The sequence below is a fragment of the Impatiens glandulifera genome, chromosome 1 (genome assembly GCF_907164915.1).
Source record: "Impatiens glandulifera chromosome 1, dImpGla2.1, whole genome shotgun sequence".
Taxonomy (NCBI): domain Eukaryota; kingdom Viridiplantae; phylum Streptophyta; class Magnoliopsida; order Ericales; family Balsaminaceae; genus Impatiens; species Impatiens glandulifera.
Window position 1 is genome coordinate 41911461 of NC_061862.1, and position 72089 is coordinate 41983549.

The 72089-nt window shown below is 34.3% G+C and overlaps 5 protein-coding genes across 5 annotated transcripts; 1 reads left to right on the plus strand and 4 right to left on the minus strand.

Moving 5' to 3' along the window:
* Positions 1 to 1148: 1148 nt before the first annotated feature.
* On the minus strand, positions 1149 to 4981 carry LOC124922521 (integrin-linked protein kinase 1-like). Its single transcript, XM_047463253.1, has 12 exons — positions 4379 to 4981; positions 3905 to 3979; positions 3721 to 3825; positions 3551 to 3636; positions 3052 to 3172; positions 2803 to 2882; positions 2648 to 2710; positions 2426 to 2547; positions 1969 to 2054; positions 1746 to 1870; positions 1461 to 1583; positions 1149 to 1355 (listed from the first exon to the last, which is right to left on the minus strand). The coding sequence occupies exons 1-12, from the start codon at positions 4793 to 4795 to the stop codon at positions 1349 to 1351; spliced, it is 1410 nt and encodes a 469-aa protein (XP_047319209.1). The 5' UTR covers positions 4796 to 4981; the 3' UTR covers positions 1149 to 1348.
* Positions 4982 to 39507: 34526 nt separating this feature from the next.
* Positions 39508 to 43305, plus strand: LOC124922525 (acetolactate synthase small subunit 1, chloroplastic-like). The gene is made up of 12 exons (XM_047463257.1): positions 39508 to 39824; positions 39936 to 40149; positions 40257 to 40340; positions 40579 to 40647; positions 40811 to 40894; positions 40996 to 41145; positions 41803 to 41889; positions 41968 to 42072; positions 42172 to 42294; positions 42357 to 42509; positions 42599 to 42664; positions 42751 to 43305. The coding sequence occupies exons 1-12, from the start codon at positions 39574 to 39576 to the stop codon at positions 42832 to 42834; spliced, it is 1470 nt and encodes a 489-aa protein (XP_047319213.1). The 5' UTR covers positions 39508 to 39573; the 3' UTR covers positions 42835 to 43305.
* On the minus strand, positions 43250 to 48066 carry LOC124922523 (type I inositol polyphosphate 5-phosphatase 12-like). Its single transcript, XM_047463255.1, has 11 exons — positions 47010 to 48066; positions 46671 to 46923; positions 45778 to 46582; positions 45545 to 45669; positions 45293 to 45377; positions 44886 to 45048; positions 44765 to 44805; positions 44420 to 44687; positions 44220 to 44343; positions 43788 to 44154; positions 43250 to 43717 (listed from the first exon to the last, which is right to left on the minus strand). Exons 1-11 carry the CDS (start codon positions 47800 to 47802, stop codon positions 43343 to 43345), a joined length of 3399 nt encoding a protein of 1132 aa, XP_047319211.1. The 5' UTR covers positions 47803 to 48066; the 3' UTR covers positions 43250 to 43342.
* A 251-nt stretch (positions 48067 to 48317) lies between these two features.
* On the minus strand, positions 48318 to 50150 carry LOC124922524 (outer envelope pore protein 37, chloroplastic-like). The gene is made up of 6 exons (XM_047463256.1): positions 49637 to 50150; positions 49391 to 49480; positions 49123 to 49302; positions 48940 to 49034; positions 48743 to 48863; positions 48318 to 48642 (listed from the first exon to the last, which is right to left on the minus strand). Exons 1-6 carry the CDS (start codon positions 50015 to 50017, stop codon positions 48511 to 48513), a joined length of 999 nt encoding a protein of 332 aa, XP_047319212.1. The 5' UTR covers positions 50018 to 50150; the 3' UTR covers positions 48318 to 48510.
* Positions 50151 to 51735: 1585 nt separating this feature from the next.
* LOC124922527 (la-related protein 6B-like) lies at positions 51736 to 59423 on the minus strand. The gene is made up of 10 exons (XM_047463259.1): positions 58680 to 59423; positions 55351 to 55432; positions 54258 to 54352; positions 54101 to 54172; positions 53790 to 53869; positions 53572 to 53668; positions 53348 to 53395; positions 53185 to 53253; positions 52535 to 52693; positions 51736 to 52423 (listed from the first exon to the last, which is right to left on the minus strand). The coding sequence occupies exons 1-10, from the start codon at positions 59244 to 59246 to the stop codon at positions 52157 to 52159; spliced, it is 1536 nt and encodes a 511-aa protein (XP_047319215.1). The 5' UTR covers positions 59247 to 59423; the 3' UTR covers positions 51736 to 52156.
* Between the last annotated feature and the right edge of the window lie 12666 nt (positions 59424 to 72089).

A 72089-nucleotide genomic window follows, 5' to 3' on the forward strand; every position in this document is an offset into this window, starting at 1 on the left:
ATGACCAGGAGCACGACTTTGGGGGAGTTATATGAAAGTGACATCGCTGTTGTATAAGTCACTTTCGTATAACAGCGAGGTCACTTTTCGCTGTACGAGTCGCTCCCAAAGTCGTGATCCCTATCATTCCTCTAAATATTTTAAAAGTTATATATTAAATAGTGTTATTTATTATTTCGGTTAGGGAAGGTCAATTACAGTCAGTTCCAGGTTGGCGGGTTTGAATAGTTAAGTTAACAGTTTGAACAATTATAACATAATATGAATCTGGCATATTTAGTAATTTAGGTCAAAATCTTTAACTTGAATATGACCTGTTTATTTGTGATTGACTCGAACCTAACCCGTTTGATCTGATTACCTAACTCAATTCGAACCAAACACAATGTAATTAATTCACGTCTCTCTGTTTTAAATTAAAATAATATCAATATAAAATTAAAATAAAGTTAAATCACAAATTCACTTATAAAAAATTTACAAAAGAAAATAAGTGAGTGATGAATAACACAAAACTCAACAAAAAAAACTTGTAAACGGATTATCGGGTTCATTTTGTGTCATGTTAGGTCGCCCCGATTTTGACAGTTTATTTATCAGGTTAAACAGGCTGACCCGATTTTGACCCAAACAAAAAATACATGAACATAACCTAATTTTTTCGTGTTCAGATCGTGTTTTCGTGTAGAGTCCAAAATTACCGGACCTATTTTTGGGCAGAATCTGAACAAGAGGTTAGGAATAAAAATATCAATCGCGAGTCAACGGACAAAAAAAACTAATCTCAAACAAGTCTATTTCAAAATGAAAAACACACAATGATTATAATGGCTGATCTTAACTAACCTTAACTTTGAACAATACAAAATTTATCTTTACTAATATTAAAAAAAGTCATAAGTTCATAATATAAAAAAAAATATTATTTATTCATAATATTGTGATAATTTCAAAATTTATCTTTACTAAAATTTAAAAAAAAAAACTCATAAATTTATAATATCAATTTTGTTTATTTAATATAATTTACTAAATTATTTATATTATAAAAATATATTTAAAATAATTTTAATATATAAATATTGACCTCTAGAATTTCCCAATACTAATTAAACGAAAATAATATTTAAAAAGTTTGAAAATAAAACTGTACGGAAATAATAACTCTGCATTTATTTATAAGTGCAAGATTTGCACCTCATCACACAAAAGGAACAATTACAATACAGTTACATACTTCCATTTGAATACAAATTTATTATTCTTTCTTTCAACTCCACTCATTATACTATTCATTATCATGAACAACATTAACAATCCAAGAATTCAGAAAGCCCCTCTTCTTCTCTTATATCCTGTGGAAAAAAATTCGGAAATTGAGTTTTTTTTCGTGATCATCTACGGGTCGCTACAAAGTTATCAGTAATTTGTAAACAGAAGAAAAAGCAGAAGCACAATACCATGAAAGCTTTTTCCACCATCCATTTTTAGAGCCACTGAGAACAATTCTGTCCAGCCTTGTGATAATCTCCAAAAATGTTGGTCTTATAACCGGATTGGGATCCCAACATTCCTCAATCAACCTATTCATGCAGGATAATTTATATATCAAAGTTGCATACACATATTTCATGCATTAGGAAACTATTAAATACAAAAAATGGGAACTCTAAATAGTGTGATATGTTCATAGACCGGGATTTATTCTCATAACAAAAAAAGCAACAGGCAGGACAATTACTTACAATTTTAAATCGTAAGGGGAAGTTTTAGATCTTATCTTCAACAATGGTCTATTTCCCTCTAAACACAGTGATTTTGCAGCATCTTCAGGTGTCTTGGGGTGTAATGGTTGAACTCCTTCCAGCATCTGAATTCAGTCGAAAATAATAATTAAGGTATGAGAAATGCAAGTTTACTACAGTTGGTATATCACTTATCCTTGGGGAAATAAAAATACAGTAATACCTCATACATAACAAGACCAAAAGAGTACACATCCACACTTCTGTCAAATATCTCATCCTTATAGATTTCGGGAGCCAGATATAAATCTACAATTATAAGTTCACAAACCTTTGTTAAAAGTAGAAAAACATTATCTCCAAAGCACATATCTGGTGAATTGTTTAGAATTCTTGTTTGTAGATCATATTGTTGCATTACTTGAAAATATAAATAAAAAGTGCTGCAGTGTTGTCATAATGACCCTAAAACATTTGAGTGGTTGAGAAATACAAATTCATGAAGTAATGAATTCAAAATCCTATTAGAAGAACATGTAAACTACTGAAGTGGAAAAGGAGGTCATAGAACAAACAGAAACCTATCCAAAAAATACTTAGCTTCACTTCCAAATCCATTCAAGAGGTTAACTATTTGAAGAAATATTGTACTCAAAAGTATAAAATGTCTACCAACTCACTTGAACGATCAATTTGAACCTCGGGCTGCAATATCTTTGCCCTGTCGTTTGATATTTTAGATAATCTTATTGACCCAAATCCTGCTACCTTTAATTGACCTCCAGAGTCCAGCAAAATATTTCTGACACCTTACATTTAAACAATTAAAAACATCCAAAAGTAACAGGAATACATCTCAGAAGTCATGAAACGAATGTCTAGCATTGAGTTAGTTGAATTACTTTGGCCTAATATCACAGTGGATTATTGGTTCTGGCTTGCATTGGTGCAGGCAATTCATCCCTCTGTTAGTAGAAAACAAAATAGATCGAAGGTATGGTGTCAGGTGAAGAATTGAACAACTGTAAAAGATTCATTTATGCAAGAATATACATGCCTGGCAATATCAAGAGCAAATCTTAAGGCCTTTGATGGAGATAAGCGCCCTTTCTTGTGAAGATAGCTTCTTAGGTCACCCTGAAAAGTAGCCATAGATTAAAAGTGAACTCCTTCTAGAATCCAATAAAGATAATGAAACTAAATAAATAAATAGAGGCAGAAAACAAGTCTGGAAATGGGAAGTGATGTTCAAAAACCAACTGTTTAAAGTTGAGGAAACATTGGAAACACAAAAAAAAAAACTTACTTTTGGGTGATATTCTGAAACGATCATCATTGGCATGTTTTGTGTGACGGCACCAACAAACTGAACTACATTAGGATGTCGAACCTTCTCAAATAACATCAATTCGTGTTTGAAAGCATTTCTGTGTGGTTAGGATCAAGTATTAGATATATAAATTTCACAAGAACATATCAAGTATTACATGTCTAGTTATCAATTACTGCATACTGATACATATTAAGAATGTTAGAAAGAAGCAAGCTATAAAGCATTAAGTTCATAATCCAATTATTCTCAAAATCACTTTAATCAAATAATGTCAATTTTGCCTTTAATATGGTATATCATAACTGTAATACTCTAGAAACAAGTATTATCTAAATATTTTGTAATCACTTAAGATTGTAATCCAAAACCAACTCTGGTTTAACCTTTAGCAGCATCTAAATCTATGACAGGATCAATCTTGATTCTAGTCGAATTCCATTTTAATTGAATGAAAGAAAATATGTGGCCTTACATGCTTTCGGGATCGGAATAACTGTCCTTATCAAATATCTTGACTGCAACTTTTGTGCCATTCCATTTAGCTACTTGATATGCACCCTGTTAAAAGATGGAAGAATAATATCATCGTATCCAGTTGTAGAAATGAATCTATCTAAGAAAAAGAAAAACAAGAAGAAATACCTTGGTGATCCCATCACTTTTTCGAACCTGAAGTTCAAGTGGATTGAGCTCATATTCTGGAACCTCTTTAGGATTTGCAACAGCCATGGGTGTCTTACTTATTTTCTGAAAAAATGGAGATTTTTTGTAAGTCCATAATCATAGAAGCCTCTCAACATAAAATAATGTGTACTAGATGAATTACTGGAGTTTTCGCTCCTCGGGCTTTCAGAACGCTGTAAACCTCCATGTTCCCATAGTGTTTAGCATCTGCAGCCGCCTATAAATCAAACAAAGTTACCACATCAGGTAAACAAATGCAAGTATAACTTAAAGGAAGCAGAATGAGAACATCAATGAAGAACATCTCTACCAAATGGCACCAAGAATTGTTAGAACAGCCGATTGTGTGACCAATGAGAACATCAATAAGGATATTCACAATTTCTTCATAGATGATAACCCAACTCTGGGGTATAATTAGCATACATAACAACATTACAATGAACTAAACATAAGACTTATGTATTGGTTCATTCGTGATGATTGCACTCGAAGTATTCATGGTTTTGATGATGAATTTCACGATACTTGAACCGATTCTTCTAACATTTTGAGGCCTATTCATTTAAAAGAATATACAATAAAATTAGCAACATACATATTAAGAAGTGCATACCGTACTTCCCCAGCGATCCCGAGCATCAATATTGGCTCTTCGGCTAAGCAGAAGCTTGGTAACCTCGACATGGCCTTCACAGGCAGCAATATGCAAAGCTGTTCGTCCATCCAAATCAATGCTATTAACATCAATACCATCGTCAAGCAAATCCTGAACCCCTCTCACATCCCCTCGACAGGCCATGAACAACAGTTGCATCGTTGAGTCGAGATTCTCCGGCACCGAGAGTTCATCATCGCCTAGATTCCTACGGATTGGATCGAGAGACGACTGCCTTCCAAAACTAAACCGCATGTTGTTTCGCCGTGGATCGAGAGAATTCTGCCTGTTGAAACTGAATTTTCGACTCAAACTCATCGAACCTGTGGAGAATTGCCGCGAGATTCCCCGCTTCAACTGCGCAGCTAACTCCATTATCGGTTTATTTCAATGTACTAACTCCTCTTCCTCACATTCAAATTCAAATTCAAATTGTTCATGAAGGAATTCACCGCGATTGAAATCATAAATTGGATTGTGAGCTCGTTGAAGATCTCATCATCGGATGATAATGAAGAGAAATTGATACGGAAACCAACAAAATGGAGATGAAAAACAGAGAGAAAAGTGATTGTGATGCAATCAATGGCTAATTATATATATTTGTATTTCAGAATTAAATAGGTGACTCTTTCATATCATTGACATGTGAACATGAATTAACAATGAAAAATATTCCTTTTAAAAACTTATTTATTTTAGATAATAATAAAATTATATCATTGATTTGAAAATTTTGTTAAGATAGTTGTAGTAGAAATTTAAAATATTTAATCTTTATAAGTTTTAAAATTAGAAAATAATTAGGGGTGTTTTAATTAGAAGATTAATTACCATTCCCAATTTGCATTATTTTTATTGGAATAAATAAATAATAAGAGAAAGATCTAGCTACATTCCAAATAATTAAATATAAACAATCTCCACCCACCCACTCCCAATTGAATTTTTTATTAAGTTGTTTAATATATAATATTTCATACTCAAAATTTGGTCTAATAATTTTTTATTTGAAGTTGTACTAACTAATTTATACTCACATGATATATTTACTATATTACATAAAAGAAATAACTTATTTTGAAACCATAACTCTTTTTTCTTACAATTTTGTTTTGAAACTATTTGTCTTAATTTTTCTCTTAAAAAAATATAAGAAAAAAGAGTTGAGGAGACTTATCTTCTTGAATTATTTGATAATTTTTCTTAGTATTGAGATTTGTCTATTTTATTTTTCAAACACTTAAATTTGAGTTTGTGTTTTTGTTAGGTGCGACATCATATTTAATCGGATTAGATTTCTTATCTTGTTGATCTTTTTTCTGGTTAGTATTCAACTTATATTTAGCAATAAAGGATGTAAAATTATGAAGTTTTTTTTTTTTTTAATATAGAGTTATCGAATTTATATTTTAGTTTGAGAATCTCTTATAAATATCATCTCATTATAGGTATAGGTATGACTTTATCATTTTTTTTCATATATTTAGATAGTGAATTATCAATTGACATACCATTTTTCGGTATTACTTACTAACGCTCGGGCAATGACAATATTTACTTTCATATAAAATATTTTTTAACACCATTTAATTTATTTGTTAGATTTTCTCTATTTTATCATTCATCATTATTAAATTCATCTTTGTAATCACCCTAAAAAAATTATACAATTACTAAATATTCTTTATTATAATTTCTTTTTTACAAAATTGTCAATATTTAAAATCTAAATTATCACATGTTTTGATTTTACAAGTTATTTTGTATTATTTTAAATTTAACAAAGAAGATTCACGTGCGATGCACACGGAATCGCACACGAATACAAATATAAATAAAATAAATTTAATAAAAAATATTAATGCTTAAAATTCTTAATAAATCATGAATAATATAATACAATAAAAAATAGAACGTTCTTATTTCACATTTTATTTACTGCAATAAAATTCTTAATAAATCATGAATAATACAATACAATAAAAAATAGAACGTTCTCATTTCACATTTTATTTACTGTTGTAAAACAACTTATTTTCTCACATATCTCATCACATATTTTTTTTCCGAATGAACCTCTAATCTTGTGACCTTACACTTTCACTTTGGTCAATCAAATATTTGATTCATATTTTTTAATATTTAACCTTGTGACTTCATATTTTGGTCAATCAAATATTTGATTCATATTTTTGTAACCACTTTCAATTGATATCGGTCTATTATTCCTCAGCAAACCACATCTCAATTACACTTTGTTAAAATGTTGTACTTGTTTTGTTAGGTTGCAAGTTCGAAACATACCTATAACATTTTTTTTAACCATTTTAAATTTATGGAAGGATCAACTCATAATCCGACTCAAGTATCCATTTACTCTCACATATATATTCAAATTAACCACAATTCTCGACCCGATAATCCAGACACTTTAAAAATTAAACATCATTAAATATATATATATATATTAGTTAGTTAAAAAGTTAAATTTATATTGTTAAAATGTCTCGCGTTCATTTAATTTGATGTTGAATTTAAAATATAAAGTGTTATTAGCCTAGTTAGTTAAAGAGTTGTACTTGTTTTGTTATTTGCAAGTTCAAAACATACATATAACATTTTTAATTTTATTTTTAACCGTTTTAAGTTTATGGGCGAGTCATTCCACAATCTGACCCAAGTATCCATTTACTCTCATATATATATATATATATATATATATATATATATATATATATATATATATATATATATATATATATATATATATATATATATATATATATATATATATATATATATATATATATATATATATATATATATATATATCCAAATTAATCACAACTTTCTATCCAGAAATCCGGACACTTTAAAAATTAAGCATAATTCTTTATATATATATAAATTAGTTAGTTAAAAAGTTGGAACTTATATTGTTAAAATGTCCTAATTTGGTGTTGAATTTAATATATAAAGTGTTATTAGCCTAGTTGGTTAAATGATTTTATTTGTTTTTGTTATTTTGCAAGTTCGAAACATATATATAACATTTTTTATTTTATTTTTAACCGTTTTAAGTTTATGGGCGGGTCAACACATAATCCGACCCAATTATTTATTTACTCTCACATATATATCCAAATTAACCACAACTCTCGACCTAACAATCCGGACAATTTAAAAATTAATTATCAAAATATATATATATATATATATATTCTTGTTTAATATGTAATTTTTATTTAAATTCAATAACTAATTTTTTTATAAATAGTTTTTTATTATAAATGTTTGTTATATTATAACATATTGTTTGAAAATCATAAAAACATAGTTAAAAATAACCAAAGAATTTTAAAAAAAATCCTAAAAACAACCAAAAACTCAATAAATAATAAAAAAAAAATTACTTAACAACTCTAAAATCATATTATAAAATATTAATAATATCAACTAGATTAACAGCCGACATCAAAATAAAATAAAAAAAGAGTAACACAAGTCCATCAACATCATGGAGATAAATAATAATCCATTTTCAAATAAATGATTAAGGAAACAAAGTACTCTTTAGTGCGGTGGTTGCTGCCACGGTTCAACAACCTACTACCTCAAGTACCAAAACACAGCAAGTTAGATTACAGTTTACATTACTTTCAGCTCATTAATACAAAACTATATATATATATATAATAATAATAATTAACAAGAACAGTTACAAGGATAGACAAATGAATATGTGAAAATAGAAATTCAATATATATTATAATTATAAATAATATGTAAGAGTTGACTGAGTCCGCTATATTAATATATATTATTTAGAATTATATATTAGATGGCCACATATGCGTTGACTGTCTCAATCAAGAGGTCTTTTTTTTTGTTTTTTTGGGCGGCAAAATTAAGTTCATGTGACTCGACAGTTGTACTACATAAATCCCGTCTGACGCGTGGGTCTATCTATATGTCTAACCGTTGAAACTTTCAAACCTATAAAGTGCTACGTCCCTTAAGACGCGTGGATCTATCTTTTTTTTTAATAATTTGAGTTATTTAAAAATGATTATTGCCGATGACTTTGAAGATCTTTAGTATTAATATATACAATGATAAAATAAAATAAATTTTATTTTAATATTTGATTAGTGAATTAAAATATGTGATAAATAAGAAAGAGTATAAAATATTGTTTGATTAGGTTGAGTTATTTAAATAATTTAACACTACTAATTTAATTAGCTTATTCTTAGTTTATATTGAGTTTAGTTTATTCAGAGGTACTATCTTTAGTAACATTCATCTTAGCTTATATTGAGTTTAGTTTATTCAGAGGTACTATCTTTAGTAACATTCATCTTATTTTATTTAATCGTTGTTAATGTGAGTAAGTTTTGATTCAGTATATATAAGTACACTCAACTTATTTTTTATATTTATAATTAATATTATATATGTAATATTATATATATAATAAAAATATATATTTATTAATTTAATTTTAAATATTAATAAATTATTTAAATTAAAAAATAATCAATTTTAAAATAAATTATATGAATATATTATTTATATAAATATATAATTATATATATATATTTAATATTAATATGATATTATAAAAAAGTTTTATTTTTAAAATAGTTTTTTATTGTAATTGTTATATATAACATAAAATTTAAATATATATATAATATTATAAATATAAAAATGAATGTAATTAAATGAGGAGTGATAGGGGAGGGGATTTGAGAGAGAGAATTGGGGAGGGAATGATGTGTCACTACATCACTAGTTGGAAAATGATAAAAGTTGAGGAAAAATAAGAGAAAGAAATTTTGTTATTTTTTTAGTTAATCAAATTGTGTCACATTATTCCCTTTTTCATTTCCTTCCACAAATTACTTTCTTCAATCATTTCTCGTAATTAAATATTAATAATAAAATCAAACTAACCGATGAAACAAGCTCCAACACTCAAAGGGTTTTATCAATGATTTAAAAATAATAATGATATTATAAAAAAATATATTATTTATATATATTATCAAATTACATCTAATTTAAATTTTTTAATTTTCACTTTAATTTAGATATATATAATAAATTTATCATTAACCTTATATTTGTAGTTAAAAAAATGAAGATGCAATTTAGATATATATAATAAATTTATTATTAACCTTATATTTGTAGGTAAAAAAACGAAGATGCAGAAATATATATTTAAATTTATGTTTTATTATTATTATAATAATTTTATATCAATATATAATAAATTTGAAAAAAAAATAAGAGAATAAATAAAATAATTAGAAATAATTTAAATACATAAAAAAAATAAAAAAAATTATTAAATAAAGAAATAAAATGAATAAAATAATTAAAAATATATGAAATAGATGAGAAATAATAATTAAAAAAATATTAAAAATGATGAGAGATAAAAAACGTTAAGATTATAAACTTAAAAGTTGAACAGATAGATAAAAAGAAAATTAAATTTAAATACAAAAATATATTCAGTTATAATTTTTTTGTGTTAGCTTATTAAAAAAAAATACTATAGAGGAGATTTTAGCGCAAACTCTACACAATCAAACACTCAATCAAAATGGCCTCAATTTAGCTCATTTCTATTTTAGTGATGATTGAATTATTTAAATAACTTAGAACAATGTTTTTTTTAATTTAATCATAATTAAATGAGAAATAATTAGGTGAGGGAATGACGTGGCATAATCTCGCTAAAAAATTAAATAATTTCTCTCTTTTTTCTCTTTCCTCTCACTTTTACATTTTCTAACCAAGATGATGCCACGTCATTCTCTCACCAAATTTCTTCACTAAATTCCCTCACTCTACCGCTCCTCTAATTAAATATCACTTTATACTCACTTTATTAATCAACTCACTTAATTTATTAATTAAAATATTTTTAAATATTTTAAAAATAATTATTATCATTTATTAATATCATTTAAATATTTTTACCAAAAAAACATTCAAATCCTCAAAATCAACATTTATCAATTTATCGAACAAGCTCAAATGTCTTCTTTGAGTTTTATTTTTTTGCATTCAAACATAACTTCATTCACTGTGTTATTAATTATATCATTTAATTTATTAATTAAAATATTAAAATATTTTTAAAAAATTATTATTATATATTAATACATTCAAAATTTTTTATAATTTTTTTGTTTTCTTAAAATCATTACTTTTCAATATTTTTTTAAATAAACTCAAGTTTATTTAAATAATTTTTACTGAACAAGTTCTAGTTGTGGTATTTAATATTATCAAAATATAAATTATTGTATCAAAATATTTAAAAGCATCAAATATGTAATAAATAATATATATATATATAAATATTTTAAATAAAAAATATTTTGGTGTCGATAAATTTATTAATAAATAAATACATTATAAGAATGATAAAGTTATTTAATACACTAATAAAAGAGAAATTTGATGAGATGACCCTACAAAGGGACTAAATGAGTTGATGACCAACGAATAATTTTAATTTTAAATGTGCTGGTATGACTACTTTATATTTTTTTTGACGAAATTGTCCCTGTCGCGAGAGCAACCGGATGCCCTGTGAAAAGTCCACAATCGCAAGACGCAACCGACATTCTCGAGAAGCAACTGACATTCGCGAGACACAACCGACATTCGCGAGACGCAACTCTTATTTTTTTTGAAATTTTTGTTTTCGGAAAAAAAATGAAAAAATGTGTGTCTCGCGATTGTCAGTTGCTTCTCGCGATTGCCGGTTGCTTCTTGCGAATGCCAGTTGCGTCTCGCGATTGTGAACTTTTCACAGGGCATCCGGTTGCATCTCGCAACCGATGATTGCGTCTCGCAACTGGGACAATTTCGTCAAAAAAATATAAAGTGGTCATCGCATTTAAAATTATACACTGATCACTAGCTCAATTACCCTATTATAAGTGTCATTTCGTCAAATTTCCCCTAATAAATTCTATTTAAAAGTTTGAATTTTTTTTTTCTTTGACTAAGAGCATCTCCAGCGCATGACCTGTGCCCGCATGGGACAGCGTGGAAAAGGGCATGTCATTGGTTTTTTTTCATTTTTTTGCATTGTAGATAAAAGCAAAAAGAGGGCAGTGCCCTCTATGCCGGTCATGCCCTCTTCTGACTTTTTCATCATTATATAATATAATATATTATATAATATAAGAATATTAGTTATATATTTAATTATAATATTTTTTCCTACTATTTTTAAGTAACATTATAATAACATTAAATAAATATATATTCTAAAGTTTTACTATAAGATATGAATATTAATTATATATTAAATTATAATAATATTAATTATATATTTAATTATAAAAATATTATAATATTTTATTATAATATAGAAATATTAATTATATATTCTCAAATTTTCTTATAATATAGGAATATATGTTCTCAAATTTATTCGTTTTTAATATTATAATATATTTTAAATTATAAAAATATTTTATATTTTCTATTAATAATATGTTTAAAGGGTGAAATTTTAAATTCTCCTATAATATATATAATACAGGAATATTACTTATATATTTAATTAATAAATATATTTTTTAAATAAATTAATATATTTTTTATTAATTATATTAACACGTGAGTTTAAAATCTCAAATTTTCCTATAATATAGGAATATTAGTTATAATATTCCTATATTATAAATTAGTTATTTATTTAAAATATTATAAATAAAATTTATTATTTATATAAGAGGGCGGGCGGAAGCATTGGAGTGTTTTGGTCAACTACAATGTGTGCCTGCTTTCTGCTTATGTGGAATATTGATTTCACAAAATAAGAGGGCAGAGGTCTTGTACGCTGCTGATGCTCTAATTACCTTTGTATAAAAGTACTTTTGTCTTTCCGCGTTGGGTTCGAGTTATTTAAATAATATAAATTGAAAAATATTATTTCACCTCCTCTTTTTATAATTATATAACTTAATTTATTAAATAAAATATTAAAATATTATATATTTTAAATTATTGTTTTTTATTTTATCTTTATATATTAATATATTTTAAGTTTTTTTATTAAAAATATTCTATAATTACTCAAAATCACCACTAATCATTATTTTCAAATAACTCATGTTATAATTTTAATCTAATTTCCAACGACTAAACAAAAAGCATGGTTCAGTTTTGAGTTATTTAAATAACCCACAAAAATCAAACATCATTTCACTTCTTTTCTCATTTATTAAATCATTATTAATTCATTAACTAAAATACTAAAATATTTTTTATTTAAAATTTTTATTTTTTAATTCTATTATCATTTTTCTCTCTCTACATTATTAAAATAATCCTGATAGAAAAGCTCTTAGATCTTTATTCATCTAAAATTTTATTCATCTAAAATTCAATGTTGGATGATTCTGTGCTTGATATTTGTTATTTGAGTTTTTTCTTTCTAGATTTTTGCCAAAATTGTTGTTTAGTTAAACAAATATGTTATTTGTATTTTTTATTTTCTATTTATTTATTTAAAATGTTAGGAAAATTCTCAAAGTTATTACCCAATTACAACTTGAGTAAGAGCATCTCCAACGAGCACATAAATCCCATTATGCGTGCTCTTTTTTCCTCCAACTGGACCATTAGTTAAACAAATATGTTATTTGTATTTTTTATTTATTTAAAATATTAGGAAAATTCTCAAAGTTATTACCCAATTACAACTTGAGTAAGAGCATCTCCAACGAGCACATAAATCCCATTATGCGTGCTCTTTTTTCCTCCAGCTGGACCATTCGCAAATGCATTATGCGTTTGGATGCCTCCCTCCTCCGACAAACACATATTTGCGTTGATACTATTCATTCCCCATTTTGGCCATTTTTTTCAAAATGGTCCTTAATCTTTTTTTTATATAACTTTAAACATATATAATGCAAATTGATTCTTTAATTTTTTTATTTTTAATTGTAAGATACAAATTTATAATATTTTGTAAAATGTATAATTAAATCATTAAATTATATAATATATTTTAAATTTTATCTAATTTATTTTATAATTTATTTATAATTTTACGTTACGAATAAACATAGAAATTTATTATTTTTTATTATTAATGTTTGTTTTAATATATTATGTTTGTTTATTTAAAGTATTATTGAATTATTTTGTTGTGGATGAATTATTGATATATAATTAATTTTATTTTAATTTTATTAAATGAATAAGAAAAGTTTGTGGTTAAATATGTAAAGTTGATAAGTATATAGATAATATTAATAAGGTTAAAAAGTTAATGTGAGAACGGAATATTTTAATAATACTCTTTTTAGTTTGAAAATGAGTTTTTGAGTTGGAGAAGAACTACTGTTTGATGTGATGTTTACTGCATTTTGATTTAAGAATGAGTTTGTGGGTTAGAGATGATCTAATGTGTTAAAAATAACCCGTGATTTTTGGTTTTTATTAATTTTGTCGCTTAAATTATCATATATATTATTTGAGTTTTTTATTGGTTGAATGACAATGATGTCTTTATGTATTAAAATTTCAAATTTATAAAAGGAAGTATATTTATTTTAATATTTTAGTTGATAAATGGAATGATTTGGTAAATAAAATGAAATTGATGAAATTGTTGAATTTTGTGTAAAAATCTCAAAACAACTCAAATGAAAAATAACTTCAAAAAGTTTGTTTGATTTTTGAATTTTTAGATTATTTTAAGAATTTTACTTAAAAATCAACAATTATCTCGTTTATCTAATTACTATTTTTTAATCCCAAAAGACAGAGAAAAAAATAATTAAAGTATTTTGATTTTTTTTTAAGAACGCTGAGTTCCGCTTCTTTTAGAGTGCGATTAATCTCCGCGGGTTAAACACATAGTCTGAAAACACACTTAACCAATTAATCAGACAAACAAAACTTGTCGTCCGACGGACTCAAACTCAAAACCTCAAGGAGACCGAAATATCCACCTCCCTGTGCTAGAAAAGTATTTTTTGATATTATAACCCCATAAAACTGATTTATTTTTAAAATATTTATCAAACTATGTTTTTTAAAAATAAAAATAAAAACACTTTCTAAGTGACAATAAAAATAGATAAAAGTTTGTAAGTTTTTTTTTTTTAAATAAAAAACAATAGATGGTGGTAAAGTTTTTAAGTATTAATATTATAATTTTAATATTTTGTCAATTAAAATAAATTGATAAACCCAAACAACTCATAACAGCTGTCAAATAAACCAAACATAACCTTAAGAGCGACATCATATTCACATCATCAAAATTAATGAGCTGTTGGATGCTTCTTTATTATCATCCATTAGAGATCTGGTTGGCTATATTCTATTTTATCTGTTTCCATGAATGATGTTTTGGAATTATTCTTTGTTTGTGATATGATGGTGGTCAATCAAATTCTTTTAGAAATTACTTTTTTATAGTTGAGTGCTTATTATAAATTTATATTTGAGATTATCATGCATCTTGATATCAATATCCATTCTCCATTTATTTTTCTCCTTTTTATTATTTTTTATTGTTTTAATGTCGTATTGCCATATGTTTCTGGGATAGGGAAGCATCTTGAATACCAACTGTAGAACCGAGGAAGACAAATTAGAGAGAATAAAAACTAATTTATGTAAAAAAAATGTTTTTTTTTTTTAAATAATGATTGATAATTTGATTTTGTAGGTAAAAATAATTTAAAGGGTATTAATATATAATGATAAAATAAAATTAATAATTTAAAAGAGATAATATTTTAATATTTTATGTAATGAATTAAAGTGATTGATAGAGTATGGAGAAGTGATATAATGTTTAAAATTATAATTATTTGAAAAACCGGAATAGAACAGGGCCTTAATGAGTTATAAAAAGTTGTATACCTCTTTTTCATTTAGGATATACTATAACTAAAATACACTCTTATAAAATATTAAGTCATCAAACTATTGCATAGTTCAAAATTAAAACATGCACTTCTATAAATGGTCTGTACTTCTAGGTCTCGGGTTAGATCATTTGTGTTTTATTGCATTTTAATTTTAATAAATAGAATGTAAACGAGTTTATTTGAAAGAAAATGTAATTTTGGGATTTTGAGAACTTTTGCATTTTATGCCATTTTTTTTAGATATATTATATGTAAAAATTGAATAATGAAGGATGGATTTGAGCCTAAAATCCCACAAAATATGAGAACTTGGGCCTTGGTGTTAAGGCCCACACATATATTCAAATGTTAGATAAATTTAGAGTTATTTATTTAAGTTTAGTTAGATTTGGAAAACAAAAATGGATATTCAAGCTTAGAGATCCACACCCATCTTCATAAAACATTTGCATAATTCAGTCAAAATCAATCCAAGCAATCAAGCACAATTTCACACAATTAGTACTCACTTCATTCAAACAATTACTCATATATCAATTTTGGATTCATAGTTCTCAAGCATTCAGAATTCTCATGTTCAAAATCCAAGTCACAATTGAACTTCAATTCTTATTATCATTTTATCACCTCAAATTCACATAATCAATTCATTGAGATTTGCATATCATGTCTTCAAAATTAATTAATTCAATAAACAGGGTGAGATTCTCAATTTCTCAAAAACATTTTATTTCATTCTCAAATTTTATCTTCAAAAGTTAAATTCAAAATCCTCACTAAATTCCAATTCAAATTTGCAGACCTTAATCCAACACAATTTTTTTTTTTAAAAACGACTTACGTCATTTCATTTAAAAAGCACAAAAGAAAAAAACTTACATGAGTTAAGTATTAAGGCAAAACAAACATTTGCCTTACAAAACAACATTAACAAAAATAGAAATCCCACACATAAAATAAATGAACATGAGTACAACAATAAAAAAAACCAAACAACTGAACTACCAAGCAACCATGATTTTCATCTCGCATTGAAATCGCAAAGATGAATGACTTCATTATAATATATTGTTAGGATCTAGATCGCCGCTGGTGGACCGGGGGTTGGACCGGTTAGCGGTTCTTACTCGTAGGGTGGTGGTTAATCCGGTTAGAGATTAACACCGGGGTTTCAATACTGCACAACCTGTCACAAACCCTTGAACTAGGTTCAAGCGCGGAAGAGGTTTGCTTTCAGGTTGAAGCGGCACGCTTGTATGATAGGCACGGTCGGTTTCGGATAATGGAGATTTGGAAATGGTGGGTCGGTTTCGGTAATCTGGATATTCGGTATGGTTAGTATAGAGTTGGTTTGGAGCGGTGTGGTTAAGTTAATCGGTTAGATAATGAGGCCGGCAGAAAGTAAATGACAAGACAGATTTTATGGATGTTCGGAGATAAAACTCCTACGTCACCCCTTCCTCTCGAAACCGCGAGAAGGATATTCACTAAGGAATACAAGTACAGGCCGATCGAGACTTATTTCCTGCTCGATAACACTCTTACAATTTACACCGAAATTGTAAAACACACTCTAACTTTCAACACTTAGGCTTTCTAGAACAGCACACTCTTATCACTTGTAGTAAATACTCTTAATATCACACTATTGTCTCTTAATGTCCCGCTTAAGTCACTGCATTTACTCTTCTTCAGCTACCCCTTTTATAGGTGAAATATGCCAACGGTCATATTTCACTGCCTTGAATCTGATTGGCTGATCAGAAGTGCAGTGATTCAGTGTTTCAGAGGTTCAGACCTGCGGTCGTTTCCTCAGACCTGATGGTCAATCTCAGACCTGGCGTTATGTCTCAGACCTGGCGGTCTGTTCTTCCGGTGTGTAAGACAAACCTGCCGGGTTTGTCTTTTACTTGATGTAGGCACTGTCTGTTGGACAGTTGTCTGTACTTGAAAGATTTCCTTTCTGGCTTATCCCGAAGAAGAAGAATCCGGTAGTACTGTTTTCTGCAGCCTACAGTCTTTCCTCAGACTTGCATGGATATGGAAGTATTCAGTCTGTTCCTTTGGTATCGTTCTCAACAGATACCCAAATTGTCTTCTTGTACTGGTCGGTCATTTGACTTGGCCGAATGTCTTTTGGTAGTGATGTAACCAGACTTCTTCCGGTTATTCTTGTCTTGTGGATGATCGGCTGTTTGATGATTCCGGTTTTGAGCTTTGACCGATCCTTTCTTTGTGCGGTCACGTTCCGAATACTCTTGATCGGTTTGGTAGTTTGACCGGTTAGGTTTCTTTAGTCGGTTCTCTTGTTCATCCGGTCCGGTTCCTTGTTCCTGCATGGAAAGTTTATTTAAGTTAGGTTTATTTGAACCGGTCTTATTTTATCTAACAATTTCTCCCTTTTTGATTATTTTATTTAAAATTATCAAAATCATGTAAGTTTGCAACCGTAGGCCGGTTGTTTTTGTTTGTCCGGTTTTTGAAAAAGACTTAGAGAATTTTTCGAAAAATTTTGAGAAAAGTTTTGGAAGAGTCTTTATCTTTTATCTAACAATTTCTCCCTTTTTGATTATTTTATTTAAAATTATCAAAACTAAGTAGAAATGCAAAGTAAGGCCGGATTCAAAAATAACTTTATATATTTATATATAGATGACCGGAAAAGACAAAATATGTAGAAATACTAAGGCCAATAAGAAAAGAAGGATAGTCCCTATTTAGAGTCCGTGAAATCATAGACGCTCTTCTTTTTCTTCTTCGGTTGCTGTTGCCCGGTCGGTTCGGAAGATCGTCGCCTTTTAGACCGGGACCGCAGTTGTTCTTCGACTTCGTCCTCGACTTGGTCGGCTTGCTGCGATGTACCCGTAATGACCGATTCAGAGACTTCTTTGAGCAGCTCGGCTATCTGAACTTTCTTAGGGGCCTCCCTCTGTCTCTTTTTCGGTGCTGAAACGGAGGCGGCCGCCTTCTTCTTCTTGTTTACTTCGGAGAATTCTTCCAGCTTCCGTTTTTGCCTTTCCAACCGTGCGGCATCTTCTGCAGCTTGATTGGCCACTTTCTCAGCAAACCCTGGGAATATGGCCCCAGCCTTTTTAATTCGTGCGGCTTCCACTTCCGCTTCGGTCAGCTGAGTTGGGCGCGGTGCCTCTTTATCTTTGTTAACTTCGGCGTCCAGCGCATCCTGGACCCTTTTGGCTACTTGAGCATCAGCCGCTATAGCCGCGGCGTCCGCGTCCACCTTGGCCCTTAGAATTTCGGCCATCTGTTCGGAAAGTGCCTTTACTTCGGCCACGAGACTCTCGTTTGTCTTCTCGAGTTCGGAGACCCAGTTAAGTGTCGTGTCGACCCGTTCGAAGTTTTTCTTTAAATCGGAGGTCACATCCTCCAGACTTGCGGTTCGCTGAGCCCATTTATCGCGCTCACCGGCCTCTTCCCACAGTCCGTTGCCGAGTTCTGAGAGTCGTTCTTGATGTTTTTCCAGAAGCAGCCTTGTCACGTCGGTGAACTTCAGGGCCGAATCAACTATTCTGTTGGATCTATCCTTAAATGGTTGAAGCTCGGACACGTTGTGTTCTTGTATGCGGTCATCGATCCGTTCCGATATGGATGCTTTAAGCTTTTGAAGACGGTCCTCAACCCATTCTTTAGCAGCCCATTCTTTAGGAAGGTCTGAAGCGGTGACTTCCGGTGGTGGGGGAGGTGATTGCTCGGTGGGATTTGGATCGGCTATGTCATTGGATTCTATCGGTTCCGCATTCTATTTTGGAAGTTCTAATGGTGCCGCAATATCCAAGATCTGTGCCGCATCCTCTAAGATCGGTGCCGCATCCTCTAAGATCGGTGCCGCATCCTCTAAGATCGGTGCCGCATCCTCTATTGGGGGTGTTGAACAGTTAACTGGAAACTTATCGATTACGGGAGTAGTATAGACCGGTACTTGCATTCGGCTGCATATCGTTTCCAGCCGCTCGATTTCTTGAATTATTTCCCTTTTGCCTTTTTCAAGCCTTGTTAACACCCGCGGCGCTACGGTGTCCACCGATCCCGTCTTGTCGAGCTCTTCCTTAATTCTCCGGATGCGCTTTCTTAGTTTCCGAAGTTGGATCCTCGGTAACAGGAGACAGGTTCGGCTTTGTACCTCTTGAATTGTGTTGGATTTTGTGAGGCTCATCATCAGGTCCTCTACTTCCTCCAATTTGTCGATGCATTGCTTTTCCGTGAGGCCCGGTAGGATATCTCTATATGGTGTACCGAACCGGTGCTCATGCCACTCCAAGTATAGCTCTTCAACGTCCTCTGCTCGCTTGTTGACGCCCTGAAGGATTTTCTGGGCTAATCTATCGGCCTCTGCTTCTTCGGCCTCCTCCCTCTCTGTGTTGTAGCCTTCATCATTGGCTTCTTTATCAACCCCTTCTTCACCCTCGGTGGTCTCAGGGTTGGTGTTTGGTTCGGCATCGTTTGGACTCCGAGCCGAATGATCGTCGTCATTGACCATTCTATCATCGGTCCTCTCCGTGTCGGTTTCCGCAGAGGCCCACTCCTCATCTTCTGTTTGTTGTGGTGGGTCTAAGAAGGTTATCTTTTCTTTGCCTTTTCCTCCGGTCTTTGCTTTGGCCGGGGCATCTTTCTTTGCGGCTTTCTTCTTTCGGCCACCTGTGGAGCTGGGGGCCGGCTGTGTCCTTTCAAGGAATTGCCTTGATCTGATGAGGCAGCGTTTGGCTACCGCAACGCCGGGACCGATGTTGAGATTTAAATGGAGGAAGATCTTACCGAGGGGCACGGCGTATCCCCACGACCGGGTTGAGTCCGGTTTCACCATATCCATGAGGTTGCTGAACACCGATCTTGCCCAGTTGACCTCTTTACCCTCCATCAGACCGATGAGCATCTTGATTTTGTCCCTTGTGAGGTTGTTGAGGTTTTCTCCCCTTGCCAGGATCGCCCTTGTGAAGATGTCACATATCGGGATATACTCCGGCCTTAGCATTTGTTTGCTCCCGGATGTTTTGATCGGCTCATTAGATGCCGATAGAATGTAGCAAGCCGATTCAAAAGTGTTCTGGTCTATTTCTGCCGTTGCATCCTGGCCGGAAGTTGGAAGACGTAGGCTTTCGGCCACCAATTCTTCTGTGAGCTCTATTCGGGAACCGCATACAGTCGCGGTGATTTTGTCGTAGGCGATAGTTGCGGTTTTGAAGAACTCTTCGACCGCATCTTTGTAAATGACGTGAGGACCGCCTAGGAAATATTCCAGACCGGTTTTGATTACCCGGTCAATAACTGCTTTCGCCTCGGTCGTACCATTCAGCCGGATTTCCTCGAAATCCACCTGAGAGTAGAGTCTAAACAACACCGAATCACGACCCATGTTAAAGAGTTTGAGAAAGTGAGAGAGAGAGCCGCTTCAAAAGAGTTAGAGAGCTTAGAGAGAGAAAGTAGATTCGCGTGAGAATGAAATAAAATGACCGAAGGTCCCTTTTATAGATGCGGTTTGGAAGCCCAACCGTCCCATCAATAATGGGCGGGAATTTTCCCTCCAAAATGGAAAAGGCGCCAAACTATGGGCGGTAAAACAAAAAGAGGTGGGCGGCAAATTTGAGCGGGAGATTTCCCTCCAAAATCCTTTGCTTATGCCATTGATGACGCACTCTTCTTCTAGAAACCGATGGATTGAACGGTTTCTAAGGTCAATTGATTATTTTAACAAATTAGTCAGATTTCATGTGACCGGAAAAGAACGCGGTTATAGGTTGAAGATGTTAACCGGTTACTTAGATAAATGTTCAAGGAATTAGGAAGACACGGTCATTCAAACTGAAATGATATTAAAATTCAAGTAGTAGATAAAGGAAACCGTCATAAGATTCGGTACAAAGATAGGCATACAGAAGGAATGCAAAGTACAGCCTATTGAAAAGACATTCTCCAGATTCGTTCTATTGCCGAATCGCTGTCGAGGATGTTTGAAGAGGAAGCCGGTGTGCCCGGTCCGAACTCCGGTCGGTACCCAAGAATCAGCTTGCTGATATGCGGTGCATAACCGAGCCCCTTCTTGGTCAGCACCATATTCTTTAGGTTTTCCCAAATGACCGATGACCAGTTGATGGCCGATTTGCAAAGAATGTGGGTCATGATGTTGTAGGTATTCCTAGAATACCGTTGATTCGGTGATTGACACAGAATTGACCGGGTCACGATTTCGAGCAGTAGCTGACCGTGACTAGCAAGTTGGGTTTTTGGCCCAAAGTGTTCCACCGGAGAGGGGGTGACCGACAGATATTGCGCGGTTTCAAATCCCGCAAGGTCCTGAATAGTCGGAAAGTCAGAGAAACCTTCAGCGGGTAGACCGAATAGTGAGGCAAATTCATCCTCGTCGATCCAGAACGTGTGGTCTCTGACAGTTGAGACAATGTACTTCCCCCTGATGCAGGCGCTTCGAAAGAAGGCCTTGACATCGTCTAGAAGAATAGGACCGGCCTCTTCAAGAAACAGTTAAAGACCTGTTTCAGCAAGAGAGTCATACATGAATTTCTGCTTAGTAGTGCAATCCCTTATGTCCGTGCAAGAGTTGAAATCGATGCATAGAAAGTTTCCCAGAGTTCTGCTTGGCATGATTTCGGTATTTGAGAGAGAGACGGGATTCAAGAGTATCAGATGTGATCTTGTGCTTTCGGATGTGATGAAATGAGTAGAGGATGGCTCCTTATATAGGATCGGTTTTGGAGGGAAAATCTGAGCATTGATGGTCAGTTTTGTTTTATTAAGGAAAGGAATCTTTACTTTTCAAGGCGCATGGGGAAATGGCAAATTCGCAAAGCCCTAGGTAAGTGTTGGTTGGGAAGTAACCAGTTTGGTTGGAAATTAAATGTGCGGGTAGTTGGGGGTTATTTCATTGATTTGAATTATCTTATTAAATGTACTTGAACATAACCGAGATTAATTAGATAGATGCCGAAAATAACAGAGACAAAGCCGAAAATGGCATACAGGAACGATGAAGAAAACATGAAGTCAAGAAAGACACAAATAAAGCCGAAAGAGACATGGATGAAGCCGATATGATCAAACTTGAGTTGGTTAAGAATACACCCGATGCATGAAGCAAAACGACCGGGTGCAGGAAGGAGTGACTTAGGGTGCAAAGGGGTTGACATCACCGTTGCGGTTTCTTCTCCTCTAGGCCCTCTCGAACCGCCTATAAAATGGGTCGGTTACTTCTTTGGTGAGCACCTGAGCTTGGTTTAAACCTTCGCCGGGACAGGTTGGGACTCCAAGCTCCACAAGGAGGCTGCTTATTTGAGGAATGAAACCAACTGATCGGATGCCGATCATCCAGATAAGGGTGTCAAAGAGCACCCTAGACCAATTTACTGGTGTGCCGGTGATTATGGCCGCCATCATGTTGAAGTTCGAGACACTGTAGGTGTTTGTGACGTCCCTACCAAAAATGCTCTTGCCGATCACATCGTTGAGAAGCTGATATTCAGCTCTCAGACATGATTTTGCTCCATGGTCCTCAACCGGGTCGTTAGACCGAGAGAGGGCGACGCAGACTTCGGCTTTTACATCCCCAGGGATGTCCAGATCTGTGATCCCGTGCCTTGGCAGGCTATGACACCTCGCAAAATCTCGTTCAGTGAAATCGAAGACAATGCCTCCCACCTTGGATTGGATGTGGGTGTCAAAGTGGGGGGTGCCCCGAAACACCCTTGCATTGTGGAAGAACTCCAGAACGGAGTCCGGATAGATGGAGTGCTTATCACATAGGAAACTTTGGAGGCCGGTTTCCTCCAAAGATTTTATCATCTTGTATATTTCATACTGGTCTGTGGAAGAACAGGATTGAAAATCAACCTGAAGGATGTTGGGAAACTGAGACATTTTGTGCCTTAGTGAGAGGATGTTCTTGTGACTTGTGAGTGTTGTGGTGAACGTTTGCTTCACTTAAATACTAGTTTAGGGACTATCCTATTGTCCAGGCATTAAATGGGATGACATGTATTAACTGCAGGATAAGAGATATTGCATAAAATAGGTATGTTTGCAGTCTAGGTGTCGGTCATAGGCCTGGACTGTGAAAGATATCAAAAGATCTTCACGTCTTTTTAGGCGCGACCTATTTTACTTTGAGAGGGTAATGTTGCAGAACAGATATCCTTAAACCCTGATAATTATTCCTCTTCTGTTTGAAATTCAAATAATCTAGGGTTGCCTGCTTCCGAACCGGTCAGGTATCAGTTGTTCATCCCGATGCGGTTATTTGGCGCATGCACCAAGTAGCCGGTCGGTTTACTCTATCTGATAAGCTGGGCGGTTCTTCCACAGACACCCTGAAGATTCTAAATTCAACAGCTTAGGAAGAATTACCGGTTTTGTCTGTCTGAACCGGTTTCCCTTTAAGCATCCTTTGGAAGGATTTGGCTAATATCGGTTAAGCCGAGAGTAAGCCTGAATTGAGAAAACTTAGCTTCCTGTAGCGGCTTTGTGAAGATATCGGCTACTTGATGATCGGTCGGTACGTATTCCAGCCGGATATGCTTCAGCGTGACATGCTCCCGAATGAAGTGATGCCTTATGTCGATGTGCTTGGTTCTGGAGTGGAGAACCGGATTGTAGGTGATCGCTATGGCACTCGTGTTGTCGCAGAAGATCGGGGACTCTTCGGCTATGATACCGAAGTCCTTCAGCTGCTGTTGGATCTAGAGGAGTTGAGAACAGCAACTTCCGGCCGCCAGGTATTCAGCTTCTGCAGTGGATGTGGCCACAGATGTTTGCTTCTTGCTATGCCATGAAACGAGCCGGTCACCAAGGAACTGACATGTTCCTCTGGTGCTCTTTCTATCAATCTTACACCCTACATAGTCTGCATCTGAGTAACTTTTTAGATTGAAGGACGAGTCCTTTGGGTACCACAGACCGACATCAGGTGTGCCCTTTAGATACTTTAGTATCCTCTTTGCGGCTGTGTAGTGGGATTGTTTGAGATTTGCTTGGAATCTCCCACACACACCAACTGCAAACAGGATGTCCGGTCTACTCGCTGTCAGGTACAGTAGGGAACCGATCATGCCCCGGTATGCAATCTGGTCTACCGATTGGCCCTCATCATCTCTGTCAAGTTTAATGGATGAGCTCATTGGAGTAGCCGCCGAGGAGTAGGTGTCCATACCGAATTTCTTTAGCAGCTCCTTGGTATATTTAGGTTGACTGATGAATGTTCCTTCTTTAAATTGTTTGACCTGAAGACCTAGGAAGAAACTTAATTCTCCCATCATACTCATCTCAAACTTGTCAGTCATCATTTTTGAAAACTTGTCACATAGCTTAGGATCGGTGGAACCGAAAATAATGTCATCTACATAAATTTGAACAAGTAGGATATGTTCCTTCTTTTCAAATTTGAACAATGTCTTATTCACCGAACCGATGGTGAAATCATGTTTTAATAGAAATACGGTTAGTGTATCATACCAGGCTCTAGGTGCTTGCTTTAGACCGTATAAAGCTTTATTTAGCCGGTATACATGGTTTGGAAATGCAGCGCTTTTGAAACCGGGTGGTTGTTCAACATACACTTCTTCACGTAGGTCACCGTTCAGAAATGCACTTTTAACATTCATCTGAAAAACTTTAAAGTTTTTGAAAGCAGCAAATGCAAGAAAAATCCTAATGGATTCAATTCTGGCTATAGGAGCAAATGACTCTTCAAAATCAATGCCTTCTTCCTGTTTGTAACCTTGAGCCACTAATCTGGCTTTGTTCCTCGTGACCAAACCGTCCTCATTGAGTTTGTTTCTGAATACCCATCTTGTTCCTATGACCGATTGATCTTTCGGTCTGGGAACTAAGTACCAGACTTTACTACTCTCGAATTGGTTTAGCTCTTCTTGCATTCCCAAGATCCAATCCGGATCTGACAATGCTTCATCTATTCTTTTCGGTTCAATCTGGGATATGAAAGCTGAGTTAAAATATCCTTTCAGAAGTTGACTCCTAGTTCGAACAGGTTCTGAAGGGTCACCTATAATTTGCTCAGGAGGATGTTTACTGTTTCTTCTGAGATTCAGTTCAGGGATGTCTACCAAATTACCGTTAACTTGACCAAGGCTAGACATGTCGGTAGGCTGAACGAAATTGTCAGACCGACCGACTCCCTCGGATTGGACCGAAGTGTCAGCTTCCTGTTGTGGAACAGCTTGATCCGGCTGGGTATCAATATTACCCATTTGGTCATGGACAAACCGCCTGAAGACCGGAGTCTCATCTTCACTATCATAATGAATATCGTTATTTTCCAGTCTGTTGTGTAGATCAAAGCATGAAGCAATATTGCTTTCAACCGATTAATCGAAAACAACGTGAATTGTTTCCTCCATGGTTGCAGTTCTATTATTGTATACTCTATATGCTTTACTTACTGCCGAGTACCCTAGCATGATGTCGGTATCGGTTTTTGCATCAAAAGCGGTGAGTTGGGTCTTACCATTTATATGAATATAACATTTACAACCGAAAATCCTGAGGTATTTAAGTTTAGGAACTCTGTTAAAATAAACCTCATATGGTGTTTTGTTGTGAAATCTGTTTATCAAAGACCGGTTTTGTGTATAGCATGCAGTGTTGATAGCCTCAGCCCAAAATTTCTGAGCAATGCCGGAATCGGCTATCATAGACCGTGCGGCTTCCTTGAGAGTCCGGTTTCTTCTCTCGGCCAGACCATTTTGTTGAGGAGTCCTAGCACTAGACAACTCGTGTCTAATGTCGGATTCATCAAGATATGCAGTTAATGTACTATTGGTAAATTCGGTACCTCGATCACTTCGAATGCTATTAATACGAGTTGATTTTTCATTTTGCAACCGCTTAAGAAGTGTGATCAGGTTTGATACAGTTTCACGTTTAGATGGTAGAAATATTACCCATGTATATCTAGAATAATCATCAATAACTACCATGGTGTAAAGCATACCTCCTAGGCTAATGACCTGAATCGGTCCAAATAAATCCATGTGAAGAAGGTCTAAGCATCGGCTAGATTGAATATTTCCTTTACTCTTAAAGGATGACCTAGTTTGTTTACCCATTTGGCATGCTGAACAAACCTTATCCTGGTTAAATACTATATCAGGAATACCTTCAACTAGCTTTCTACCGCGAATGTAGTTTAAGGTTTTCATGTTTAGATGGTTGAGTCTCTTATGCCACGGCCAGGTTTGATCAGTCTTAGCAATCATGCATATAGGATATTCTATTCTGGTTTTCCAGTCTACCTTATAGATGTTACCTATCCTATTTCCGGTTAGTAGTACGATGCCTTGAGAATTCTTAACTAAGCATGCATGTTTAAGGAATTCTACCGTGTATCCGGCATCACACATCTGACTAATACTAAGTAGATTAAAACGTAGGTTTTCAACTAGAAGTACATTATCAATGGTTAGGTTACCATGGACAATCTTACCCTTGCCCACAGTTTTACCTTTTGAGTTGTCACCGAAGGTAATTAGAGCACCGGTTACGGATCTGATGTCGGTTAGCAAATTACTGTTTCTGGTCATGTGCCTGGAGCAACCGCTGTCCAAGAACCATTCGGAGTTTCCTAGCCGTTTCTTTGGATCCTGCAAAATGTACATATTTACAATTGTTTGGTACCCACATTTACTTGGGTCCACATGCGATTAGTCCCTTGGGTACCCAAACTTTGATAAACCGGACGGTCTTCTTTGCTAGGGTTTTAACTGTCCTTTTGACACTTGGTCTGGTGTATTTCGGTTTTCCTTCAAATGTCCAAAATGGTGATGGTCTTTGGTTCGGTGATCTATGGTTTGACCTACGCGGTTCAGGGAAGTTTTTCTTATATCTGAGGATTTCGGCTTTTCTTTTCTCAGGGTCAAGCCATGAATCGGTTGGACCAACATAATCGTATTTTAGCTTCTCTTCCCTATAATATGCGGTCTCCTCTTCTTCAGCGGTACAGGTGCTCTTAAGAAATTTTATAAAGGGAAGGTTTCCTTTTGTAAGCCTTGCTTTTTCTATGGGTTTTCGGTCTTTAGAGCTATTCCCTGTGTATCCAAGGCCACGCTTACAACGAGGATGCCTATAGTGTTTATTCATATTCTTTACTATATCGCTAGATCTCTTATAGGCGGCCATCTTGTATTGAAGTCGAGCATTCTCTTCCTTGGTTAGTTCTCTAGTCGGTTCACTAGGTTGTTTGGTCTTAAGATCTAACTCGCTTTCTAGGGTGTGGGTATCATCAGGTTGTATGACTTTCGGTTCGGTTATGATGGGTACCTCTCGTTCTATTGGAATAGGTGTTATGGAGTCGGGCTTGATGTTGAGGTGCTTAGGTAGCATGGTCAATAGGTTCTTGTATTCTTCTACCATGTCATTTAATGCATTGTATAATTCATCCTTAGTAAATTCTTCACAAGGAGAGTCAAATACCTGTTCCTCATTGGCCATGAGACATGTGAGTTCATCGTCACTATCACTGCGAGCCCATAGACTTCCTCCATCGTCGGCTATCAGTGCTTTCGGTACCTCACTTCCTTCACCGGTTTGTTGATAATTGTTTCTGTCATTTTGATAGTCCAGTTTCTGGGTATCCCTCCTCGGTTTCCTGCATTCCCACTTAAAATGTCCCAAACAGTTACAGTTATAGCATCTTACATTGGATTTGTCACCATAGTAGTTGTTTGTCGGTTGACTCCTTTTCATGAATCTCCCAAACTTCTGTGCAAGCATTGTCATGGCATCCTCAGTGAACTGTTCGGCGGTTCTGATCGGTGCGGGTGCAGGAACCGGTATCGGTGCAGGTGTAGGAGTAGGTGCAACCGGTTCTGTAGATGTGATTAGTGCTCTGGTTGATGTTGAAGCCGAGACTTCCTCTTCGGTTCTAGATCTCATTTCGAACTCATATGCCTTGAGATCTTCGAATACATCGTATAGTTTCATCTTACGTAGGCTCTTTGATTCCCTCATTACCATTGTTTTTATGTCCCAGGCACTTGGAAGAGATCTCAAAGCCTTCATAACTACCTCTTTGTTCTCATACTTCTTGCCCAGAGTTGCTAGTTCATCTAACACACCGGTGAACCGGTCACTGTATTCCTTCATAGTTTCTCCTGGTTTCATTTTGATGCTTTCAAACTTCTGTGTGGCTACCATTATTTTGTTCTCCCTTGTTCTTTCATTTCCTTCAAAGATCTGGATGACCGTGTTCCATGTCTCCTTCGCGGTTTTGCAATCTCTGATCTTGCAGTATGTGTTTCTGTCCACGCTGTTGGAGATCCGGTTTCTAGCATGGTTGTCCAGATTGTTCCTTCTCCTATCTTCAGCCGTCCATTCTTTTCTATCTTTATCAATAATTATCGGTCCTTCGGTCAGAATGGATTCCATTTCATCATCCAAGGTGACTAGGTGCAGGTGCATGCGTGCCTTCCAGTTGGCAATGTCATCACCTTCTAGCATTGGAGGCCTATCCTGATACATGTTTGCTTGAGTATTGAAACTAACTGCTCTGATACCAATTGTTAGGATCTAGATCGCCGCTGGTGGACCGGGGGTTGGACCGGTTAGCGGTTCTTACTCGTAGGGTGGTGGTTAATCCGGTTAGAGATTAACACCGGGGTTTCAATACTGCACAACCTGTCACAAACCCTTGAACTAGGTTCAAGCGCGGAAGAGGTTTGCTTTCAGGTTGAAGCGGCACGCTTGTATGATAGGCACGGTCGGTTTCGGATAATGGAGATTTGGAAATGGTGGGTCGGTTTCGGTAATCTGGATATTCGGTATGGTTAGTATAGAGTTGGTTTGGAGCGGTGTGGTTAAGTTAATCGGTTAGATAATGAGGCCGGCAGAAAGTAAATGACAAGACAGATTTTATGGATGTTCAGAGATAAAACTCCTACGTCACCCCTTCCTCTCGAAACCGCGAGAAGGATATTCACTAAGGAATACAAGTACAGGCAGATCGAGACTTATTTCCTGCTCGATAACACTCTTACAATTTACACCGAAATTTTAAAACACACTCTAACTTTCAACACTTAGGCTTTCTAGAACAGCACACTCTTATCACTTGTAGTAAATGCTCTTAATATCACACTGTTGTCTCTTAATGTCCCGCTTAAGTCACTGCATTTACTCTTCTTCAGCTACCCCTTTTATAGGTGAAATATGCCAACGGTCATATTTCACTGCCTTGAATCTGATTGGCTGATCAGAAGTGCAGTGATTCAGTGTTTCAGAGGTTCAGACCTGCGGTCGTTTCCTCAGACTTGATGGTCAATCTCAGACCTGGCGTTATGTCTCAGACCTGGCGGTCTATTTTTCCGGTGTGTAAGACAAACCTGCCGGGTTTGTCTTTTACTTGATGTAGGCACTGTCTATTGGACAGTTGTCTGTACTTGGAAGATTTCCTTTCTGGCTTATCCCGAAGTAGAAGGATCCGGTAGTACTGTTTTCTGCAGCCTACAGTCTTTCCTCAGACTTGCATGGATATGGAAGTATTCAGTCTGTTCCTTTGGTATCGTTCTCAACAGATACCCAAATTGTCTTCTTGTATTGGTCGGTCATTTGACTTGGCCGAATGTCTTTTGGTAGTGATGTAACCGGACTTCTTCCGGTTATTCTTGTCTTGTGGATGATCGGTTGTTTGATGATTCCGGTTTTGAGCTTTGACCGATCCTTTCTTTGTGCGGTCACGTTCCGAATACTCTTGATCGGTTTGGTAGTTTGACCGGTTAGGTTTCTTTAGTCGGTTCTCTTGTTCATCCGGTCCGGTTCCTTGTTCCTGCATGGAAAGTTTATTTAAGTTAGGTTTATTTGAACTGGTCTTATTTTATCTAACATATATGCTCCAATTTTAACATAAACTACAATTTTGCTCATTCTTGGGTATTCGCCTCCAAGTACGGATGAGGGAATTGCAATAAAATAATGTTTCTCCAAACTTTATCAACATCGCATCTCACCCTAGAAAACGCCCTTGAGTTTCATTCCGCCCAAACATGGTAAACAATAGACGCAAAACAACATTTGAACACATTTGTATATAATTGATTACCATTCGTTTTTACAATAGCAGCTTCCTTCATATCCATCAACTCCTTAGGGAAGTTGGGGAGAGCCACATACTTTGCAAATCTACCCCACAAATTTAAGGAAAAAGGGAAACACCCAAATAAATGACTCAAAGTTTCATCATTGCCATCATATAAAAGGCACTTTGAATCTGGGATGTTCATGAAACGTTTAAGCCTATCACGAGTAGGAAGTCTTTCCCAAAAGGCAGACCATGAAATGAATTTGTACTCAAAATGACCTTGGGAGACCAAACAACATGAGACCATCGAACAATGTCTCCTTTGTTTCGAATAGTATCTCAAACCAAACTTGCAATGAACTTTCCTTCAAGTTCAACCGTCCAACAATGAGAATCCCTACGATCATTTAAATTGTGAGGCTTGAATAGAGTTATAGATTCTCATACCTTCCCCATCTTTGATTTCACGTACCGTAACAACTTGACAATCCCGCCTTATCCGAGTTCTTTCAAACTCTTCCTTAAAAACAATCGGTTTATGCTTAAACCAAGGATCATGCCAGAATAAAGTTCCACGACCATCTCCCATTTTGACTCGGGATAAATGCTATTTTTTTTTTCAAAAATCCAAAAAAATTGATACAGTTCACGATCGTGGTTTTGGGCATCAAAAGGAAAGAGTCCAGTAAGGATTACGAGAGCTTTCGTTGAGCAAACTAATAGCTATTCAAAGCAAGATAGGTAATGGAAATTAAAGGAGGTGTGCATGTCTGTCTTTAGAATGTCTGTTGATGGCGTTAGAGTATGTATTGTCAAAAAGAAAAAAAAAGAAAATGGCTTATCTCCCTACCAAAAGAAGGATTGTATTTTGAACATCATCCTAACACTTTCCTTGAGCTTTAGAATTTTCTTGAGTGACCAGGCCATATCAATTTTAATCTTAAATGTCCATATGCTTATTTCTTTACTTGTGAATCTTGAGTGAACCCAACAAACCCAAAGTGAATCTTGTTTCTTTTCAATTGCCCAAAAATGTCTATGGGTGAGTGCCTTATTTCATTCCACGCAACTTTTGAGTCCATTACTGCCTTCTTCTTTTGACTTACAAACATTAAGTCATTTCACCTTCTTGCCTCCACGCCATTGGCTCCCCCAAATTAAATTCATCATCAACTGATCAAGCTTTTTCATGACTTTTTTTAAAGAACCATTTGTTGCGCCCAATACCCAATCATTCCCATTACCACCTTCATGACCAATTCAATACGACCCGCGTAAAATAATCTCTTTGTGGCCCAATGGAAATTTCACATTTTCGATTACCAGTTTACAATGAGAAATTTAAAGTTGCTTAGACGAGAGCGGAATTCCAATGTCATAGACCGATAATGTGCCTTACATGATGCCCATGATGCCAAAATGCTTTCTTTTGTTTCATCCCTTACACCACCGTAAAAAGCTAAACGTTTTCCTTCGTTGATAAATAAACTTGTAACACTAGAAAAAAGAGTTAATGCTTCCTTAATGGTATTAATGTAATCAACAACCGCATGAGCCACAATAAAAAGATCGTTCGCAAAACAAATGTGAGTAATGTTCTCCTTACTGCAATATGGGTGGTAAGTAATGGTCGATTCTTTAGAAGCATTTAATGATGCAATAAAAGATCTTCATGATGAGGACAAAAAGGTAAGAAGAGAGGGGATCCCTTTGTCTTACCCCGTTTTCACCTTTGAAAAATCCATCATGAATACCATTAACAACTAATAAAATTTGCACTATTATCGAGAATAATCACCGAGGGTAAATGGCTGCTCTCGGTGATAATTATTATTATTACCAAGATTAGAGGGTTGCTCTCGGTAAAAAAATTATATTTTGCCCTAAATTAATTCTAACGGCCACCCAACTCTTTCTTCCTCTCTTATTCTCTCTTTTTTTCCTCTTCATTTCTGAAAATCTTCATTTCATCTGACTCTCCCTCTTCATTTCACTACAAATCTCTAAACATTATGTGATTCATTCCCCCGACCAATGATAGTGAATTTCTTTGTCAAACTCGGCGGAAGTATCATATTGTGAAGCTTCGATCTTGTCGAAGTCATTCGCACTTCTCCCTTTGATAGTTTCTGTTGAGTATTCTGTCATATTGTGAAGTATCAAATTGTGTAGATATCTGAAGAAACTGAAGTTGAGTATTCTATCATATTGTGAAGTATCATATTGTGCACAAATCTGAAGAAGCTAAAGAAATTAATCGCTCTGATTGTCGTAGTGTCGGTTACGATAATATTTCTCATTTTATTCATTATTTTCTACCGAAAAATCTTGAGGAAACGAAAAGCACCTGCAGATCTGAAGCTACCTCAATCGTTCTTAATCTTTATCCTCTTTTAATTTGTTAGTGTTATATATATATATATATATATATATATATATATATTGATTGTACTCTATATTGTGAACACCAATGTTGGAAGAATACTACGAAGTCACGAGTCTAATTGTGAACAGTCGGGTCGAACCCTTTCATGTCAACATAATTAAGCCTGGAAATCGCTCAAAACCTGCCTACTCTAGGGATTATCTTATAGGAACTTTAATTCTAAAGCAGAAAGGAAGATAACTCATAGATTTACACTAATTGTGCATTAAATACACTAATGGTGCATTAGATATGAGAGAGATTAATGATGGAGGATCGAGTGAAATTAGAAATACAGAAGGAGATCTCAACAACATCCTGAATCTAGAAATACATACACACATCAAATCTCCTTCATCCATGGATCTGGCATTTTATTATAGAGAAAGCGAAGAATTTTACCTCTACAAATGATCGCTAGTTGAGGGAGAGAGGTCGCAATGAATTGTGTCTTGATTTCATATTATAATTTTTTTAGAAAGACTGATCAATATCATCGAGAGTATTGACTCTGTTCTCGGTAAAATAATTTAATTATATCCGAGGGTGACAAATACTTTCGGTGATATTAATTTTTTCTTCACCGATAGACATATTACCGACATCTTCTGAGAGCGTTTATCGTCATCGGTGAAAACTATCATAGAGGGCATATTGTCTTTCATTGAGAGTTCTTGCTCTTGTTAAAAGTCATATTTTTACTAGTGAACGCTAACAATAAAGTGAGGAGTCGAAACACATTGCATAATTCACTCAATAAAGATTTGAGGAAATTCAGAGACAACTAAAAAATCATGAATAACATTTCATCTAATGAAATCAAAAACTTTTATGATATCAACCTTAAAAGCAACTCGAGGTGAAATTAACTTTTTGCCATAATTGTAACTCTAGAAAACCATTGGTTTCAGAAAAGCTCGAGGTTTGAGAATTTCAACATCGGTTTACGTATCAAGAATCTTTTTTAAAAATAAAACATTCTTTTTAAAAGATTTTTAAATGATCCTATCAGCTTTTGAAATTAATTAAAAATAATTAATTTAGGGTTCAATTTTAAATAATTCGGGGATTTGCGACAATCAAATTAGAATTTGATTTTTCAGAAATCCGTTGTTTTAAATTAATTAGACATAACTAATTTAAAATATTATTTATTTTGAAATAGAGTCTCCAATTGATTTTTAAAATCAATAAAAATGGCATATATGTACAAACGTATTGGCTGGAGTTTCATTTAATTTGTAGTTTGGTGATACTCGGGAAAGGGCTTTCACGCTTCATCTTTTGCATCTGTTTAAAAAATGGTCTCTACTTATAAATTTGGCTTTTGAAAATCAATTGTATAATGTTTTATTTTAACCAATTATTAATTCGGTTCTAAGCATGCATAAGTTTTAGCGTTATTTAAAATATTGTAACAACAATATTTAAATACTGGTACCTGTTGCTGATGACATTGACTAGGGAGGAAAATACATGAAGAACATCAGTTTTTTAAAAGCATTATGGTTTAAACACAAATCCCAAACCTGCCTTTGTCATAATATTTTTTTATGGAAACATCCCAAAAATATTTTGAAATTATTTTCTAATTTTTCGGGATTTTTAGAAAATGGTTTGAGGTTCCAAAATTACAAAAATAATTTTAGATTTTGAAAATGGGAACCAAATAGGCCTTAGGACCAGTGTCATAGGCCTTGAGTTTGTTTTCATCGGTCGAGGTTCGGGATCCTTAGTCGGACCCATTGGTCCAGGCTAAGAAGCCTCGATCGAGGTGCTAAGGACTTTCTGTCCTTGACTGGATTATCGGTCGGGGTATAAAAACCATCAGTCCTAGCCCTTAGGTTAACCTTGGGCTAAGTTCATCGGTCCTAGGTTCAGAAAAAATTCTCGGTTGGAGTCGAGATTCCTCGGTCCTAGGTTTGACCACTTAGTCGGACCTCTCGCTCCTAGGTGGAATCCATTAGACCTAGGTTTAGGAGTTCTCGGTCCTAGATCTGACCTCTCTGTCCTTGCTGAAGAACATCGGTCAGACCTCTCGGTCCTAGCTAATAAGCATCGGTCGGACCTCTCAGTCCTAGCTAACAAGCCTCGGTCAGACCTCTCGGTCTAGGACCAAAGATCATCGGTCGACTCTCTCGGTCCTCGGTTGGACCTACCGGTCCTCAAGAACATCAAAATTATAGGTTTTTCAATTTTTATGGAGGCTTAGATTCTTCGATCATAGTTAAATGTTCAACTGGGCGAATCAACCCCACTATTTGTCTCTTTCTGTTAGAACACCACCCCAATATATCAATCGACCTGAGTGATGATCAATTTGCTCAAAACAATTTGTAGTCAAAAATTGAGTTTTTGGTTTTAAAGTTGTTTTGAAGTATAAAGATCTAGCCAATAGATTCCCCATACTCCATATACTTGATTGGTACCAAAATAAGAATACTAGTTGTTCGTTTGGACCAATTCAAGAACTCAAAAAATTCAATTATTTTGAAATTTTGATTTTGGTCAAATATGATTGGGATGGATCAAACATGATCCAAAAAGTTGTCCAACATCATTATAATCATGTTGGGAAGCTTTTTGGGATGTGATCCTTAAGGATTAGCCCAAAAACAACAAACTCGTTTTTTTAATTTCTTTAATTCAAATTTGGGTTTTTCTTTTTAAGACCAATTTATCGATTCCAACTTTAACAGAAAGCTCATAAATGATCATGAGATCGATTTTTAATCATCAAATTCAAGAACCAGACATCATACAAACTTATGAAAACTGAAATATAAAAATTTCAATTTCAAATTAGAAGTATGAATTAAAGGATGATTGGAAGCTTACCAAGGATTGAAGAACACTCTTTAGACCTTAGGGAAGCTTTTGGGATGCATGGATCCGAGCCTTATACAAAAAAAAATTGAAAAATCTCAAGTTTTGTTCTTCAATGGAGGATTTTTTTTATTTCTTTTGATTTAGGGCTTGAGATGTTATCTCCTACCTTCGAAAGTGCCGAGGGATTCTATTTATAGCCTTCTTGAGTCAGTGGAGGTTTCAAGTGAATTGAATCAACCAAGAAGTCATTAATGACGTTTTGGCTGTTCTTGAACCAACTTGCCGAAATAGAGATGAATCATTCCTATTGAATTAGAAAATTTGATCACTGAAGTAGGGTGATCATTTTAGTTTTGAATCAGCCGATTTGGTTAATTATGGAGAAAGTTCCACTTTTGGAAAATCAAAGGATGAGACATCATCCTTATCTTTTCGGCGTCGCGATGAAGACGACGGTGGCAATCAAAATGACATCGTTTCAGGCGAGAACGCAAATGCGGAATGGTCCGTTAGCGTTCCATCCGCATTTAGGTCGTTCTATCACGTTCTGGATAACAGAGCTACCGTCCGCATTAGGCGGTCCTCTATAGCTCGGGCGTGCGCGTCTTTGGCTACAGCGGGTTACGCGGGCTGCTGATGGGAGTTGGATGAAAATCCAATGCACATCTGATGGTCACGGTTTTACTATATCCATTCTATAGAATTTTGGCTACACTCGATTACGAATTTTATTTTTTATTTAAAACCTTAAGGGATTGTTTGAAATTGATTTTTCTTTGAACCTTTTGGCTTTAATTTTAATTTTTTTTATATACACAAAATATTAAAATAAATATGACAAACATTTTGCCATTATTTGATTTTATTTTGTATATTTTAGGGTTAAATAAATAATTTTTGGGATGAAATGAGTACCTAATTCCACCCTAAATTATTTGTTTTAATCCCTTGATTTTTATAAAATTATTTTAAGATAAAATGAGTACAACATTTATCCCAAATATTTTTTTTTTTATTTTGACCATTTTCCTTAATTAACTAGGTTTTAATTATCACATTAATTAATATAATTAATGTTTTAATTAAGTTTTTGCCTTGAGGTCAAATAATTATTTTGACCTTACTTATTCAAAAATAAATTAAAATAATTATTTTAATATTATAAATTGGTGTGTAAATTTTTAGTGTTTACAATAACCTTTTAGCAATCCCTTTGTAAGTAAGATATTATGAGAGATAGTTCTACCAAAAATAATAACCGACTGCCCATGACTAATCAGTTTGGAAATAACAGTTTTAAAAACGTTTAGAAAAATGATTTTTGAAATGATTTTGTAAATCACATTGCAACATGAAATAGGTCGGAAGTCTTGAATCCTTTCAAGTGTGAAGTTCTTCGGGATAAGATTCAACACTATGGCATTCATTGTTTGAGCATTCTCCGATTCCAAAAAAAAATCAATCACTCCTTCATTAACCATCTGTCCCACAATTTTCCAATTCTCCTTAAAAAATAAAAGTAGCGTTGAATCCATCAGGCCGGACTTTTGTCTTCTTTCATGCAAAATAAGGGCTTGTCTAATTTCATCAAAGATGACCATCTCAATCAATTTCCATCTTTCATCCTCCATAAGCTTATTATTGACGATTTTGTTAAGCAACCCAAAATAGCAGGAAGTGTCCTGCTTCATGCCAATGAGGACATTACAGTACTTGATAGCCTCTTGGTGAACTTGGCCCCTGGGCAATGCTGCCATCATCTTTGCTAAGACGAGCCACAATGTTTCGAAAGTTCCTTGCCGAGCACTTTTGTTAGAAAAAAATTGTGTTCTTGTCACTAAGGGTCAACCAATTCTGCCTTGATTTTTGACGAGCAAAACTCTCTCCACAAGCACTTAACGTTCAGAAGTTTGTCAAAGCCTCTTTATCGGTTGTATGACCATGGCTTAAGTCATGAATGCTTAAATGCTGATTTTAGATAGTCTCAAGTCAAGATTTGGTCTCCAACACCCTCAAAGATCTTACTGAACCAATTACAACATATTAACATAATGCACATTTCTTTTATCAAATTTTAGGGACATGGTCTTTTGCTGTCCAGTTTCTGCAATTATTGGATCTTTAGGAGCCTCAACTTTTCACTCACTTGAAACATTTTGAAACCATGAATCTGCCCCGACCAAACCTTATCAAGGATGACCTTAAATGTAACATTTTTCATCATCCAAAAATTAAAGAACTTAAAAAGGCCGTTTCACCCTAACATTCTTTTCTGCATCTATCTGTCCTTCAACTCTCATTGATGACCAGTTGAAAAAAAATCTATAATTCCAACACAACTTTCTTAGTTAGAAGTTAGAACTGTGAATATTTAAAATAATTTCACATTTAACTCATTTTATATTCCTAGTTATTTTAAGATTATAACTTTCAATATTGAAATGATAAAATCCAGTCCATTCAAAACACCTAAAACTTCTTCGTTATTTCAAATGGATGTTTAAGTAGATATGATTTTGTTAACCTTTTGTTCAATTATAGAGTATTGGGTCATAATAACATTCAAAACCTATGCATAAATATTTTTTTTACTAACATATATATATATATATATATATATATTTTAAATTAGTTTTAGTTTACCTATAAAGCTGGCACAGTATTTTATCACACTCAATTCAAAACAACTAAAACTTCCATAAGATGTCAATTTGTTTAAGTTCAAGTAGATATGATTTTGTTCAACCTTTTATTCAATTCTGGAGTATTGAATCGTAATAAACTATATAATAACAATTTTTGTCTAAATAATTTTATTTATATCCATATATATATATATTTTTAGATAGTCTAATAGTAAAATTTGGGTAGGCAGTGATTTTAGATTCATTCTTTTTGAACATCATAATTTGTGACTTTTTATTATTAAAGTTATACAAAACGGATATTTTTTTAATAATTTCAAACGCTGTTAATTTATTATATACGTGTCATTTATAAATAAATAAAATATCAATATTACAAATTTAACTATCGAATTTCAGAGAATTGTTTGTTCAAACTCTTAATTCGCTAAAATTCGATAGTTAAATTAGTGACATATATGTATGGGCTATTTAACCGGTCGGTTAAGTTCGATTTTACTCTTTATTTTACAAATCGGTTAACCGATCGATATTGGTATTAGTTTTACCGGTTTTGATTCTACCCATTCCAATCGGTTAATCGGGTTTAGTCGGAAATTAGTAATTTATTTTTTAAATTAAGAATTAAATATGGTAAATGAATTTCATTCATTGGATAAGTCCACCTCTCACTAACAATTTTACATATTTCAATTAAATTATTTAAGTTGTTTTTTAAATTATTATTTTATAATTTTATATAAATTATAATTTATTTATTAAAAATAATTCTATACAAATTCTAATTTAAAATAATTAATATATATATATATATATAAACTATTAAATATTATAATTATATAATATTTATAAAAATAACTAAATTATAAACATATAACTAAATTATTATCGGTTAAATAGGGAGAAAACAGTTAATTAATTGAAAAAGAACTATTTAATCGGTTAATTAAAACCGCTATAACCGAGTAAAAATGAAACTGACAAATTATTCGTTTGGTTATCGTTTTTTTGATTTTTTTAACCGCCGTATATATATTTGTTTTTTTATAAATGTCACATATATCATAGGTTAACGACGTTAAACTTTTAAGCTCGTTTCGTATAATTTAAAAGATACGGAGCCACAAATTATTAAGTTTGAAAGTAGAAGTCTAACATTTTTAGATTGCACGACAAAAAAAATTGATAATTCCATTGAAAAAAAAAAATTGGACATTCTGTAAGGCTGTAACGAATTGTCTCAATTTCTCCTGCTCCTCTTCTCAGTGATGGCGGCTGTATCATCACACTTTGCACCACTGAAGAATCTAAAATCGCTTAACGATTCAGTTGCTAACATTACTGTATGTTCTTCAAAGGAATTAAGGTTTCCATCATCCAAAAATGTACGTCCCATTTCGAATCCCATGACCCACCAGCTTCGGAGTCTGGTCGTTTACTCGAGCACTGCCGACAACAATGTTGACGATAGACCCAGTTTCCTTGTCACTGATCCACCTCTCTCACCTACTAGATCCAAGTAATATTCTTGTTTTCTTCAGGACACTGATTTCATAATTCTTCACATTTCTAGGAAAACAAAATCTAAGTGATGTTGGTATTTATGTTGTTCCATGCTGAATGATGCTAGGGTGAGAAGGCATACGATATCGGTTTTTGTGGGTGATGAAAGTGGAATGATAAATCGGATTGCTGGAGTATTTGCAAGGAGGGGATATAATATTGAGTCCCTAGCTGTGGGTTTGAACAAGGATAAGGCCCTCTTTACTATTGTTGTGTCTGGAACAGAAAGTGTCTTGCAACAAGTAATGAAACAGCTGCAGAAGCTTGTGAATGTTTGGAAGGTGACATAAATTCTTGAGTTTTGTTACAGCATATTGAATTCTTTTCGTTCTAAAGAACTTGGGTTTTTCTTATATCATTGCGTATTCAACATTTCATATGTGATTAGGTTGAAGATATATCAAATGAGCCACATGTAGAGCGTGAATTGATGCTCATAAAGATCAATGCTGACCCCAACTTCAGGGCTGAGGTAAAGAAACTCTGTACATGATTATTGTATGCAGCTTGCTAGATTATTTAAGATTTATTGTGAAATATTGTGTCAGCTCTTAAGAGAATGGTAGGAGATCCTTGGATCCATATGGAAACACTGTTGTTTCTGTATCTGGAAATGTTTCCAGATACATAATTTTTTGTTTCTGTTAACTAACTCCAAATGTTTATGTATCTTGTCACTTTAATTAAATTTAAATTTTCCATGCCTGCAGGTTATGAGGCTTGTGGACATATTCAGAGGGAGGATTGTGGATATCTCAGAAGATTCATTAACCATTGAGGTATTAGCAAATTATTTTCCCTTAAAACTAATTTTAGACGGGTTGATGAAGCTGGCTCCATCTCAACTAAATATTTAATATGCCTAGCTTACAAGAACTCCCTTACATTAGGAGGTAAATATTGAACAATACTTTTAATTTCTTCATGATGATTGATGCACAGGTTACTGGAGATCCGGGCAAGATGGTTGCTGTTCAAAGGAACTTAAGTAAATTTGGGATTAGAGAAATTGCAAGAACTGGAAAGGTTTGCACACTTGTGGTCATGTAATCTAAAAGCAGTTTTTATCTATTTTAGGGAGGGGGGGTTGCAAAATTATTCTATTTTTTTTAATCTTGCTACTTCAGATTGGCTTGAGAAGAGAAAGGATGGGGGAGTCTGCACCATTTTGGCGATTCTCAGCTGCTTCATATCCGGACCTAGAAGTAACAACTCCGGATCAGAACTTTAGTGGCATTAGAAATTCAGCTAATGGGGAGTCCAATACATCAGTTGAAGTTTGTGAAGCTAAACCTTACGCAATACTTTCGTTCTTTGCTTACTTACCTTTGTTCTGTTGGAAATGTTATGGGGAAATTGCAGGAAAATGATATCCGCCTATTCTATAAGATGAATAAGAAAAGTAAACTCATAAATAAGCCCTTAAAGTATTCGCCCAGCCACCCTTAAACTATTATCTTTTAAACAATAAATCCATTTTGATATAATCTCTTTTAAACGACAATCTTATACGAGATTTTTTCTGTTCACACTCTCAGCCACAACCAGTTTTGCTTAATGATATTTTATTACGGTGTTTCCTTCTTCTTTACGAGTTAAAACATGTGGTTTACATAGCCAAAAATAAAAGAGTCAGTAAAAAAAATGGATCTGTGGCTGAGAGTTTGAACGAAAAAACCTCTTATGAAAATTATCTCTTAAGTCCTTATAATGCCAATTCTCGTCTGGTAGTGGTAGGGCATTTACTAGGATAAATGTTGTATTCGGGACTTCTTTCTATTTGCACCTTTGCCATTAATAACTTGTCACATAGGTAATGGCTAACCCCATAGCTATTTTATGAAATTCCTAGTCTTAAAAAGACTCCACTTTCTGCTTGTTAATTCATTCTCGTCTTACTTGTCTTTGTGAATTGCCTTCTCTTCTTTATGAAGGGTGATGTTTATCCTGTGGAACCAGCTGACAGCTTCTCGTTTAATCAAGTTCTTGATGCTCACTGGGGAGTACTCACTAACGAAGATGTAAGGCACATCTCATCAATGCATAACTTCTTCAATAAGCATTCTGAAAGACTATTCACATTGATTTTGAATTTGCAGAAAGCTGGTCTTAGTTCTCACACTTTATCGATGCTCGTGAATGATGCTCCTGGAGTCCTCAATATCTTGACTGGTGTTTTTGCTAGAAGGGGTTATAACATTCAGGTATCTAATGTTGTTCTTGCGTGTTTTATAATAAGCAAAATACAAATAATATTTCTGTTCTTCCATTTGACCTTTGCTGGGTTTTTTATCTTGATTCAGAGTTTGGCAGTTGGTCATGCAGAAATCGAGGGAATTTCTCGCATCACAACAGTTGTTCCCGGCACAGAAGAATCCATTGGCAAGTTGGTGCAACAACTTAACAAGTTGGTAGACCTTCACGAGGTAAAAATGAATTTGGTGGAATAAATAAATAGTTTTCAGCTCAAACGGCGGTTATATTACAGGTTCGAGATATTACACATGTGCCTTTTGCTGAACGAGAGCTGATGCTGATAAAGATTGCTGCAAATGCTGCTGCAAGGCGCAGTGTTCTCGACATTGCTAGCATTTTTAGAGCCAAAGCTGTTGATGTTTCTGATCATACTGTAACACTGGAGGTTAATTCCGTGTTCCATTTATTTCAAACATGTCTTTGATTTATCTGATTTGTTACATGAACTAAAAATGTTATTTACTTGTTCTATAGCTTACTGGCGATTTAGACAAGATGGTTGCTTTACAGAGATTACTGGAGCCATATGGCATTTGCGAGGTAAGAAAAATGAAAGTTATTCACCATGCGTTTCCTCTTCCAGTCTTTAAATATTTTTCATTTTCCATCTACTGTTTTGCTTGTAGGTGGCGCGTACAGGACGTGTGGCTCTAATACGTGAATCTGGCGTTGATTCCAAGTACCTACGCGGATACTCTTTCCCACTGTAAGTACGAGATTTGGAGGCAGTTGTGTGTTTGAGTGAAGAAGAGATGTTTTTTGAATTGCGAATATCTAGGGTAAGTAATTGTGTACTAGGATTTGAGAAAAACACGACTTAGTAACAAAAAGATAATTTATCGTCTTCTATTTTCAAATATGATGACATCTTGGATAAACATGATATCTGATGAGAAAAAGTATTTCCAAATTCAGTTTTATTTCTTTTCCGGCAGCATTAAGGGGAAAGTCGGTTTTCAAGACAAACCCTAGTTAAGAATGTGTCGATTATTTATAGAAATGTATTGCAATAATTCAACCATAAAAGAATCTTAGTCATTTTTTTTATAGGTTCACAAATTAGAAGCAAAGTTGGGTAGCTTTCAGCTTTCTTATCCAATCTCTCATTTCTACTTCACATAAAGGGAACAAGAAATCAATGGAATAAAATAATAGCAGGCATAACTGCTGGCTGTTGAGCCACAAAATCTCGAGTATATACAAACTGGTTCTTCTATTTCATGGACTCTGAATGTTTTGGAGGTCGCTGTCAATGTCGGGGGTGGTGTTGGTGCTGCCAGCTCGTTTAACTGAAGACCGACGGTGAGTACTTCCTCCTCCTCCTTGGCCTCTTCTGCTGCCGCTGCTATTTCTGGAACCAGTTCGAACCGGTTTTGTTGGCGAAAAAGTGTGACACAAGCTAATCCTATGACATTTTGTTTCACTCGAGCAGTTTCCTCGAACATTCACCAACAAGATCAATTCTTTGTCTCTTGTGTCTTCTGACCACCAACTCGATGGAACTCCATCAACTTCCTCTTCTTTCGATTCCTCGTGAGTCACCAATATATCCATTACTTGCCCCGGTTTCAGCATACCAGCTGCAGGCACGATCTGAAACCGCAACTCTGTTAATACAAAAACTTCTAACATAACTCCCAAAAAAAGAAAAACCAATTATTACCTGAAGCCAGCGGGGAAAACCAAACGAACCCCTAGGGTGATAATTTGGCGTTTTCTCTTTTTCTTTCTCCTCGACGATCAACTGACCTTGACACGTAATTTGGAAAGAGGCATTGTCGGTCCCACTCTTGTTTGTGATCGTTAAAGTAAAGGCTTCTTGGTTTCTAAGGTCGATGTTGCCATGGCTCATAGCTGTATCTGAAACGGAATGAAATTGTTCATGTAACAAACTGATATCTTTATTGTGTTTGGCGATGTTCCCCATTTCTTGTCTCCTAACCGATCTATCGGCATGTGCAATTTCAACGTTTAGTTTGCACCTAACCGGTTTGTGATCGCTCTCCAATACTTCCATGCAAGCTTCATACCTGTAGTAACATTGAGGAATTTAAGTTTTGTTGTTGGAGGGAAAAGAGGTTATTTAGATGCATACTGTAATATTGAAACGACGACAGGGCATTCTAAACTGCATTCTGCTGTTGAAGAAGGTCGATTGTCGCGATATAGTATCCTGTCACACCATGCAGGTATTCGTTTCTTCTCTCCAGAATCATATCCTAGAAATGGCAAAGAGAATTTAGAACTGAAATTTGATCAGAGATGGAAAACTGAAATATATATATATATATATACCTCCTAAGCCCGGTTTTCCTTTTTCGAACTTGTAAGTTGGTGGGAATGTAACATGAGCCTCGTGCATCCCTTGGAAAACTTTGCCAGCTGCCATTTCGACTCTCAGTTGATCTTTCTCTCGAAGCCAATCAAAGCTTCTCTGAGAAACAAGGTCTCTCGCCTCATCATAAGATATACCAAAAAGTCGATAATTAAAATCACCCAAAAATATGACCAGATCTGCTTCAGCCAAATTTGGTCTCGCCTCTTCTGGAGCATTACCCAGTGCCTATTAATTAAACATTTCATCATTTAGAACCGCCACCAAAAAACTATATTTATAATCAATCAGGGGGATGTATGTACATTTGTGATTCGTGTCGTTTGAGAACTCGTTGAAACGCCAGCTGTAAGAGCAAAAGGAGGGACATAAAAACACGGAGAAGGGTAAGAGAGGAAGAGAATAATACTAGGTTGTTCATTGTACCAGCAGCTGTGTTAATGAAGTTGGATTTGGAGAAGACCATGGTTCGATATATATGATCGTAATCAGCATTCCGGCGATTGACTGCTTCCAAATGTGCAGCCAGGTGACAGTTTACAAAGCACATTATACGATCAAATACTCTCAACCTTAAACCTACACCTCCCTGTGATCGACGAATTAATAGTATTATGATACTTATCTTTAGTTTAGGATTATAATAGTGTAAAACCATATATGATTTACAATTTATGAAAGATTCTATGCATTGATACGGAACGGAGACTAGGGTTCCAAATGTTGTCGTGTGATTGGCCCTTCGGAACCTAGTCTCACTTCGGTATCAGAAATCTAGGACATATTTGGATCATCAACATAGGAATTGAATACAAGCAACCATATTTACATACCTTATTGCCTATTGCCCGTCCTAAGCCACAAGCAACCGCGGCTACATCAAGATCACCAACATGAGGTCTCAAGGTCTTTCTTACCCTAAAATTATGAACAATGTGTTAGAGGCCCTTACAATATCCGTTGTGAAAAGGAAAATGTGTGTTGGATTAATGCGTTTACCACTGAAAACGCTATGATTGAAGTGGAGGGATTGTGCTAATTTAAAAAAAAAAAAATTGGTTGAAACATTGGTTTTTAACACTTGCCATATAGCAATGAGCAGTCCTGCTAGCTGTCTTGAACCTACACGTTCAAAAGTTGTTCCTTCATTCAAGGCTTTCCCTATTGCATCCTGCCACCATTGTCCAATTGAACTCCCCTCAAGTCCTACCTAGTGCATAAGATATATATACAAAACTATTTCATTAGGCTGATTCAGAGGGTACCATTTAATTTTTCTTTCAATATTGAAAAAAAAAGGTAAAAGGGATCATCTCACAGTTTCTCTAGCTGCAGACATTGCAAGAAAACCTGCACCCATTTCAACTTCTTGACAACCAACAACCACAATGTCTACATCAGTTACCGCAGAACCTAACCAAGCAATTAGGGCGTCATGAGAGGCTCTTCCTTGACCAACATTCCAAGTACCAATCAAAATCCTTATATTTTCTCGCCTTGTGTACAAATGTTCCATTCTTGCAATTTCAGATCGCATTATCTTATCATGTGGTCCAGGCGAAAAGATATTCCATCCACGTATACCACCATGATTAGCCAAACTGAAAACAAAACTACACCCAACTGCTAGTTTTAAAACAGGACCATTATGAGCAACCCAACCCGAAATCAGATTTCCATCTAGATCCAGCAATTGGATAACACCGCTGATATAACCGACCCAGATTCGTGTCCCTAAAGTGCAGAAGCATTGAACAGCACAACGATGATGATGGAAATCCTGCAACCGGTTTCCAGTTCCATCCCACTGTATAAGTAAGCCATTTGCACATCCACTCCAAATCATCCCATCTGCAGTTAGAATTAAAGCTTCTGTTTTTTTACTATCTTCAACAACTGCACCTTTTGTTGTTACTCGTCGTACAGCACCAGCAGCACCCATAATTGCGTTTCGTGAACGCTGCAGGAAACCTCCTTGGGATTTCTCCTTTTTGGATTTCGAAACAAACTTCACATTCAAATCATCCTCAGCAACTGGTTGCTCTTGAGTCGGTGAGGGCATATCGACTCTGTTTTCACCGTCGATATTATATACTTTTAGAAGCTCTCTAGTGCGAGCATCCCTTCAAGAACAAACAGGAGTAAAAAGTACAACAAATTATTTTAAACTTTTTTTTCTGGCAGGGAGATGCAAAATGGAAAGAAACATACCATAAGGAGAATGATAAAGCCCCGGCTGCCCAAACTTTAGCTCTAGCATTATCGGCTAGCAAAGATTTAACATCTGATGAAGATATATTGCACACACCATTAACAGTAACTTGACTCTTTAGGTCGATGAAAGATTTCTCCATTTGTGAAGCAGCCAAGTGCCTCTCCTCCGGAGGATAACTAAGCGAGATTCCGATGATATCCCATGGCCAAATCTTTATGACACCACCTTCAGAACCTGACCATATCTCACCTGGATTGAATTATTGAAATGAAATGTTAAGAGCAACAAGGGAATAAACAAGCAAGCAGATAAACTTGATGGAGAAGAAATGGTACCATGAGAACTGATGGCCATGCAAAGTATAGGACCGCGATGAGCCTGCCAGGATAGACCCTCTTGGAAAGGATTATCATCCATCGTTTGATCCATCTTCCATGATCTGATCTTTCCATCCTTGTGACCAGACCAAATCAATTTACTACTAGAGTCGATTATCAAACACATAGTGGGCGAAGTGCTGGTTGACTCGTAAAAAGGGGCAGCGTCTTCGTCTCCTCTGCGAGCTCGTCCATCCATGCCGATTCCAGGCTCATGCGCATCTGACAAGTTCCAGACTCTGACACCTGATTCCTGTCCTGCCCAAAGTTGACTCTCCGTACAGACAATCGTCCTCAAAAACTTCCCTAGCTGAGTCTCCCTTAACGGATGTGGCCTCAGCTCAAGGTACGGAGGACGCGCCGGATGCAGGACTGCCCTAGTGGGGACGCTGAAGATCCCGGTTCCGCTGGCGACATATTCCGGAAACGGCGGTTCATCTTCGACGCCGGCCTCACTTCCTACCTGTTGGAAACGATACTCGTACCGATTGCTTCCACCTTTGGTGGTTGATGGATCAATCGCCCCGGGGTTTGAATAAGGCAAATCACAAATCTCGCAAAACTGGTTAACTCCGCGTGGGATCCGCTCCTCGTCGAGACTAAGGTTTCGAAGCTGATTATGCTTCTTGCAAAAACCGGTTGTATTGGAACGAAGCTGTTGGCTGTATGATTGAGATTTACGAGGCGGCGTCGGTGTGGCAGGGAGAGCCGCCAGCGCTTCCTTATCGTCATCTCCCAGGCGTTCGTACATTTGTTTTATGAAGAGATGATGATGATGAACAAGAAGAAAGTCTCATCAGACATTAACCAAAACTGCTGATCGGACCTGGAAAGGAGAAGATGGAGGAGAGAGAAAAAGAGAGAGAAAGAGAGAGAGACGAGGTTGCACGTCGTTTTGATTAGCGTAAGAAGCGCGGGAGGCTTTGGTCGGTAGTTTGTACGGACAGGAAATGAAAGGTTTCTTCTTCTCCTTCTCCCCCCTCAGTCTTTCTTTCTTATTCTTCAAACTAATATTTTATTTTCGTAATATATCCTTCCTAATTTTATTTATTTATTCGATACCCCAACACCCCATGTTAATTACATCGCTTAAACTAAAAACGCTTCCTCAGAATTGAACCCGACTCTTACTAATAGGCTACCTTGGTGGGTTAACCCTATGTATTAGTGTATACTAAAAATCGTACATTATTCATAAATGATAAAACACATTATTCATTTAATTGCGAACATCGTAACCAATGATGGTGAGTCAAAACAGATCGGGTTGTATTGCAAAAAGGTGTGACCTAGATTTAAAAAAAGATTGCAGAAATCCAGATCCAATTACAATATAGTGGTAAAGCTAATCCAGTCTAGAACATACAAATCTTCTATCATGCAGTTTCTGAGTTTTATATGATAAAAGACAATACAAACTAACCATATTAAGGGAGGATGATTCTTCAGATTTAAGATTTCAGATATCCCATCTCTTCTTAACTCGGAACAATAAGGTAGATGATTTGATATCATCCTGAGGAACCTGCAACATGAATTGCACTTTCATCTTCAATGGAACCGTCTTTGCTTTCTTACTTTCATCTCCAACCTATTATCATGCCACCAAAACCAAATCATAACAAGGAAGGAAGGAAGGAAGGAAGGAAGGAAGGAAGTCATAGCTAGCTTATAAGTCATAGCTTACTCACCCAAACAGATGCCCAACCGAGGCGAACCTCTGAATCATACCCAGCCTTGAATTTACAATCCTTACTAGCTGTATTCTTGTAAACTAGACTCCAATAGTTTGAATTGAAATTGTACCAATAACTGCAACATGTAAAACAGTTTCAAATCAGGCCTTTTTTAAAACCATTGTTTTGATAACAAGTTCAAGATAGAGCACCTCAGTTTATCGGATGGACTAAGCTGCCTTTTGAAAGCAAATGCTAGTTCATTTGAAGGCAGTGCAAGGCTGGACAAGAATGACATCTCCTTATCCTGCAGTTTTAATGAATGAATGAATGGATGAATGAATCGATGAATGGATGAATGAAGAATGATAATGTTTCCCTTTTATAGAAATTACCTTAAATGAGTATCTAAGATTCAGATAATCGTCATTGTAATGAGCAGTGCAAATGCCATTCAAGATGTGAGTGTTTGCTGTTCCATTTATGGACAATACTTTGTTTATTTTCTCTTCATCTTCAACTTCATCTTCTTTCAATGTAACTTCACCTGCTGGAAACTTGAATGTGGCTTTTGGCTGCAGCAGCATTAAACAGATGCGCAATGATTGACAGAAGAAGATTTCGCTACAAAATTCAGACTGAATCTCATAATTTTATCCTCACCATACCAACATTTGGATATGTAGATGATAATTCAAGTTTATAAGCAGGTCCAGCAATATCAGCAGTAATTGCTACTTCTCCTTCTTGTTCCTGAGGATCGATCATATTATATATATAACATCCATGATCTAACTATAACAAAAGCGAATCAGGACTTCTAGGTTTCAGTATGAGCAATCAGAAATCAGAAATGGATCGATTGATCTCAATTTGTACTTTAATGGAGAAAGAAAGAGAGACGACGACCTTGACATTGTGAGCCGCTTTGAAATGTAAACCAGGAGTAACGTTACAGGAAGTCTGAACGAGCGCGTTCTTCTCTTCGTGATCGTAGTGAAGACAAAGGTATTTTGAGATGAAAGCTAATTGAGGTTCGGAAAAGTCTCCTTTGTCGTTGTTCTTGAAAGCGAACTTCAGTTTAGCTAGCTTGCGTAAGAACTTGCACGAGATCTTGTGGAAGAATATTGAACTGTCGCTGTCAAATTCCGATGTAACTCTTAAGATTGGACGCCGTACAAAGCCATGAACAGTAGATGGAGGATGTGAAGCATCATTTGATAATAGCGCTGATGATGTTGTTGCTGGTGGTGCAACGATAATAGCGCTCGTTGGAACCGATTCCGCCATAGAAGAACTTACTCTCTTTCTCTAGATGATGCTATTGCTGTGATCTGAGAACTTAGGAAGAATGATGAAAGAGAGATGATGTGGATGCGGCCTAGAGAGACAGAGAGACTGTGTGTATATATGTGTGTGTTCTTCGATGTGGAAAGAAGGGGTGAATTTTTATTTGAATTTTAAGATGAATTTATTAATTTTTAGAATAAAGATAGAGAGAGCGAGCAGAGGGTAAACTCTCACTTCTAAAAAAAAAATAAGCTGAAAAAAAATATTATAGAGGTGTTAGAAAGAGAAAGTCATGTTTGAGATCGTCCGGTCCCGAAATGATCATATTCGGAAGTATTCTGTCCCGAAATGATCATATTCGGGAGTATTTTATCCCGAACATAGTCATGTTGACAATTCTGTTCTGAATATGACTTTATTTATTTAATTTTTCTCATTTCAACTTTTTACCTGATAAATTTTTTGTAAGAAGTAAATGAAATCTTGTATAAGGAACTTGAGCAAGGTTCAATCAATTGATATGTTTATACAAATAATTGAAATTCAATTTCTTGATGATATAGGTATTTTGAGAATAAACCTTAAGATTCAATGAATGGTTAATGATCGCTCAAATGGGTGGTTTTGTTAGAATATCTGAAATGAAATCATAAGTAAATAATGCAGAGAAGATTAGTGATATTGATAAAAAAAAAAAAAAAAAAAAAAAGAAGAGCACTTCAAATAATATAAGCTAATTTGAAGAAAAATGAAATAAAAAGACAAGTATTTAAGACAAATCTAACCCACATTCAAATACAAAGCTAAGTATTTCCATGGATTCAGTTTTTAATTTTTTATATTACTTAATTATGGAAATAAATATATTATAAAGATTTGATGTTCAAGAGTTAAAAAGAAAAGTTAAAATTAATGTAATAACCCATTTTATTTTATTTTATTTTATTTTATTATTTTAGTAAGAATTAAATTTGAAACCTTTATTTTATTAGACAATATCATTTATTTAAATTACTTTAATAAATTCATTAAATTAATAAATTGATAAGTTAAGTTTAAATAAAATGATAAAGAAAAATGAAAGACATTTAAGTAGCACTTAAGTTAAGTATAGCTTAATTTATAACATTTATAGACATTATTCGATCTTAAATTATATAAATAATTATAACAAAAAAATCCTATCATTCTTTTCCTCCTCTATTATATCACTCAATTAATTACCTAAAATAATAAAATATACTATATTTTAAATTATTATATTTTATTTTATTATTATATATCTAAACCTTCTAAATATGTTTTTATCAAAAAAAAATCACAAAAATATTATATTATATAACTGCATCTAAGACAAATCAATTGTACAAATCAATTAAGACAAATCAATTAGGTAAATTTGAGAATAGATAGACTTTCCAATATAAGAGTTGTCAAGACACTTTAGAGATGGAAGTTTCAACTAAATTCATTATTATATTATTATTCTAACAATTTAACCAACAATATTAGTTACCATCTATACTCATTAATTTTTTTTCTAAAAAATGATAAAATAAAACACTTTTTTCCTTCCATTTTTTCACCTAAAAAAACAAAATTACTTTCACTTACCTCAATACAACAACTATCTACACCCATGATGTGACACAAATGTGACAATTATAAAATTATTGTAACACCATAGAAAAGACTAACAACAAAGTACACAAATAGAGTGAAGAAGGTAATCCAAAATATAATTTTTAGTGCCATACAAAGAGTTCTTGGCACAACTTTATTTTGGAGTGTCTGATCTCTCTAATTTCTCTATTATACCACCATCATCCATAAAACATAGAATTTAGAAGAAAAAGCACAATATCCCAAAATTCTATATAAGCTTCTTCAAGTAGAGGGGACTTTTAAAAACAGCAGCGGCAGTAGCGCTGCTGCAGCTATGTCAACCCTCGAAAACCACTAAACCATAAAAAAGAAGAATAAAAGCAAAACATATGTAATAGCAGCAGCAGCAGCAATTCTCGTCCAAATTTGCCACATTATTAATATAACACGACAGACTATTTATGATATGAAATTCGGCACAACCAGACCTTACCCCTCCCCCCCTCCCACTAACCGTGTGAAAGTGTAGTGCGACTATGCAATATTATTCACTGCAACAGGCTTCCCGCGCCCCATGGAAAACCCTCTGGTCCCATCTGGCATGCGGGGACCGGGTGGAGGTTGCTTCCCAATAATAGCAGTTGATTGTTGTTCACTATTGTTTGAATATGGGCCCGCCTGTTGATTTCCACGGTTATTCTGATGCTGCTGCTGATGCTGACCTCTTCCTCGGCCCCCTTTCCCCTTATTACGGTTTCTCCCTTTCCTCTGCCCATCCTTTTCATTCGGGATCTCCTCTCCCTGTTATTATTATAAAAGGGATCAGTTTTAACTTTTTTATTTATTTGGTTCTGTCATCATGTATTTGCTGGAAAGTGTCAACGACAATGAAATTAGAAATAAGAAACATACGGTTAACTCGTTTGATCGAGAATCTGAATGCTGAGAAGGATCATCGACCACATCTTTGCCATTTGTCTGTATCTGTTCCGAAGTGGATGTGTCATTTTCATCGCAGTTTGGATCAGTTTCGTTCCCAAACTTCTTCACTCGCGTTTGCATGGGTTTTGTCTACAAGTTTTAGCAACAAATATTATCAATATATGATTTCCATTCAACAGTTGCAAAGCAAAAGAACCATTATTGCATGGTTCTATGGAACAAACTTGCATGTACATTTATTAACAGGTCATTTTTACACTATATCTAACAAATAAGTTTCTATTGCTAGGCCTGCCTACTGAGACCAAATAAATGTAACTGATAAGAGGAGTAGCAGTAGTAGTAACATTTATCAGATAGTAGTTCATTCAAATTAAGTATAAGCCGTTCACAAATAAAATGGCTTTCAATTGAAGGCTAATTTAGCTCGGTGGTAGAGGGTCACAAAGTTGTGGGTTCGAGCTTTCGTGACCATTTTAAAAAAAATGACTTTGCATTTATGGGCTGTTTGTTTTGGTATCTAAATTTTTCTTCATGTTGATTGTGAGCAGGAAAAACCTACATTTATTATGTTTGCCAAAAATTACAATGATTTAAATTAATATGATCATGATCCATACCGTGTTTCTAAGCATCAAACGGACTCTAAGACCACTCCTCCATTTAGCCTCCTCAGTAAGAACAGTGACCTATAAAGCATCACAATTTGATGTCATCATTAACTTGGGACATTATAATAAGGTTGAAAGAACAGTTTAAATGATAGTATGTACTATTTCTTACCGCTTTCTCAGCATGCTCAATAGATTCATATTCCACAAATGCATGTAGCTACATAAAAAACAAAATCAGAGATTTAGGTAAAGAGTTTGCTTAAACTGCCCTTAATATTGTTACAAATCCATCCAAAACCGTCAATCTACTGCAGAGAAGAACATTCATGACATAAACTATTAAGAATGGCACGAACAAAGCATTATACAAATATGCACATAGATATTTTCTACCTTGTTGCTATAAAGGGTATCCGCTTTGGCAGATCTAGATGCTGGAGATGCCACACTGTTTGATGCCTGAGGTTGACAAGTACGGATATTCTTCACACTGACAAGAAAACTCTTGAGAATTAGATGACAACATCTGCATATCAAAAGGTCTGCCGCATTGCAAAAAAAAAAAACGTTCTCTGTATATGACAGAAAAATAGTCCAAAACAAACTTCTACCTTCCTACAGTAGAGAAGATCTTCATGAGGTTCTGGTGGCAATGGTCCTCAGGTAAATTTTCAGCAACTACTATGCGGGACTGAAACCAAAAAAATGAAGATTAGGGTCACAATTTTTTTTGTGAAAATCTTAGAAACTGGACTATACAATAATGAATAATTCAATGAGCACTTTAATATGATAACCCACATGAGTGTAGTATATAAATGATCTATTCATTTTCTAGGGTAGGATGTACAACCAAGAAGCAATCAAGTATTCATTGCCAGAAGTAAGATGGGAGGGACAACACACTCAACAAAAAGTCAACCTGCAACTCTTCCATGTCTGCCTCTGTAAGGGGTTGCTGACGTTTTACTTTTTTACCATCTTCACTGACCAGCTAAAAATGCAAGAGCAGATCAAATTAAATAAGGCATTAGGAAAATGAGATGCCCTCAACAACCCAACAATATATCGCAACTAACCAATTTTGTTGAATTCCGCAGAATATCAGCAAGCTGTGAATTACTATAGACAAGGGCTTTGATCTTCTTAAAAGATGCAACAATAGATATTGGCACTGGAATTAAAAAGAAAAAGTTAAATCAGTTTCCAAGAATACTGAGTATTTCAAGTCTTGGTTCATTAAATCAAGGACAAGGGCTTTGATCTTCTAATGGAGAAGTAATCTTGTCAACATAAAGTGAACCAAATGTAAAAAGCACAATTATCATCATCTAAATGAGAATAGAGATCAATCCTATCTCAGATAATTATGTTCCCTGTACTCTGCAACTTTCTTCTCTAAAAAATAGCATTTATCAAGAGCTATTTCCAAAAAAAATGCACCAATTACTATTGCAGAGCCAAGATGCAATATACAGAGAAATAATTCAACATTGGGTACATATAAAACCTTTGAATCTAAAATTTATAGTGACCCTAGGTTGGATCAGCGGCAATAAATACTTCTAAAGCAATACCATAATAGGAACTTAAGTTTAATGCATTTAAGAAATCTTAGGAAACCATAATCAACATAGTTACAAGGAAATGCAGGTAAGAAACCCGCATTTTCCACCAGTTTCACTAACCACTCCTTATATAGTTGACATCTCTTTTCAGAATCAAATCTTCCATAAATAGAAGTCTCAGGTTCAGAAATGCCTTAACCTTGATCTTTATAATAAGCCTTCTGATTTAATCAGGTCAAAATGTCTAGGAATTAAAAGAAAATGGTGTAAGATTAATAGAAAACGTTGTCTGATGGTTCAGGTCATGTGTTCAAGTCTGACTTGGTATATACATTGTTTGTATTATTAGAAGTTGTCTTCACAGCTTTATAAACACAAACTTTAACATGTAAGAGAAAATACTTAGGACCCTTGAGCTGAGTTGTTCATTCATTTTTCATTTCCAATGGAACAACCAAACCGATGAAGATTCCAAATATTGTAAAAACCCATTGGAAAAGTCCAATCACCAGAAGGAGAGAGAGAGAGAGATCTTAGACACTTCCAGTCAAGTACACAACAGAGTCAATGACAACCAATATTTGGATACAGACAAGGAGTTTACCATATCCTTCAGGATCCTTATTTATAAACCTCATTAGATGTTCTGTAGTAGCTAAATTTAGATCACTGAAATAATAGTCCACCTGCAAAATGTTACATACAAGATAAGAATGGCATTTTTCTGATAGACTGCAGCAAACAATTTGTTCGACTTGCAAAAGAGATTCATTCTGGTAAAATAATTCAAATACAGTCCTAAAACTTTCTTCACGCATATCACATCATATGCTCTTTGGCAAGCATCTCTAAATATCAAATCACATACAATTTCCCCTTCCTATATACACTTGAATAAGGTTGATGCACATTGTTTGACTTGCAAAAGAGATTCATTCTGGTAAAATAATTCAAATGCAGTCCTAAAACTTCTTCACACATCATATGCTCTTTGGTCCTTGGAAGGCTTCTCTAAATATTAGATTACATACTATTTCCCCCATCTTATTACCCTTGAATAAGAGTAATTAACAAGAGGGATTCACATAGCTTGCTAGACAGAGAGTAGGTTCAACCTTCAATAATTTCTTGAGTAACCTCATCTCATGTTGTCAATGAATAAAGCATATCCCACCTTGTTGAACAAGATATTCCTATAGGACATGATCTGGACTACTTGACCAGGACACTTATATTTTAACATCAGTTTTCAGCAAAACATTTCTTGAAGATGAATGAATAGAATCTAGAAACCGTAGTTGGCAGTGCATCACAAGCATCCTTCTTGATACCATGTGTAAAAGAAAAACAAACTCCTAAGGGTGAATACCATGTCACAAACCCTGTCAGATAATGTGCATTATGGAATCATCCTGACAACATGATCATCCCTCGGTTGAAAGAACATTTCCATTGAACACTTGGGGTTGTTTTAGTAAAGGTGGAATCAGTTTTTCAAAGTGGAGTACAAGTCCTAAACATATTGAATAAATGATATATCAACTATTGTAAAACATAAATATGAGGCCTGTAGTTCAAGTATTATGTAAACACTAACTAAAATTGACTTAATTCTAGACTCATTTCTAACTTTACTTTAAAAAAATAGGTAATTTTAGTAAGAAAATAATAATAATAATAATAGGCCTGTTCATAGCAATTGTTGAATAAAAATATCAAACATAACCTTAGAACAACAGTACATGAACAAGATTTTATTTGTAAATGAGAAAGTAGTTGAACAAGGATTGAAATAACTTGCTTCCAACTATTTAATTGACTGTTTTAAAAGAAAACGGAAAGAAAAGGAGACAATGGACCAACTGGAGGTATAGCCTGAAAGACACTCACTACATACAATATATTTGTCTCTATTATCTGAGACACAAGGCTTCTCATGGGATTTAGAGTACAAACATTTATTCTATTTGGTTGCACCATTTTCATATTTGGCATATTCGCAATAAATTTTGCAGATTACTGAGGCTATGTAATATATTTTGCAGATTATGGAGGATATGAACACAGTGCTACCACCATATGATATACATGTTGTTTTAAGCATCAATAGTACTACAAGATTATCTTATCCATTGTGGATGAGTTTTAAAAATGATATAGAAATCTAACTTAAAGTAGATGAGATGAGTGTAGGACTTAAGAGCACATTGAAAGAGTAAACACTTTGCTAGGCATATATTGCCATACTTTCTATGTATCTTTATCTAGTGTATGAGAGAGATAATAAATTTACTGGCCTAACAAAAAAATCAAGTTTGTGCATATTCATTTATTTTACTAATTAACAAGATATTACAATCTTCATAATATTTTGTTTATTAATACAAGTTTTAAAATTAAAAAAGAAAAAAGAAAATGAGATGATACATATGACCTACTTTGATCCGTTCAAATCATGACCATATTGCCAGCACTGGCGTTATTGCAAACAAATGCAGTCAATACGATTCCTACCTACATATATCACTTTTAAATCTTCTATTATCAATAGTATTAATGTTTTTCAGTAACGAGATGAACAAAAATGGTAGTACATGCATCATGTGGTTGCAAGATATTATTGTACTTTAACCTAGACCTTAATAATGAACAGAGAAAAATATGTCCACAAGGAAAACTAGATCTTAATGTATCTAATCTCTAAGCAATAATCCTCACAAGTCATCTGCATATAACTTCCTTACTTAGTGAGTTGCCATTTGACCTCTCAATTGGCAAAGTGAGATAGTTTTGAAGCTTCATTGCCTGAACATGAGTATAAATGTTTTAGGATGTAAATCACAAGGTTTCAATCCTCTAATTTCATTTTTCAAAAAAAGAACTCTAACTTCTAATAAGTTAGAGGTATAAGAGTATAAGCATATTGAATTGGATAAGAGTATAATGAATCTGTAAAATATTTAAACGGGCATAATCTTAAACAACTCATGCTCAGAAATAATCCTTTGAGTTTTCAACTAAATTATCATTTTTTTGTATACTTTGATTTACTTTAATGTCATCATTTGTAGCATCTTATTCTAGATATTTCAAATAGACTTATTATGATTCTAGTTCAGGTGGCATTCTACTCTTTGAAAGTAAAATTCCAGCTCTTGAATCAGATAAGGGAATTTAATCTTTAGCCAACACTGGTCAAGATTGATAAAAGGGATAGACCTATTTTATCATCTGAAAACTGGGATTAGATACAGTTAAGAAGAGTGGCAGTAGCCCAAAACCTTATACAATTGAACATAATAGCACTAGCAAAATTGGAGCAACCGTATTCACTTCTATACTAACCTATACTAAATCTAGCGAGCAGTTGAGAATCAAGAAACAAACCATAATTTTTAAAAATCTGCCTAGCACCTTCAAGAATCAAGATAGCTTTCTAAACAAACCAAGCTGAAATGACTGAACAAGATACAGCAACATTCTCACTGGTCACCTTTCTTGAAGGCATTATGTTTCCTTCAATAAATTAGTACATGCAGAAGACAGTATCATCTTAATGTATGAAAACCGCTGGTTCAACTTTACAGCTTTCCAGATCAATTAAATAGAACATGGGCTTTGGCCGTTGTCCTAAATTTCGTGAAAAGGGAATAGCAAAAACCAATAGAAAAATCCTTGACAAGAAAATAGCAGTATATATCATTGATCAGGTCAAAAATGAACTTACATACAGCGTAGTTAGTGGATTGTGAATTCGAGAAAACTAAATCCTTATGAAGAAAGAAACTTAAACTTGAAACAAAATCACAGTGGGTTATGAATAATCCCATTAACAAAGTACTATAGCCAATTTAACTCGGAAATATACTTGAACTATCATTACTCGCATATGATACAAATAACACAAAAATTTTCATATATTTATGGACTTGCCTGATTGACTAGCTTCTGAATAGTTTCTTCGGAGATACTATTTTTGTCAGTAGATGAAGAATCGAGTTCAACAGGAGTTTGTTGTTGTGGTGATTGAACAGAACCCTCTCGGTGATCGACAAACCCACCACCCGAATAGAACTGAGGACGATGATGATGGTGATGATGATACTGCATCGGTATATGATGACCATGTGGCCGATGATTCTGAAGCGGAAAGTGGTTCGGGACAGCAACATCGTAACCCTGTCCACGGAAGGAAGAACTAGGGCCCGGGTAGACATGAACCAATCCGGGAGGCGATAGTTGTGGGGAATGAATAACGGCCCTCGGTTGAATCAGATCCGGCCTGGACAAAGCATGTAGTGATGATGAAGAAGTACGAGGAACGAACTCCGGGGCCTTAGCGTTAAGACGGCTGCTGGATCCACTGCGTGATAGAGATGGATCGGTAGAAAGGGAAGAAGAATCGGGTTGTTGATTGTGATCTGCGGCATGAGTACGATCGGCAGAGATGGAGAGTGAAGAATCTAGGGTTTCAGAAAGTGAATTTGCTTCCTGAGCCATGATTAAAGAAGAGATTTGTGTGGGTAATAGATGAAATTAGATCGATTGGTTTGGGTAAAAGAGATCTTCTTCTTGTTGTTCTTCAAGGAGTTCTTCAAGGAGGGAGTGAGCGAGTGATAGATAGAGTCAGTCCCCTGGGAAACGAAGGTGGGAGGGTCCTCACAGTGGAGAGAAATTCTCGATTTCAGGAGGGAATAGTAAATCATTATATATAGTGGAAGAAATCGCAAACCTCTCTCGCTCCTCCCAATCGGAAGATGGATGACAATGTACGGATAAAGGCCCACTACTACTCACAGTTTTTTGTTTTTTTTTATTTTAAATTAGGGGGAAACTTAATTAGACAAGTTTGATTCAAAGATTTTCAATATATTTTATACAAGAACTGTATAAAAAAATGGGTGACTAGTTTTATCATTTATGTGGACTCAAATACCCATAATCAACTTCAATCATTTATGGGAACAAATCTTCTTGAATTGTGCAAAATTAAATATATATATATATATAATGATAAAAAAAATTATAGAAATTTTAAACACATTCGAGATATTTTATGGTTATTCGGTGCATGTTCCGGTTTTCAAATTAATCTTATTAAGTCGTATATCTTTTTCTCAGATTCTGTTTCGAATAGATGAAAGATGATGTTGACAAATGTGTTGGGTTCAGAATTGTTGATCTTCTATCAACATTTATTGGTATGTCATTGGGTACTAATTACGATCCAAGGTCTCTTGGGACCCGATTATCACTAAAATGGAATGTAACTGTATAAATGGAAAAGTAAAATAATCTCGAAAGGGGTCGGTTAATCTTCATCAAGAGTTTGTGTTGTCATCTATGTCCGCTTATATGATTTCGTTATTTATTTTCTCTAAGAGTGTGACGGTGAAAATAGAGAGTAATGTATAAATTTATATGGGGATCTTTTAACTCATCATTTTGTCATTTAGTCAGTTGAGATAAAGTTAAATGTTGTACAGATCAAGGATGTTTGAATGTTCGAGATCTTATTTTTTTTAATAAGGCTCTTCTATCAAAATGGTGTAGTAAATTTGCAACGGAGCTGAATAGTGTTTGGGCATCATAATTAGATGTAAGTATGATCATGATTGGTTTGGTTGGTTCACCAAAATGTCTAATTATCCAGTAGGGTGTAACATTTGGAGGAGAATTTATTCTATGTGGAAAAGTTTTCGTGAATAGTCTAGATTCATTGTGGGGGATGATTCTTCGATTAGTTTTTGGGACGACATTTGGTGTAGTGTCAAAAGTCTAGATACGACGTATCATGGGCTTGCTTCAATTATTATATGTAAAAATATAACAGTTAAGAACATGTTTGATTCCAAGTTTAGTAGTTTCGCTAGCCGAATTAAATATATAAGAAGATTAAACATTAAGAAGACTTCGTCCCATAATAAAGTTTTACTTTTGGTAGGACACAAACAAGTGTCCTCGTTTGAACAAGATGTTATGCGTTGACAATATATGGATACTTTTCATGTGGGACATTGCTACAAGTTGTTTGCTAATATTATTCCAAATAATTTTTGTTGGGAAAACTTTGGGAGTCAAAGATTCCATCTAAGATCTCGTTCTTTGGACGTAGCGTTATTCATGGTGGAATTCTTACGAATGATATGTGTATGAAAAAAAAGTTGTATTATGCCTAGTCGTATGTGTCACAAAAATGTTGAATCGGTAACTCACTTACTTTTGTATTATTGATGGGTGACTAGTATTTTGAGTCTTTAGTGGAGTATTACCAGGATTCATTAGGTGATGCCCGAGTTTTTGGATAGTTGCTGAGAAATTTAAATTGATGTGAATGATATGACAAATCTACATATTTGAGTTATCATCCCAATTATTTTTTGGTGGACTATCTGGTTGGAGAGAAATCATTGAACTTTCAATGATCATAGTCGTCTGTATCATTCATAATTATATTATTATGACGATTTCTAAGATTTGTTCAGGAAAACCAATAAAGTTTGTTGTTGGGTTAATCGTTATTCTCAAGGATTTACGAGCTCGATAACATATTGAGTACCGTTTTTTTCTTTTCATGTCATGCTTTGTCGTTGTGCTTACACAATTTTTTTTCATTTTTAATATAAATGAACATTTTTCAAATAAAAAATTATGCATTATTTTAAACATGGAATTGAAGAGGTTGTAGTGAAAAAACAATAAGAGTTTGGGTTTAAACAATATATTTTTTATGATAAACTATTATAAATTTATTTGAATTAAATTGCATAATTGTTGTAATAAATTCTCTTAAATTTAAAACCCAAATTAGGCTCAGTTTAGGATATTTTAATAACCTAAATCCAAAAAACAACATTTCACTCTCCTTCTCCTTCATCACAACACTTCATTTATTAATTAAAATACTAAAATAGAGGAGTGATAGGGGAAGTGAATTGAGGAGGGAATTGAAGAGAGAATTGTAGAGGGAATGATGGGTCAATACATCACTTTCTCATTCTCCTTCTCCTTCGTCACAACACTTCATTTATTAATTAAAATATTAAAATACTTTCTATTTTAAATTATTTTTTTATTTTATCATTATATATTAATATCATTTAAGTCATTTTACTCAAAAATATTCCCAACTTTTCAAAATCACCAACCATATTATTTTTTAAATAGAGGAGTGATAGGGGAAGGGAATTGAGAAGGGAATTGAGGAGGGAATGATGGGTCAATACATCACTTGTTGAAAAAAGGATAAAAGGTGAGGAGAGAGAGAAGAGAGAGAAATTTTGTTTTTGTTTTTTTGGTTAATCAACCACATCATTCCCTCCCCTATTTCCTCCCTCAAATTCCCTCTCTCAATCATTTCTCTTTTAAATAACCCAAGTTTTTTGAAAAATTCTTATCCGAACAAGGCCTTATAATTTTGCATCATTTGAGTAGTTTCACTCGTATAGAGGGCCAAATAAAATCAAACAATAGAATTGAAACCCTAAAACTTGAAGCTTTAATTGTGATAGTAAAATCAAGAAAAAAACACAAAGGCAAATACTTAATGAGTGCGTCAAGTTAGGGCTATGGCTATGGCTAGGACTTAAAATTGGGGTGTCATAAGTGAAAAAATAAATTTATTCTTACCTTTTTATTCATTTATTCCGTAGTTATATTTTATGTTCTATTAAATAAATATAATAAATTTGTATTATTTTTAATTAAATAATATAATTTAGTTGGTTAAATGCTTTGCCTTTATTTTTCTAACTTTGTAGAGTGTATTGTTCAAACTTTGCATTTGTTAAATTTAATAAAGTTTCCCTACAACAACAATTAAAATGTGATATTTAATTCATATTTATTTGTATAATTTTTAACTAAAATAAATAGTAATATAAGTATAAATAATGTCACAAATTAAGAGAAAGATAGTGCGAGGCTAAATAAGAAATCTTTTATTTAAATTAATTAAAAATAATTAATTTAAGAAATTATTTATTTGATAAAGAGTCGCTAATTGATTTTCAGTTTAAAATCTATACGTATACAAATGTATTTTTAACTAGAGTTTTGTTTTGGTTCGTTTGGTGATACTCGGGAAAGGGATTTCGCGCTTCATCCTCTGTACCCGTTTTTAAAACGGTCTCAACTTTATAAAATCTTGACTTTTGAAAATTGATTGTATAACGTTTTATTTTAACCAATTAATCTTCTAGTCCTAAATATGCACATATTTTTGTGTATTTAAAGTTGTAATAACAATATTTAAATGTTGGTACCTATTGCTGATAATGTTGATTAGGGATAAATATATATACCTGACGAATACCAGTTTTAAAGGCATTAGAGCTTAAAAATAAATCCCAAACGAGCCCATATCAAAATATATTTTTAGAAAATATTCTAAAAATATTTTGAAATCATTTCTTTATTTTGGGGGGATTTTTGGAAAATGGTTAGGGATCCCAAAATTACAAAAATAATTTTGGAAATTAAAAGTACAACCCAAATAGACCTTAGAACCGGTGTCCTCGGTCTTGGGTGCGATCTTATCGGTTGGGGCTAAAACCCTCGACCATGGCTTAGGATCCTCGGTCAGGGTGTTAAAGTCACTGGTCTTGGGTTAGCTTAGGACTAACTTCGTCGGTCCTAGGTTTGAAAGTTCTCGGTCGGGTGCGAGACTCCTCAGTTTTATGTTGAAATTCTCGGTTGGACCTCTCTGTTCTAGTTGAAATTTCTTGGTCGGACCTCTCGGTCCTAGTAGAAATTTCTCGATCGAACCTCTTGGTCCTAGTCGAAATTTCTTTGTCAGACCTCTCAGTTCTCAAGAACATCAAAACTGTAGGTTTGTAGTTTTGATTGAGGTTTGGATTCTTTGATCCAAGTGCTTGGGTAGCTTCACAAAACTCTTAGGATCATTATGCCCATCATCCAAGATGTTATTCGATCCATGATGATGATCTATTAAACCAAAATAATTTTGATGTAAAATTCGTGTTATTGGTTTTTGGCTTTAATGAAGTGTAAGAATTTTGTCAATAACTTCCTTATGTTTCATATGATTGATTGAAACCAAAACATGAACAATAACTATTCGTTTTGACCAATTCTAGAACTTGAAAATTTTCATTTTTTATGAAAATTTTGATCAAACTTGATCGGGATGGATCAAATATGATCCAAATAGGTTCCCAATATCATTAGAAACATGTTGGGAAACTTTCTAGGCTATTGTTCTTGAGAAAAAACTCAAAATAGAAAATCCGATTTTGAAATTTTCCAAATTTAATTTTTGGGGTTTCTATTTTAGATCGATCGATCGATTTTAGCTTCAACAGAAAGCTTGGGAATGATCCTAGGATCGTTTTCCATTCAATAAATTCAACAACCAAGAAATATACAAACCTATGAAAACTGAAATGTAAATATTTCAATTTCAAACTAGAAGATTGAATTAGAGGGTGATTGTAAGTTTACCCAGGATTGAAGAATACTCATTATACCTTAATGAAGCTTTGGGAATGCCTGGATCCGAGCTTTAAGGCCTTAAACAAAAATTCCAAAAAATCTAGAAGCTTGGAGCATAAATGGCGGATTTTCTAAAAATTTTGATTGAGGACTTAAGAGTTGATCTTCTACCTTCAAATTGATCAAGGGAGGCTATTTATAGCCTCCTGAAGTTGGTTGATCTTCAAGTGGGCTTCATTTAGTCAAAATTCATCAATGATATTTTGGTTGTTCTTCTAGCTAGTTGTCAGTGATGGTTTCAATGATTCCTCTAGATGTAGGGAAAATGATCACCGAAGTAGGGTGATCATTTCAGCTTTTAAACGGAATTAAAAGGTTGAGAAATGACAGAGTCTCATCTTTAAAAAATCAAAGATGATTTTTGTTCTTATCTGCCCAATGATCATGAGGAAGACGACAAACCAGGGCGAAACGACGTCGTTTCGAGTGTAAATGGCTAACACGGGACACTCCATTGGCATTCTGTATGGATTCTGTCCGCGATGAAGCATTCCGTTGCATTTTGGCTAACGACGCTGAGGCGCACGTTAGTCGATCCTATGCGGTGCAGAAGGACGTTCCTTTTGTTGAAGTGAGCGCGAACAACTCTTGGGCGTTGGATGACAATCCAACGCTCATCTAATGGTTGTAATTCCTACAGCAGCGATTCCTCTAGGTTTTGGCTACACTAGATTAAATATATTTTTTTATTTTAACCTTAAGGGTTTATTTGAAATTGATTTTTTTTCCACCTTTTTAGCTTTGTTTTTTTAAATATTTTAAAATATATAAAATAAATATGACATTTATTTTGTCAATTTATTTTATTTTTGTATATTTTGGGGTAAAATAAATAATTTATTTGAGATAAACTATTTATTTTAATCTCCTTTGATTTTTCTAAATTAATTTTAGAAAAAATGAAAACAACATTTATCCCAAAATTTTTTTGTCATTATCCTTAATTAATTTAGAATTTAATTATTACAATAGTTAATCCTATTAATTGTTTGATTATGTTTTGGCCTTGGTTTTTATTTTGATTTTATTTATTAAAAAATAATCAAAATAATTATTTTTAAAATTTTAAACTGGGTATGTAGATTTTTAGTGCTTACAGAGTGCCCCTCTCGAATCAAGTTTGATTACAACAAACCAGTTTTGAAAATACAGATCCGAGTATGATATTAAACACTAAGTTTTTCTTATCCAATTTATATTATTGAGGGTGATGGAAAGATAGAACCTGGTGTGAGCTGATGTTGGAGTGACCTGGTGTTGTTGTATATATCATTCGTGAGGTACTTCCAAACATTGATTAGGGATATTTCCTTGGTGACTATCCTAACAATGATAGTTTCTTGGATCCTGTTTCACAGACCTTAACAAAGTATCCGTAAAATCCATATGATAAGGATATCAAGACAATCATATGCAATTGTTGAAAAATCAACTCTTATAAAACATGAATATCGATAGATTATTCGAGATAGTCATGTATAAACGACTAGGGTTAATCTCACTTAATGAAACATAAAAAGAAACATGAAAGTTTTAGTGACTTTTCATGTGGGTTACTAACAAGTAAGTTAGGGTGATCATATGTACATGATCATGGAACTATCAACAAATAGGTTTGAATGAAAGCTAATGAGCTTGTTACAGAGCTTACAAACATGTAATCCTTATGACGATCATATATAAATGATCGTGGTACTATCAACATATAGATTTATCGTGCAAGTTAACAAACTTGCCATGAAAGTTACGAATAGGTAATGCTTAGGGCGATCATATATAAATGATCGTGATAATATCAATAGATAAGTTTATTGCGTTTGTGAATTAAGAGAAGTACATATTGAGAAATATGATTTTTGGTTGGACACCTATCAAGAGATAGGGTTTGGGTACCTATCGAGAGATAAGGTTTTGGTACCTATCGAGAGATAGAATTTTGGATTGGATCATGTATGTATCATCTCTGATATCTATCGAGAGATGGCATTTTGGTACTTATCGAGGGATAGGGTTTTGGTACCTATCGAGAGATAGGGTTTTGGATTGGTTCATGTATGTATGATCTTCGATACCCATAAAGAGATAGAGTTTGGATACCTACCGAGAGATAGAGTTTAAATACCTATCGAGAGATAGGGTTTGGATTGGATCATGTATGTATAATCTCCGATACCTATCGAAAGATAAGATTTGGATACATACCGAGAGATATGGTTTGAATTGGATCATGTATGTATGATCTTTAATACTTGTCAACATACAAAGTTTTAGATATATATCAACAAATAGGGTTTGGATTGGATCATGTACGAATGATCTCGAGTACTTGTCAACCGACAAAGTTTTATTTTATACCTATCAATAGATAGGGTTTGGATTGGATCATGTATGAATGATCTCGGGTACTTGTCAACAAAAAAAGTTTTTTATACCTATTAACATATAGGGTTTTTGATTGAATAATATAAAAACCATGTCTCATACCTATCGAAATATAGGGTTTTAATGGATCATGTACGAATGATCTAAGTACTTATCGATAGATAAGGTTTGATATCTATCAACATATAGAGTTTTTAAATACCTATCGAGAGTAGAGTTTTGGATATCTATCGAGAAATAGGGTTTTGGATTGGATCATTTATGTATGATCTCCGATACCTACCGAGAGATAGAGTTTTGGATACCTATCGAAAGATAGGGTTTTGGATAACTATCGAGAGATAGGTTTTGGATACCTATCGAAAGATAGAGTTTTGGATACCTATCGAAGGATAAGGTTTCGGATACCTATCAAAGATACCTGTCAAAGGATAGGGTTTTTGATACCTATCAAAAGATAGGGGTTTAATGGATCATGTACAAATGATCTTAGTACTTGTCAACAAACAAGATTTTATACATATTGATAGAAAGAAGTGTTGACGAAATCATGTAAAAACGATGTCATGTACCTATCAACAAATAAGGTTTTAGAGGATCATGTACGAATGATCTCAATACTTATAGACATATAAGGTTTTGATACCTATCGACATATAGAGTTTTTGGCAGAATCATATAAAAATGATGTCTCGTACCTATTAACAAATAGAGTTTTAACGGATCATGTAAAAATGATCTCGGTACATATTGACATATAAGGTTTTGATACCTATCGACATATAGGGTTTTGACAGAATCGTGTAAAAACGATGTCTCATACCTATCAACATATAGGGTTTTGGCGCATCATGTACAAATGATCTCGACACTTATCGATAGATAAGGTTTTGATATCTATCGATAGATAGAGTTATGACAGAATCGTGTAAAAACGATGTCTCATACCTATCAACTAATAGGGTTTTAGCGGATCATATACGAATGATCTTGAAACTTATCGACATATAAGGTTTTGATACATATCGACCGATAGAGTTTTTGGCAGAATCGTGTACAAACGATGTCTCGTACCGATCGACATATATGCTTTTGATACATATTAACAAATAGGATTTTAGACAGAATCATGTACGAACGATGTCTCGTACTTATCGACAAATAGAGTTTTAGTACATATTAACAAATAGGATTTTTGGATACTCGATTTGCTTATTTTCTCTTGCAGTATCGGTCCTGGCTCTTGTCTTTGAAAAAAATGTTTCAACAGAATCATTTCCCTCTTTTTCTTTTAAAGTGATCTTCGCAACTAGTTGAAATCCTCCCGTCGACGATTTCAAACTTTATTTATGAATAAATGACTCATATTTTTGGATAAATGGACATTTGTTTGTTCCCCTAGTTCCTATCCACATCTTTGTTTTAGATTGGTATGGACCTTGATCTTTCTGAATGAATCATGATATTTTCATATTCGAAACATGTTCGGGGCTAGGCTTTGAACACCTCTTCCTGGCCCTTGTGATGATTTTTCTTTCATCAAGGAATCATATTTCTTTACCCTTAATTTTCGAGATATCGACTATAAATTCAATCTCGTGTATAAATGATTATCCGAAATCATAACTCTCAAAGAAGATAGTAAAAACATTGATATGTTTTGACAAAGGTGAAACTTTTTTTGGTTTCTTAGCTTTGAATCATATTTCTTTATCCCTAGTTTTCGAGATATCGACTATAAATTCAATCTCGTGTATAAATGATTATCCGAAATCATAACTCTCAAAAAAGATAGTCAAAAATTGATGTTTTGACAAAGGTGAAACTTTTTTTGGTTTCTTAGCCTTGAATCACATTTCTTGAAAGTCCATTCATCGTAAAATATATTTTTTAGAGAGGTTTATCAACTTTCTGCTTTGATTTTTCATTTGCCAATTTTTTTTTTTGTTGACTCTGGTTATATCTGATAGTTTCGATATATTTTGTTTTTGTCGTAGCAATCAAGACTAGAGTCTGAGTGAGCATGAATAATGATTTCAATACCTCAACCTCTTTGAGCCGTTTTTTAGTTTTCAGGGTGTATCTGGTAGAATCGGTACATTCTTCTCTTATCGTAGCAATCAAGACTAGAGTCTGAGTGAGCACGAATGGTGATTTCAATATCTCAACCAACACATAAATATTCTTTCTATTTTTTGAGATATTTTTAGGGTTTATTCAGTTCTCTTTTAGGTATTTTCATTATTATTTTGGTTTTTTTCTTTCCAAAGCATTGAGTTTTCAAACCTTTCCTTTATTTAACAAAGAGTGATGATATGTCCTTTCTCAATTTGTGGCTCTTGGCCTTGCTTTTATGGGTTTATTCCAATTCTTTTTCTTCAAAAACCTTATATGGAGGGTTATTTTTGGATAATCGCTTACAAATAAAAAAGAGCTTATGACCGATATCTCTTGAATCAAATCATTATGAAATCCTCGGTTTTATTTATATGAATATCACTCGATTGGAAGCTATGCTTTTTGCTTTGCCCCTACTTGTTTCCTAATATTTGTATAATATATTTTAGTCTGGGATCAATGTTTTCTTCATTTCTCAAAAGATTTTCCTTTTTCTTTTAAGGAAGGGACTGAGGGTTTTTATTTATTTAAGACAGGGTCTGCAAACATGCACTTTATTAGGATAAAACTTATGCATCCCTTAAGTGTTGTACCTTTTGGGATATGCCTATTAAATTGAAAACATAATACAAACGTTTTTCAAAAGCCAAATTTCTATTTTCGAGTTAAATAATTTAATCCCCAATAGAGTCACCAAAAAACTATAACCCCCGGAAAACTCTTATCCCGAAAAAACTCGAGGTTCGACAGATTTCAACATCAGTTTGCGTGTCAGGAATATTATTTTAAAAGAATAAAAAAATCATGATTGTTTAAAATTAATTATCAAAAATTAATTTTTGATCAAATTTCAAATAATCTTTTAGATTTGAAATAATGAAATAACAAAATAACAATTTGATTAAAAAAATCTTTTATTTAAATTAATTAAAAATAACTAATTTAACATATTATATATTTGATAAGAGTCGCCAATTGATTTTCAATTTAAAATCAAGAAAAATGTATACGTATACAAACGTATTTTTAAAATAATAAATGTATACGTATATCCCAGTGTGAATGCCCTTTCTTGAGTATAACTATATTTCTCGGTCGAACCTATCGATCCTGGTTGAAATTTCTCAGTCGAACCTCTCTATCCTAGTCGAAACATCTCGGTCCTTGTCGGACCTCAAGAATATCAAACTACAAGTTTAGAAGTTTTGATTGAGGCTTAGATTCTTTGATCCAAGTACTTGGGTAGCTTCAGAAAGCTCCCATGATTAATATGCACATTATCCTAAGGTGTCATTCAATCGGGATGATGATCCATTCAACCAAAACAATTTTAATGTAAAAATCGAGTTTTGAGATTTTGGCTGTAATGAAGTGTTATGAGCTTTCCAATAGTTTCCTTATGTATCATATGATTGATTGGAACCAAAACATGAGCACTAGCTGTTCGTTTTGACCAATTCAAGAACTTGAAGTTTTTATTTTTTATGAAAATTTTGATTTTGATCAAAATTGATCGGGTTGGATCAAACATGATCCAAATAGGTTTCCAACATGATTAGAAACATGCTGGAAAGTTTTCTGGGCTGCTATTTTTTTAACAAAAGCTCAAGAACAGAAAATCCGATTTTGAAATTTTCCAAATTCAAATTTGAGGGTTTCAATTTTAGATCGATTAATCGGTTTTAGCTTCAACAAAAAAACTTGGGAATGATCCTAAGATTGTTTTCCAATCAAGAAATATAACAACCAGACAATATACAAACTTATTAAAACTGAAATGTAAAAATTTCAATTTCAAACTGGAAGATTGGATTAGAGGGTGATTGGAAGTTTACCAAGTATTGGAGAACACTTCTTAGACCTTAAGGAAGCTTTGAGGATACCTGGATCCGAGCTTTAAGACCTTGCACAAAAATTCCAAAAATCCAAAAGCTTGAAGCTTCAATGTCGGATTTTCTAAAAATTTTGATTGAGGGCTTGCGAGTTGATCTCCTACCTTCGGATTGATAGCCTCCCGAAGTCGGTTGATCAACCAAGTGGGCTTCATTTAGTCAAAATTCATCAATGATATTTTGGCTGTCATCTAGCCAGTTGCGGGTGTAGGCATCAATGATGCCTCTAGATGTAGGGAAAATGACCACTAAAGTAGGGTGATCATTTCAGCTTTTGAATGGAGTCAAAAAGTTGAGAAATGGTAGAGTTCCATCTTTGAAAAATCAAAGATGGTTGTTGTTTTAAGGATATCATCGCAAGGATGACGACGAACTAGAGCAAAACAACGTCATTTTAAGCGTAAAATACCCCTTCGCGTAACGCTGGTGACCACTTTATTTTATTTTTTTACGAAAATACCCCTTCGCATAACGCGATGGGGAGGATCGTCACGCAATGGGAAAAGATATGAAAAGTTCAGAATACTTTTACTAATATAACTCCGGCCTCTTTTTTCATTTCTCTTCTCTTTCTCTCTCTTCCCGCTCTTCTCCTCATTCTCTCTAAACGGTGGCGATCGACGGACAGCTACGACAGCGATCTTCGACGGACACCACCATGAGAACGACGAGCACGAGCACGGTGCCAACTAATACTCTTCTTCCTCGATCTGTTTGTTGTTTTTATTGTTTATTTAAATGCATGCAGATGAGTTTGTTCATCTTGTTCATCTTGTTGATGATGATATTTGCATATGATGATGCTCTAATTCATTGTTTGATATCATTCTCGTGAAGGGCCATCACTTCTCTCGATGGGGGCCCTTCTCGCGACGGGGGCCCTTCTCTCGTTGGGCGGTCCCTTCTCGCGATGGGCCTTCTTGCGATGGGCCTTCTCGCAAAGGGCATGATCCCGCTTCGCGTGAGGAGAAGGAGAATGAAGATGAGAAGATGAGAAGATGAGGAGAAGGAGAATGAAGATGAAGAGATGAGAATGAGAATGGAGATGAGGAGAAGGAGAATGAAGATGAAGAGATGATGATCACTTGATATATTTTATGATAAAATCACTTAAAATTTATATGTGATTTATTTTATTTTATAAATTTTACCAAATGATGATCCAAATTATAGGTTATTTCTTCTCTTTTATTTTGGTATAAAGAATATTTTTGAATGATACTGTATATTATAGTTTGATTTTGACTTTAATTAAACAAACATAGAAATGGGCCTAGCATCCTTAAAATAGACATGACAAACAAACAATGCTAGTTATACAAAGGAAACAATAAATGAGATTATAAGCAAAATTGAAGGCAAATAAATACTTGGTTAATTTTATTAGCAAAACTAATTGGTTAATTTTATTAGCAAAACTAAGATGAGATTTGCAAAT

What these genes read in the sequence shown, in the direction of transcription:
- LOC124922521 (XM_047463253.1), bottom strand. Translation starts at nt 4,795, where the DNA reads ATGGAGTTAGCTGCGCAGTTGAAGCGGGGAATCTCGCGGCAATTCTCC. An exon ending in CACTGTGATATTAGGCCAAA is followed by an intron (nt 2,548 to 2,647) that starts GTAATTCAACTA and finishes GTAAGGTGTCAG; the next exon opens with AAATATTTTGCTGGACTCTG. An exon ending in TTGGTCTTGTTATGTATGAG is followed by an intron (nt 1,871 to 1,968) that starts GTATTACTGTAT and finishes GACTGAATTCAG; the next exon opens with ATGCTGGAAGGAGTTCAACC.
- LOC124922525 (XM_047463257.1), top strand. Translation starts at nt 39,574, where the DNA reads ATGGCGGCTGTATCATCACACTTTGCACCACTGAAGAATCTAAAATCG. An exon ending in ACCCCAACTTCAGGGCTGAG is followed by an intron (nt 40,341 to 40,578) that starts GTAAAGAAACTC and finishes CCATGCCTGCAG; the next exon opens with GTTATGAGGCTTGTGGACAT. An exon ending in AAGATTCATTAACCATTGAG is followed by an intron (nt 40,648 to 40,810) that starts GTATTAGCAAAT and finishes ATTGATGCACAG; the next exon opens with GTTACTGGAGATCCGGGCAA.
- LOC124922523 (XM_047463255.1), bottom strand. Translation starts at nt 47,802, where the DNA reads ATGTACGAACGCCTGGGAGATGACGATAAGGAAGCGCTGGCGGCTCTC. An exon ending in AGGAAAACCGGGCTTAGGAG is followed by an intron (nt 44,344 to 44,419) that starts GTATATATATAT and finishes TGCCATTTCTAG; the next exon opens with GATATGATTCTGGAGAGAAG. An exon ending in GTTTTCCCCGCTGGCTTCAG is followed by an intron (nt 43,718 to 43,787) that starts GTAATAATTGGT and finishes TTGCGGTTTCAG; the next exon opens with ATCGTGCCTGCAGCTGGTAT.
- LOC124922524 (XM_047463256.1), bottom strand. Translation starts at nt 50,017, where the DNA reads ATGGCGGAATCGGTTCCAACGAGCGCTATTATCGTTGCACCACCAGCA. An exon ending in AAGCGGCTCACAATGTCAAG is followed by an intron (nt 49,481 to 49,636) that starts GTCGTCGTCTCT and finishes ATCGATCCTCAG; the next exon opens with GAACAAGAAGGAGAAGTAGC. An exon ending in AGTCCATCCGATAAACTGAG is followed by an intron (nt 48,864 to 48,939) that starts GTGCTCTATCTT and finishes TACATGTTGCAG; the next exon opens with TTATTGGTACAATTTCAATT.
- LOC124922527 (XM_047463259.1), bottom strand. Translation starts at nt 59,246, where the DNA reads ATGGCTCAGGAAGCAAATTCACTTTCTGAAACCCTAGATTCTTCACTC. An exon ending in TAAGGATCCTGAAGGATATG is followed by an intron (nt 54,353 to 55,350) that starts GTAAACTCCTTG and finishes TTTTAATTCCAG; the next exon opens with TGCCAATATCTATTGTTGCA. An exon ending in ATACCCTTTATAGCAACAAG is followed by an intron (nt 53,396 to 53,571) that starts GTAGAAAATATC and finishes TTTTTTATGTAG; the next exon opens with CTACATGCATTTGTGGAATA.